We start from the raw sequence: 70,986 nt of genomic DNA, 5'->3' as shown, positions 1-70,986 counted from the left end.
CTCAAAGAAATCAAAACTGCAGAGCCTGCAAAGGGCAGAGGCAAGACTTGAAGCAAAGCCAGTTTCTTGCAAACCCAGAGGCTGCACATTTGCTTCTGTTCTATGCCGCTTTCTTCCTGGAGGACTGGGAATTGACAGCTAAGATGGAAGGACAGGCCTGTTTCAGAAAACTTTAGTGATTTGTGCTGATACAGATGAGCAGGCTGCCTATGAGAGGGTTATCTTCCTGTCACAGGAGCCATGCAAGCAGAGACTATGGTCTCGTGTGAGTGCAGGCAGGGAGGACTGGGACCAGGTGGCCTTGGAGGACTCCTGCCCTCAGAGCTGGGCCTGCTCAGGCCTGCTCCTGGATCTGCGCCCCGTGGAGGATAGAGGCCCTGCAGCCAGCTGCTCGTTATCTGTGGATTCTCTGAGGGGACCCTGCCAGCTCCCAAGCAGGAAATGTGTCCAGAAAGCTGTAATTAGAGCAGGGAGCACAGGCCTGAGAGATGCTTGCTGTAGCTTCAAGTGCAGACATGCCACACAGTGGAACTCGGAGAGAACCCAGTGAGTCAGGTTCTCAGATCCGCCTGTATGTGGCACCCTGCCCCACCCTCCCCGGTCTCCGGAAGGAAACTGAGAACCTGCTGGTACTTGGGCTTCACCAGCATTCTCTCCTCGCTTCCTCTCCAGAATGGAGCTCAAGGCTCCCAGGTGCTACACGGTCCACAGAGGTCCCCCTGCCAAGCAGAGACAGGACCTGAGGTGGCCTGTGGGAGCCCCTAGTCCCACTTTACCTCATCAGGGGAGGATGCCACAGTCACAGGTGGGCACAGAGCCAGGCATGCATGCAGCAGAAGTCTGGCTGAACTCTGGTGTGATTTTTATTGGCTTTCTCTAAATGTCCATAGAAGCATGGGTCCCTGCTAGGCACCCCTGCCAGTCAGCTGGGCAAACTTTGGCCGTAAATTCCTTGACGCTCTTCCCACGAGGAGGTTAGGTCTCAGTCCCCTCCCTTTGGATTGGAGCAGATCTGTGACTTCTTCATCCTATAGAGTGTTGCCGAAGAGACCTGAAGCCACTAAAGATTTCTGCATCACCTACTGGAACACTGAGGGTTGCGTGAGCTGGAAAGCCTGCTTTCTCACGGTCACCAAGCTGGTAAGATGCCAGCGCACAGAGACCATGGCAGCTCCTGGGGCCCTTGGTCCCAGTGGTCACCTAGTCTCCTTAGCTGCTCAAGTTTCTCTAGCTGAGACTCTAGAAGCCACAAAGCCACAGTGCCCTTGCCATGCTGTCCCCATAATGACCTGTAGAATCTGGACGCACCATAAGACTTTTTGGTGCTGATGAATAAGTGATTTATGATATAGCAAGGGGTGACCAGGACTGGGGTCGAATTGTGGATTGCAGTGTCACAAGGTCAAAGTTCATTAAGAGCAGCTGGAAACATGGATCTCAGGGTCCCTCAGATCTCATGGACTCCTTTTCACCATCTTTTTCCCTTCTCTGGAAAGCTGACTGGGCTTACCCTCCCAATGCAAACCGTTGCTTCAAGGACAGGCAGTGAGATGAATTTTTGATAAATAGCAAGAATGCTTTATGTTTAAAACAACCAGCCTCATCTGCCCATGCCTTAAGCTAGGAGAAAAGGACACCTTCCTTAGCATGTTAGCTACTTCTGCTGAACTGTGTCATATCATTCCCGTAGAACATCGCCATGACACTTGTCACAGTGTCTATTCTGAGACCAACAGCCAAGCCTGTTATGATTTTTGTAGGCACTGGGCTTTCTATTTTTATTTATGTCACAGACATTGTATAACAGACCAGGTTTCCCCTGTGCACTTGCCACCAGGAAGCTCAGCTCTAAAAGTTTAACTCTTTGAAATCACATTTAAGATTTTATAATCTTCATTTTTTTAACTCACCAGATTTCTAGTGAGTCCCTTAAATATATCCTTTCCTCCATTTTACTTCTTATTTTTCTGTCTAATTCTAAGCTACATTTTATTGTGATACTTTATGTATCTTCATACACCCCTATGGATTCACACATGCTCTAAGCATGTTCTTTTCTCAGATCAAACGATACACGTTAAGTGCGTGCACAAAGTGCTTCAGACAGCGCTGTCTCCCTGGGCTGGCTGCAGAGTATGGGGCTGGGCCTGCTGTTGGTCACAGTGTCCCACTTGGGCTTGGGGAGCACGGTCCTCTAGGGCTTGGTCTCTGTCCTGTAGGTGGTGGCCTCCAGGCTTGGCAATAGCTGGCTCTGCCCAACAAGGGTCTGGTTCCTGCCTCATCCTTGGCTGCTGGCTTTACCCCTTGCTGGTGGGGTCCCCACAGGCCTGATCGCCTGACCCCAGCCTTGGTTCCCCCTCTTTGATGCTCACTGCCGCTCCCAAGACATTGCTCAGCTGCCTTCTCATCTGAGACTTGACCTTGTCTTCCAGGTGCCATCTGATTCTAGTTGCCACAGGCAACCACGCTTGGTCATGCATGTGGGCTGGCTCTCAGGGTTTTCTCCAGCCAGGCATGGACTGCAGATCTGCAGACTCAAGAACTGACCCTGGGCACTGAGTCCTCAGGAGTGGTGCCAGGGGCTGGTTACAGAGAGGGGTGCCAGGCACAGCCAAGGCATAGTGATAATAAAGCCTATGCAATGTGCAGCATCGTGGTTTGATCTCTGGAGATGAGCGCTTACCCCAGGTGGGCAGGCAGTGTGCGCCTCTTTCACAAATGAAGACACAGAGGCTCAAAGATCTGTGGAAGGCCCAAGGTCAAAGCCTAAGAGGGCTCTTGCTTGCAGGCTGGTGCTAGGATGCCTCTGCCATACTTGAAATCTGTGCCAGCTCATGCCTCCAACCATACCACCCAAGAGCATGGGTGGGAGACTTTCCAGATACTTCCTAGTCAGGAGGAGCACCTGAGAGCTGCATTCCTCAGGGAACTCCATGCCTGCGCAATGTCACCCCCTGGGTGTCACCAAGAAGACGCATGGGCTACCAAGCCCCTCTTTTCTAGTGCAAAGCATGGTTTGTGGAGTCTATTCAGTGCATAAGGTCTGATACCAGCCAGCTGCATACAGAAGTGGGAATGGATGCTGGGGGGAGGCAGTGAAGGCTCTGGAGGCTTCATTTTGGTCTCTACAGGGCTTGGTGCTCAGAACCGGTCTCTTTGGCGGGGGTTGGTAGCAGGGGACTTGCAACAACCTCCAAATTCATCATGGGCACTGAGACAGCTGATGTCAGTTCCTCCCTCTCTAAGTGACCCCATGCCTGTCCTGGACTCTGGGAATCTGAATGTTGTCACCTGTTAAATGGGACCCTAAGTCCTTGGCCCACTACCTCTCAGAGTTTTTGTGCTGGCCAGGATGTTTTTGTTCTAGAATGTTCATTCGCCCCTCATCTGAGATGCAGTGCAGAAACATTCCCCAGGGAGCTCTACCTTGTCTGCTACATCTCCCCACTGAAAATACCAGAACCCTTCCCAAACCAAAAGGACCAGCGCATCAGACTTCCCCAAGCAGATGGGGCTATGAGAACCCAAAATCATGGCATTGGCTTGTTTCTATCCAGTATCATAGCTTTGTGCATGCCATGAGAATCCATGAAGGTTGTGTGCAGTTCCTCCAATGTGTAAGAAGTGCTGAGCCTCACCCCCTTCTACTCTCAGGGCTCAAGTAAGTGTTGGAAATGTGAAAAGCTATTAGATAGGAGGGCTCTGACCTCTGAGCCACCAGACCTGGCTCTGAGACCCCGCTCTGCTCCTCACCACCTGGGCAACCTTGGATGAGTCACCTTCTTCTCTTTGCTTCAGTGGTCCTGTGCGTGGTGTGATGAGAAAATGCAAAGATTTTGATTAGCAGTGACTGAAATATGAAATGTGGGAATTGTCTTATTAGGGACAGTGAGAAGACACAAGCCCTCTCCTGTGGCAGTGACAGTTCTGTAAGTGATTAGTTACGATCCTGGGAGCTGGGTGGGAGGCAGGATACAAAAAGTGCTGTGGACATGCAGTGGTGGAAAGCTCCTTGAAGCTGCTCATGACCTCCTAGCACAGGACTGCTGGACAGAACAGGTTTTCAGATTTTTCCAGGTTCTCCTGAATCCTGAAACTTTTGCCCTGTATGTTCCCTTTGAGGTAGGTACTGTGGTTAAGCTTGATGGTGTTAACATGAGTGGTTTGGGCAATGTTACCATCTGGGTTTGGGAGCTGCCTAGGGAATGCTGGAACATTCTTCTGAGTGTTGGAGGGTTGGTGGGTTGTGGAGGTGTGGCTGTTTTGCTGCTCTGTTTCATGTCCACCATGAACTAAGCAGCTCTGTTCCATTACATCTTTCCACTGTGATGTTCCTGCCTTGGAGCCAGCTGACCATCGACTGAACTCCCTTAAACCATGAGCCAAATTAATCGTCTCCTTTGACTTGCGGGTGTCAGGTATTGTGTCCAGTGATAGGAAAGTTATTTAAGATTTTTTTCCCCTGTCACTCTTATGCATTCTCTACTTTATGTACCCTGCAGACTGCTTGGGACATGTGGTCTCCATAGACTGAAGTCAATGATTCATGAGTCCATAGTCTTCCAGATGAATTCAGCCAGTGTAGTATGTTGTGGTTCCTGTCTCTGTATTACCCACTGCACTGTAGCCCATAGCAACCACCCAAATGTGGCCTAAAATGGCCACTATTTGACCATGCTATGATGCTACAGGTCATGAATTTGCAGGCAGGGCTTGCCTCTGCTCCACAGCTTCTGGGACCACAGACAGTGGTAAGTCATCTGAAGGTCCTCACTCTTACAGGTGCCAGGTAACACTGACTTTGGGCTGGGGTTCAATCTGGGTAGCACTAAACTCTGAACTCTGTGTGTGGCCTCTGCACCTGGATGTTTAGGCATGATGGTTGCCTTCCAAGAATGAACATTCTAGTGTGACCAGTGGAAATTGCATCACTTTTCTGAGCAACCTCCGAAGTCACGAAGTATGGCTGTGATCACTATTGTGCCTAGACTGAAGGCATATTGAAGTCTCCTTGGAAGAAGATAGAATAGACTGGGAGAAGATATTAAAGCAACCATTTACTATCTGGGCTCTGCCTCAGGATGGAGAGACTAGGTCTTTGCTGACTCACTCTCCGACTTAGTCAGCAAATCCATGGTTAACAGTTGTTCCTTCTGGTGGCTGTCATCTCTGTCCTGGCAACTCTGACTCCATAGGGGTTTCAGGAGCCATTCTATCCCCTTCAGTGTTTAACCCTCAGGGTGCCAGCAGCTCCTACTGTTCTAAATCTTAAGGTGCCCCACTAGGTCTTTCTGGTGTCTTTTAGTCCTGTGCACTGTCAAATCATCCTTCCATTTGATTCTCTTCTTTCACTCTTCTGAGAAATGATTTCCTCCCAGGACTGTCTTGATATACCGTGACACAAAGGAACTAAAGCACTCAAGAGTGCCTAGATCCAACAGTGAATGCCTGGTGGATGCAGGATTTGAACATAGTTCACCTGGCCCCGTGTTCTGTGCCTTTTCCAAGGAACCATCACGACATAGAGTCAGGAGTAAGTCATCAGGCCTCAGGTTCCCAGCATTTGAGCAAACTCCCTGCTTACTGGGCTCAGTTGCTGGCCAGGTGTGACCTTATGTGTGGCATTCTCCATCCTCAGGCTGGGGACCTCCCTGACTCCACAAGCTCAGCAGTGGACCAAGTGAGTGACATGCCCTTCTACATTTTCACATGTACTTGGGTCATCAAGTATAAGAATGCAGGGCACTGCTGGCTACTTAGGACTGAGAAATAAAAGAACTCACAGCCACATAGCACTAGAATTCCCAACTTAACATCCACTCTGCACACCACCCATGTCATCTATTAAATGGCCTTCACTTCTCTCTTGGTACAGAGTAATAGCATTGATGATGATGGTGTTGATGGTACTAGTCATGGTGGTGGTGGTGGTGATTATGGTGATGGATATGTTGATGGTGATGGTCATGGTGATGGTGGTGATAGTGATAGCAATGGTGATTATTGTGGTACTGGTGATGATTCTAATGATGGTGATGGTAATAATGATGATGGTGATTATGTGATGATGGTGGTGGTGATGGTGATAACATTGGTGATTCTTGTGGTAGTAATGATGATAGTAATGATGATTTGATGGTGATGGTGGTGGTGGTGATAATGGTGATAGTTGTATTGGTGGTGTTGATGTTATGATGATGATGGTGATGGTTGTGTTGGTGGTGGTGGTGGTGATAACAGTGATGGTTGTATTGGTGGTGATGGTGGTGATAATGGAAGTAGTGACAATTATGGTGATGGCAATGGTGATGATGGTTAGAGAGGTGTGGAGGCTGATGACAGCAACTGTTTCCCGAGCATTCCTCATATGCCAACCACTTAACACATCCTATCTCATTTTATCCTTTCTTCTGACAAGTGCACAATACTTTATGAGAGCCTCTCTCACAGTTATGCATGTGCAGGGTGTCCCAGGACCGAGCACCTCTTTTATGCATATATCAGGGGCCTCACTTGCTTACTCACAATTATCAGCATCCCTATGATGCAGATCACTTCCTTGATAATGACCCCAAGTTTCAGAGATGAAGTGAGTTGCTCCTGGCCACATGAGTGGAGACTGAGCTGAGACTTGAACCTGGCTCTGCATGACCTTTCAGTTCCCGCACTTATTATGTCCTTCCCACCCACTGACAGAAGAGACACCAACAGATCCGGAGACTTGCCTTGCACAGGGATGCAGGGACAGCTTAGGGGACAGTGATTTGGGAAGTCTTGTTCAAGTCAATGAGAGAGGGACTCCTGAGGACAGGAAGTGAACCAGTAAGGAAGCCAGTTATAGGAAGTCGCAGATGAGCGGAGCTTTTCACCTGGATGCTTCCTGTTTATTTATTCTAAGGTGGAAAAAACAAACAGAACATCTGACAGCAAAGTGAGGCTGTGTGATAATTCTATTCCCCGATCAAATCTCAGCACCGGGAATGCGTTATCATCAGTGTGATTACCTTGGGGGCAGAGACAGGGAGTTTTATTAAATGAGACAATCTTGCTAAAAGGAAGCCTTACATTAGACTTTGGGCCTTAAATAATATTAGTGTCAAGAGCTGACAAACATTCAGCACACAGCATCTGAGAGCACACCGCCTTGCAGCGAGCGGCCTTTATGGAGGCCATGGGAGCTGGGGCATCTGAGGCTGTGACAGGCAAAGCAGCCCCTGATACCTTGACCCCTCATATCTGGCCTGTGGCTCAATGGCTACCAAACAAAGACATTCAGACTCTGCTGTTCTCCTGGTAACACTGAGACCAGGGACCTCTGCATCCCCACTAGGAGAGGGATCTGCAATTTTTGCTCTGGGTACAATGATCTGGAAACATCATGGGTCCCCAGTGGAGGCAAATGATTGGTTTCCCAACAAGGAACCCATTTCCACCCTGAGTGTGACCTGGAGACTGCAGGAGTTCAGAGCCAGCAGCCCTCTGGGGCCATGTGTGGTCTTCAGGGACTTGGAGGTCTGGAGAGTTTGGGTTCAGGTCCTGATGCACCAATCGATGACCAAAGACATGTTAGCTCACTTCTTTGCATGTTGGTTTCCTTATCAGTCTAACTGGTACCCACCTCATGGGCAAGTTCTTTACGTAAAGCCCCCAGAACCATGCCTGATACACAGGAAGAGTCCAAGTCATGTTCTCTTTGCTCTATCTTGACTCCCATCTTTGCCCTGTTCCAGGGAATCTTGAATGTCCCAAGTCCACATGTTAAAGATTTGGTTGGGAGGTAGAAGGAATTTAGGTCACTGAGAGTTTGTCCTCGAAGGGAATATTGGGAGCCCAGAGTCCACTCTTTCTCTTTGCTTCCTGGCTGCCATAAGGTGAGCAGCTTGCTTCACCATAGACTTTCTGCCATGATGTGTTGCCTTGCCCAAAGTGACATGCCAGCTGATCATGCCTGGAGCCTCTGAAACCGTGAGCCAAGTAACCTCTCCTCCTTATAAGTTGATCATCTTGGGTATTTGTGACAATGATGGAAAACTAACTGTTGTATTAAGTGGTTATGAGGAGAACAATTACATATGGGACACATAATTTATAGTTCTATAGTATAATGGTCACCCAGGAGTCAAATAAAAAGAAAGTGCAGGAAATCTTTCCACAACACTAAAGACCTAGAAAGTCCAGCTAAAGGCCTGGATCCCATGGTAATAACCTGCATGAGTTCAGTGGAAAACCTAAAGCCCATGACAATGACTCATGCAAGGCTGTTTCATGGATCTGGGAAGGCTCAAAGATCAGTGGTGGAAGCAAGAAAGTCTATATCAGCAGGATCTGTGTCAGCAGGTTGAGGGTTCTGCAGTGGATCCAAGAAGAGACACTCAAAATAAGGACCAAGGTTTCCCTGAAAAGTACTACAGCCATCCTCAGTGATGACAAGGTCCCAAGCTCTTCCCACAGTGAGAACAGCTGAGTTCATATCAGTAAATCAGTGTGACAAACTTCTCCTGGAAATTGAAGAGCACACAGTCTTCCCCTCCAGAGCCAAGAAGCAATGCTTGAGGTAAGGACCAGAGCTCCGCCAAAGGAGCCATTCTCAGCAACAGGGCTCCTCTGATGATAACAGCTGACTTCTTATCAGGGAAGCCAGCATGACAAGCTCCTGCAGGAGAACCAAAGGCTCCAAATGACAACACTTAGGAGAAGCCACAATGCTACTCATGCTCTTCTGGTCTCCTTTTATGCTGGCAATAGATCTCAGGTGGCCCGTCCATGCTCCGCACCATGCTGATTCAGTTCAGCTGCTGTTTAAGGTGACCATCAGTTACCAGTCCACTACACTGACCAACACCATTACCCACAGACTTACCTCTGAGACAAGGGGTAAGAGCTGCAGGAGGGAAGATTTCTCCAGACCTCTGAGGGGAAAAGCATCCTATGGAGACCTTCAGATTTCCAATATGGGAAATAGGTGACTGATACCTTGACCCTTGTGGTCACCCACGCATGTGTCCTCCTTCCCTATTATATGTAGGAAAACTGAGCTTCAAAAAGGGCTGAGATCACCCTGAGTTTAATCTCTACCTCTCCTTTCTCCATCAACACTGGCTAACTTATAGAGTGAAAGAAATCATACAGTGGTTTTTGATTTACAAAGACTTAATGTACTGGACCCAGTGCTAAATCTGATATGGTAGGCAATTACATGTAAACAGTGAGATGGTTTCCAGTCACGGAAGAGTAAACTGTGGCTCCAGGAGGTTACTTGGTTGCAATTGCATGCTTTTTAAGAGGTAGAGCCCTGTCTTAGTCACTTTCTTCATTGCTGAGACACAATACCCAGCACCCACAACTTAAAGGGGTTTGTTTTGGATCACGGTTTTTAGAAGATTCAGTCTATAGTATGTTGGTTCCAAGGTAGGAAGGGGATGGTGGAAGGCTCTGTTGGTAGAAAGCTGTTCCTGTCATGGTAGCCAGGAACAGAGAGTAAAGGAAGGAGCCAGGGACAGAGATCTGTCCTTCCATGTCCTACCCTTGGGGATCTGCTTCTTCTGGGAGGTCCCATCTCCTAACAGCGCATTCAGCTATGGATGCACCCATGGATTCATCCACTCATGAATGTAACAGCCCCCAAGCCAATCACCTTCTGAAAGCTGTTCTGACCATGTGATAGTTTGAGGGAACATCCTAGATCTGTTGCATTGGGAACCATTGCAAGCCAATTCTTGAAAGTCCAGGGCTGCCTGTGCAAGCAGCAACCCCTGAAACCCCAGAGCAGAGGACTCTGATCCTAAGGACAATGACAGGATTGCGGTCTTGGACTCCGTTTATCTTCTGTAGACCTTGAAGTTGATGGATCTTTCTGAGTGTTGGTTACCTTTCTCATAAAGCAGACGTTGTAATTCTCAGGATAGTTTCTACATTGGTCGCTGTGAAAGCGGAGGAGGTCATTCCATCCAGCCCCTTCTCTGTGCTCAGGTGACAGAGCCAGGAGCTGGAGCAGGGATTTGTTCTGGAGAGCAGGTGTCACTGTGCCATCCCCGGACTCTTAGTTCTCATCTTAGAGTCCTGGTATTGGCAAGGTGGCTGCCTTTTTCAGGAGCCCTCCCTTCCTTCTGCTTCTCAGAAGGGAGGGCCAGGGGAGGAGACTATGGTTGTACCTGTTAGAAGTTGCATCAGTTTGTCTTTCCAAACTGTATTCCATGCCTGTCTCCAGTTCAGCAGATGTTTCTAGCGCTACATGAAAATCACCAAAGAAGTTTTGGGAAATGCTGGGTTAAACAGTGCTTAGAGTTTTCTTCTCCTAATTCATCATTACCAGACTAACTAACATGCAAAGGAAAGCAAGAGTAGTATATGACAAATGTGAATTGTCACACCCCTCCATTGTTCTCATCTCACTGAGCAGCCCTTGCACATTGCCCTCCATGGCACACACACATGCATGCACGCACAGACAGGCCTTTAAGAAACCTGACCTGTTTTCTCTTGAACACTTTGTGTATTAGTCACTTTCCTGTTGCTGGGACAAAATACCTGGCACTCGCAACTCAAGGAGAGGTTTGTATTGGCTCACTGTCTCAGTGACGGGCTGGCTCCAAGCCAGAAGCAACATGGTGGGAGGCCTGGGCAGAGAAAAGATGCTCAGCCCGTGACAAGCAGGAAACGGAGAGGGCGTGGAAGAGACAGGGAAAGAGACACAGCTTCCAAAGCTGCCCCTGTTTGCCCACCTCTGGCAGCCAGGTCCTTCCCTCTAACAGTCCTTCCGGTAGGAACTTGCAAGTGGATAAATCCACCAATGAGCCCAGCATCCTCATAAGCCTATTGAAAGCTCTACCTCTGAACATGCAGCACTTCTAAACTGTGACACTTTCTCTGAGCTTTTGACATCTGTGTGGTCTTAATCTCCGAGCCCAGCCTTTCCACATAGCTCTCCCAGACACTGATCTTGTTCATTCTTTCTGAGTGTCTTGTAGAAGCTTCTGGGCAGGGGTTTACAGGATAGCCTCAAATTCAGGTCTTGGGGCTTTCTGGGCCAGTAGGGGTAGCTGTCCACAGCCGTCCCAGTAGCCAGCTGGGCTACTCAGAATAGACAGCCTTGTGAGAATGTGGCTCATGGGCTGAATGGGCTACTACCCTGGGGGTCAGCTCAGTTGAGGATGCACTGGGCAGGTGAATACCACCATGAGGGGCCAGGGTGTGGTAAGATAGCCTGGCCTTCCCTGCCTCCCCAGCAGGGCCATAGGAGACTGTGGCCTGCAGAGATCCAGCAGAATGGACCAGAGAGGAGAGTGTATGTTAGCATGTAGGTCCAAGGAGGCTTCAGACTTCTGGGCCCCCCGAATCTCTCCTGACCCTGTTCCTTTCTCATGTTAGGTTGGATGACAACTAGACACAGATGCTCTGCTCAGAACTCTCCCAGGTCACTATGGAGTTCTGCTGCACTTGTCACCTTCACACTGAAGCCTAGGGAGCCAGAGACACTCCTGGGAGATGTGGTGGAGCCAGCTCACACTGTAGGACCCCAGCCTCCTACAAGTGACTTCAGGTGGGCCACCACACTTCCTGGGAGCCAGACCTCAGTGCTGGAGGACCTTGAGCGTTTCGAACTTTGCTACCCCAGATATAGTCAGAACCCAAGAATGCACCAACCTTCCTGTCCATGTCTGTCTTCCAAGTTAGTTGGCACAGGTCCTTGGTCTTGTCTGAGTCACAAGTCCCTTTTACAAGGAACCTCATCCTGGTCCTCAGAGCTATGTACAAATGTCCATGGGACAATATTTTGTGGAGATGGTGGGGGTCTTCTTGCAGCCATGACACTCAAGTGTTGTAGTTCCTTTTTGAGGGTCTCTGAGGTGCATAATCTGACCCTCAGCATGGGAGGGGTCATGGAGGAGAGGAGACAGGCTGATGAGTGCCCTCTGGGGCAGCAGCATGCATGCAGAGACATCCTCTCATCTGGATGACCATCCAAGCAGTTGAGAGTCCTGATGGACAAACAGGGACAGAGCTGTGTGCCCAGAGAGGGCTGGCAGGGCTCCCTGGAGGGACAGGGAGGCTGGAGAACAAGCAGAGGTGCTGGGGAGTGCCATAGGGCATGCATACACAAGTGGTGGCTTGGAGCCCTTGGCAAGGGCCTGCAGGTTGACCTTTGCCAGTTCCATGACACAGTTCTGACTGATGCAAGAGCCCTGTGGTGGCAGCCACCACTTCTACTCTAGAGAGGGGTGGGTCATGAGACTCAGCTTCAGGACGGAGTCAGCATCACAGACCCCCAGCTTCATTGTCTGGGGTAATGATTTAGACAGTGAGATTCTAGGTGACTGAAGAATAGTAGCAAAAGCTCCCCAGGGGAAAACAGGACCTTCAGGAGTGAGGCCCATGGCTTCCACCTGGACAGGGACAGCCTGCACATTGCCCAGGTGGTGTGGCTGAGCCCCGTGACCCCTGCCCCAGGCCAGACATGCTGGGACCTTTCAGAGTCAGGGATCTGAGAGTCTTACATCTATTCTCAGCCTTAGCCCACCTGTCAGGGCCAGAAGCCCCTCACCCACTCATTCCTCCTCAAGCCTTGTTTCCCATGAGGGCACCCACACCTGCTCGTACCCTGTCTGTCCATTGGTCCTTCACCTTAGTGTCTCCCTCAGTCTCCCAGGGATAAAAGACCTTTGTGAGTCAGCTTCTGTCCCTGCCCAGGCTGGAGATGTGGGGTACACTCTGGACCTCCCAGGACCCTGAGCCCTGAGGACTTTGGGCATACAAGACCTTCCTCAGTGTGGGCTGTGGGCAGCTTTTCTTCTAGACAGCAGAGGCTCCCTGGAGCCGTACTATATGGTGTATGTGGTCCAGGCAGCCTTCTCTCTATGCCTTTGAAATCAGGCCTCAGAAGCAAGCTGCCTGGGCTCAACCCCCACCTCTGCTGCTTAGAAGTCTGGCCCCTGTGGCAGATGATATGGCTTCTCTGTGCCTCACATGGATTTGGACACAAGCCGGTTGCTTATGTTTAAGTCCTGGGAATATTTGCAGCTACTCCCTAGGTTACTACTCTGGTTAAATGAGCCAATGCATCTAAGTTAGGTAGCAAAGTGCCCCGGATGTAGCAAGCTCTCAAATATAAGATTGTCACTTCCATTTGACAGATGGGGAAACAGAGTCTTGTAGAGGGGAAGTGACTTTCAGATGACCTCATTTAAATTCAGCCCCATCTGCATCCAAAACTACGGCTTGTCCTCTCTGGTTCCCCACTCACCACCCAGGACAAAGGTCAGGTTCAGACTTCCAGGAGTCCCCACCATAGCTGTCCCTTGCAGTGCTCATAACTGGAAAACCTTGGTCCTCCCAGCCCAGAACACTTATTAGTTGATTGAATCTTCACGAATTGCAATCTCGAGGGCACTCTGTCCTCCAGAAAGCACAACTTAGCCAAGGCCACTTCCCTGGCCTTTGTTGGTGTGACTGGTCTCTGAGTCATCAATTCCCTTTATGGCCAAGGCCCCAGTTTTCTTCCTCTTAGTTTCCCTCTTCTGAAGCCCACGTGTCCACCCAGCACCTGGCCAGGGAGCCAAGCCAGTCTCCCTCCCTCTGATTTCACTCTGCTCCTGTCTGGCTGCCCAGCCACTTGGAGTATTTGTCAAGTGCGGTGTTAGTGTCTCACTGCCGCCCTGGCCTCTGCAGAGTGCTGAGTGGGCAAGCTGGAGCTGTCGGCTCAGTGCGTACCCCTGAACAGGACCCAACATTCTTCACTGTCACAGGCGGCCAGGCGGGCAAGGCTTCCACTCAGTCTTGGGTCAGGGGTGCAGGATGCGGGCAGGCGACACTGAGGCTTGGGGCCATGTGGTTCCCATGAGGTGCTGGCCATGGGCGTGTGGGCATACCAGGTCCCCTGCTGGTCTTTGAGAGCCTGAGATTCTGTGTACGAGGTGAGAATTCTTAGCTGCCACCCCTGCTAATGACAATGAGGCCACGTTTCATCATGGGTGGGTACCAAGTGGAACGCTCTACAACATGCTCTTGTCACTGCTGCCTGTGGATGTGGGCCACACTTAGAGACTGCCTTCTCCCTTCCCCTGTCTGGAGGTGACTCTGGACATCGCAGAAATGACAGCCATCCTTGCTGCTATTCATTGAGGTCCAGAGGGCTGGCTAAGCCATTACCTGTAGCTGCCCACGTGAGCCTCCGACCTTAACACTCACTTCTCAGAGATAGGGAAACTGAGGCCCAGAGAGGTTAAGCAAAGGAGTCACAGGCAGCTTTGGGGGAGCAGCCAGCAGAGGGATTTGTGCGCACAGAGTTCTGGAAGCTGACCTGGGGATTCCTGAACAAACTTCCCAGTGGGACTTGTTAACAGAATGTCTGGAAAGTAACCTTGGAGCAGGGCATTTCCAGGGAGGCTTCACAGCTGTTTTGGGGAGTTCTCAACTCACCTGGGGATGCCAGGTTAGCAGTGCTCCATTGCCCCCATGCAGCCACCCAGACAGGATCCTGAGGGATCTTCTGGACTCCTCCTGTCCCCCTGGTCCCCTCATTTCACCAGCCTCTAGGCCCCCCCATTTATCCCCCTGGATTCCACTCATTTCTCCTGCTGGCCACATCACCTCTCCCAGGCTGACCTTGAACTCACGTTGGAGCCCAGGCTATTCTCAGACTTCGAATTCTCCTGCCTCAGTCTCTGGAGTTTACTCTCCCACACCCACTTACCACTTCTCGTTTTCTGGAGACACAAGCAATCTCTCCCATCTGCTTCTCTCCAGCCAGCTGCTCTGCTCCCTGTCCTTGCCTACAGTTACTCAGGGCCTTCCACGGTGCTCAAGGCCAAGTCCCAACCTCTGATCATGTCTCTGAACTGGAAAAGTTCTCTAATGGCACAGTAGTGGTAATCAGAGAAGGCTTCCTATAGGAAATGACAACTGTGCCAAAGGACGACAGAGAGTTTGTGCTGTACACCCCTGGGGGAAGCCGCTCTGGGTCAGCAGTGGCTGAGAACCTTCCTGAGGGGCTCCCTCACCCTGGATTCCTGTGGGATTTCTAGGAGGAAGCAGGTTGTGGGGCTGTGCTTCCGCTGCGGCAGTGTGGACATTCTGGGAAGTGCCAAGGGAGGGTGGGCGACCGTCCACACAGGAAGGGGGTGCACAGGGCTGGGTTAGCTGAGCCCAGATAAGCGGCTCCAGGAATGGGCTGGAGAGGAAGCCCTGAGCTTGGAGCCTCCTGTGCGTGTGATAGCGGCGCTTTAGAACGCACAGATATTGACAGAAGACGCTGCAGGCAGACTGTGGATCAAAGGCCCGGCGGAAGGCACTGTACAGGGCAGAGAAGCCACCCAGCCTAGGGGACTCATGGACACAGAGCAGAGGAGGCTCCCATGCTCTGTTTATACCCCAGTCTCCCTAAGCATCTCGGGGACAAGCACAGGGCTCAGTGGGTGTTACGCTACCTCCTAGGAGCTGGGGCACTTAAACTCTGCATTCATTTTAGAAATAGGACCAATTCAGCCTCATAGAGCAAGATGAGCCATTTCCTTGACATGACAATGGTGTCAGACACAGCCCTCATCTTGAGGGGTGCCAGTGGTCCCCAGAAAGAACTGGGCTTGGCATCCATGAGGGTGCCCCTGTCCTAGCTCTCCAGAGACCAGTTGCTACTGAGATGTAATGGTGAGCAGCTGCTTCTCCTCTGGGGCCTCAGTCTCTCCATCTGTGAGGTGGGAATTTCAGTAATACCACTTTTGCCTCCTGAGTCAGTTGGAGGAACACATAATAATGGTGGTCAAGTCACGCAGTCATTTGGAAAGCTGACTGCTGACAATCACAGACCTGGCTCACTAGGAAGCAGACAAGTGGTGAGATGAGCCAATGCTATGTGGAAGGTACTTGGGTGGAGGCAGCTCAGGGGTTGCGAGTCTATGGCCGAAGGGGAGGTTTCCAATTTACCTCTCTGGTCACACAAATGCCAAATGGAGCAAGGAAGCTGGCAGTGTACCATCTCCTCCCCAAAGTCTTCCTCGACTGCCTTTGAGAAGAGTGAGTTGTAAGCTCTGGGGAGCCCTTGGCTCCCAGGAAAGCCCTCACCATGAGTGCATGTGTGTAATCCCACCCTGTTTAGCTCATGGATAGCTTGGGCCCTTGCCTACCTTGCTAACCCTTGTCTGACCCCAGAGAGAGCAGCACCATGTGGTATCATGTGCCATTTGTCCTTTGTGTCTGCCTTGGTGCCCGCCTCAGTGCCCACAAGGCCAGGACTCAGACAGCTTCAGGGTATCTTTGTCCAACCACTGATTTAAAGTCCCCAACCAGCCTAGTGCAGCCTTCCCTGGACCTGTACATGGAGAAGTGGTCAGTTCTGAGTGCTAAGTAAGGCAAAAACAGAGCCACCATGGGCCGTAGGTCAAAGGCTGTGACCCCAAGCAACAAGTACAAGTGTCTTCCGGGGAAGCAGGCTCCGGGAGGGGGCCTTCAGAGCATCAGCCCACTCTGGGAAGACTGGAATTTCCACATGCAGATATGAGCTGATGGAGACCCTGTGACTTGTCACAGCATTAATTTTAGGAGACTGCCTTGGTGCACATTAGGAGGCTATTTTAGTCTCACGCAAATTAGACACCTTTATTAGCCCTCTGAGGTCAGGGAGGTAATGAGGGGCTGGAGGTGAAGGGACCATCATGTTTCGCCTGGGGTCCGCTCATTTCCCCATGCTTCAGCACTGTCAGCCCATCTGTCATCAGCTGCCCAGTGCTGGATGGAGTGTGGGACATTCCAGAGCAGGGTGATGGACAGAGAGAGGTCTGCAGGTTTCACACGCAGGTGCCCATAGGCCTGGCCGTGTGCATGTGTGAGCAGGAGGTGTAGGAGGATGGTGCCAGTTCTTGTATCTGTGCAAAGAGCTTTCTGAGATAGAGGAAGATTGTGTCGCTGTGGAGTGGTGAACTTCCTGTCATGGGGACCCTGGCCACTTTGGAGGGGCTCCTAGAAAGGAGGGGTAGGCTCTCAGCTTCAGGACCCCTGGATGGACCCCTTCTGGGGTTCAGAAGAACTGGATTCTTCTGGGTGCAACATGGTCCATTGAGCTAAGCAAACTATTCTCTTCTTTGCAGTTCAGCTCCTATTGCCTGAGGACCCCCAGCTGCTGCCCAGGAAACAGGAGGTACAGGGCCCTGGGTGTGGGGACTGTGAGGATCCCAGCTTCTTGATCATCAAACACATGTGGGGCTCACTTCACTTCACAGGGGAAGTTCCCACCCAGGGGATCAAGACTCCCCTCGAGTCTGCAAGGACCCTCAGACCCTCACCCCTGCTGAATTCTTGCTTATTCAGCAAACCACCACCAAGTGCAGGTACCCTTCAGGGGCCCGATATCACCTTCAGGGAGCTTCTCCAAGGTGCCCTGCACCTTGGAGAGATCCCGCTGTGGGAGGGCAGGCAAGTACAATTCTGGGGAGCACCCTGGTGAATCCCAAGTTCCTTGTGGCCATCCAGGCCTGTGTTGCCCCAGAGTTGCCCTGGCATCTACAGGCACAGCACTTTGTAGTATACCAGGGCATTCTCCTCTGCTCAGGAGTCTTCAACAGGCCTGATGGAGCTCTGCTCTCCAGACAAATGAAGAGACCCTGCCAGCCAGTGGGGCCTGAACTGAATCTGCTTTTCAGCCCCTGTGTTCCCTGGGGTGCACTCTCCTCTCTTTTTGGCTGAAAATATTCTCTTTCCCACATCGGCTGGACTGTTTACCTGGCAGATGCGCACAGTCACTAAAGGGGCCCAAGCAGGTCTGTCTGGGTGACAGGCAGGCAAGGGTAGAGGGACAGCTACTTTGGAGACATAGTCTAGCTATGTAGCTCAGGTTCAATTTGAAATTGTGACTCTTCTCCCTCAGCCTCCTAAGTGATGGTGTTAACGGCCGTTTGCTAATGCACCCATCAGGGCAGCCTCTTGGGAAGGGCTCTGAGGTCACACAGACCTGGGAAGTGGGCTTCGATCTTAGCTTGGGCATGCCTGGAACTCAGCAGGGTGTCCCACATGGTGACTCCAGCCACTGTTACTTTTTCCTGAGCCTCAGAAGATTGGAACAAGCCTCGGATCTTTGCCAGGGAAGTAGAAGGAGAGTTTCTATGACAGTTCTGGTTTGATAACCCCTACCTTATCCTCTACTGTATCATTTTGGGGTATACTATGTTGGCCTCGTGAAAAGTGCCAGCATCCCATATTGACCAGAGAAGCCAGGCCAGAGGAGCACAGAGCTAGGGCAGACAGGGTTGGAGCAGCCCAGCACAGCACAGGTCACTTTTGGCTTTGAGCCCTGCGTGGGATCTCCGACTGGAGGAGAAGCTCCCTGAGGGTGGTATCGGGCCCCTGAAGAGTATCTGCCCTTGGTGGTGGTTTGCTGAATAAGCAAGAATTCAGCAGGGGTGAGGGTCTGAGGGTCCTTGCAGACTCGGGGGGAGTCTTGATCCCCTGGGTGGGAACTTAGTGTTCACGCACACCTGTACTTTGTAGTGACGAAGACACAGAGGTCTCCAGGGGAAGTGCCCAGAGCAAACAGAAGACTCAACACTCAGCCACCTGGAGTAGTGCAGGCTGGGTGGGGCCTCAGGCCTGTGGTAGGAGGCTGGGGAGTAAGTGGCCGAGCACAAAGCAGAGGGGCTCAGGCAGGCCTGGTGTCCCCTAGGCTAAGAACAGAGGCCCTCAGAAGGCAGGGTCTGTAACAGCCCAACCCCAGGATGAGTTACGGGCGGGGCAGGGACCCACACTCATTCCCTTGCCCATCTGCCTGGGATATGGAAGTGGCAGCACACACCTGTAACCCTGAAGCTCAGAAGGCCCAGGCCAGCCTGAATAACACAGCAAGACCTCTGTCTCCACAAACCACAAACCGAAACCAAACAAAATGCTGGGCTGCAGGGAGAGGCTGGGGCCCTGGGTATCATTCTCCTGGACCCAGGTCCAGGACTCAGGTCCACAGTCCCTGGCACTGCACTGAGGATGGGATCCTGTGCCCTAGACGCAGCACACAGGCTGCAGGTGGCTTCTGCCCCCGGGGTTCCCCAGGGACCTGTGTGCCCCACGGCTTTGTTTTCTGGAGCAGCAATGTGGAGGGGAGGAGGGCGGCCAGGCAGTCCCCATACAGGCTGCGAATTCGGGCCATTGATTTGCATTTATTTCCTGCTCAAATGATCCAGGCCCACCACTGCCAGGGGTAGGGGCGGAGGGGCTGCTCTTTAGCATTTTAAGTTTGCAGATAATTGGAGGAAAATAACTCCAATAATGAAATCGCTGCTGGATCGCATTCTGATACGTGACAAATCAATTCATTTATGATACCTTTTTTGTCACACTGAGCCATTCTGGCACTCAGTGGAAACCTCTTAAATTAATAAAACTGTTAAATCCATAAAATTCTCCGTTCTGAGTAGCACATCACAGCGCAAGTTTGAATCATTAAAGGAATAAAACTGATAAATGTGAGCTGGGGAGTGTCTGTCTGCAAGGAGGGCCTGGCTTTTAGCACAGATGCTCTGTAAGAGCTGCCAGCGCCCATACATTCTCCCTGGAGGGACAGGGGGCGTGGTCGCCCGTACCTTCCTGGAGAGAGGAAGGCTGGTGCAGGCGGCCGCTTTAGAGGTGATTTGTGGGGCTTCAGCCTTTTAAATAAAAGGCTGAGGTGTGGTAGTGAATGACTGTACTCACAGCACTCAGAAGCTGAGGCAGGAGGATTGCTGTGAGTTTGAGGCCAGCCTGGGCTACATAGTGAGTTCAAGGGCAAGTGAGATCCTGTCTCCAAAAACCAAAGGCAAAAAATTATTTAACAGCAGGGAAAAAAATATAAAGTCTATTGGATCCTGCCAAAGTTGGCTCAGCAGGGATTTTCCAAAATATCTTCATGGTCAGACCACAAACTACCTGGATGGGAGGCCAGGTGAAGGGGAAGAAGGAGAGAAGGAGTGGCCTTTGACAGCTGATGGCCTCCTGATGAAACCTTTTGGTGGCTGTGTGACCCTGTGCACACTGCCATAATTCTCTGGGCTTCTATAGTCCCAACAATTGCCCAGGGATGAGGACCGTGACCTTCTAGGAGGAACTTGGAGATGATAGACATTATAAAGAGCAGGCGGGGCTGGACCGTCATTCCTAGACCTGCTCCTGGCTGCATGATACGGGATTGGATTTCTGCGTGTGCTGCAAGGGACTTAAGCAACAGGATATGAGCGAGCACAGTGAGGCTCTGCACATACGAGCCCGTCACCTGTGCAGCAGCAGCGTGCTCCACCTGTCTCGTGTACACGTGCAGAGGTAGCCAGAGCTCTGCCTTCCCTCCCTCAGTCTGGGAGTGTTCAGGAGAAGCCAGCAGAGATGGGACGCAGGGCAGCCAGTCAGCGGATGCTCTTCCACCCTTCACGGCAGCCCGGTTTGCTAAAGGAACAGAGGAGCCTTGTGGGGCTCCTGGCACAGATGTGCGGGTGGCGGGAGAGCCCTGGAAATGAACGAGGCTCCCGGCCTGTTAGGCTTTAGGGGGCCTCTTAGCCGCTCTTTGACTGCAGTGTTTAGAAGTTCCCTGAAGATGTCTGGGCCTTCCCTTCACTGCCTCCTGGGGATCTTCCAGGAACAGGGGCCGCACAGCCTGGAATGGATGGGCTACATAGCTCCTTCCCTAGGAACAGGGACTTGTCCAGGGGAGAGGCCTCAAAATGTCACCGACAGCGAGAACTTTCTACACTGCGCTCTGCCATACCTGTCAGGTTATATGGATGTATTTGGTCCAAAATGTCTAGGAAACACACTCACCTTTAATACAGGTGATGCATGGGATTTGATCCTATTCTATTGTTGGGGTTTTTGGGGTTTTTGTGGGGCGGTACCAGGGATCAAACTCATAACCTCGCATTTGCCAGGCAGGTGCTTATGCTGCTGAGCTAAATCCCTGACCTCTATCTTTGGTTTTTAAAATGCTACCTCGGTCTACTCAATTAGCTTTATGGCCCATTAAGGAAATGCAATGCACGATTTGGAAACTTTGGATCTTGTCCACCTGCTCAGTTTCCTGACAAGGGACTTTCCAAAACCCACACCAGCACAATCCAGGCGGGGCAGGGCCAAGCCAGAGTCCCCCAGGCTGTCTGTCCCCCTTCACACGCCTCTCTGGCTCTACGTGAGTCCCGTCAGAGCCCTTCCCATTGGTCACTCTGTGCAGGGCTCAGGGACTCACCGTGGGAAAGTGACAGGGAAGCTGTCATCAGCAGCCTCTGTCCACTTTCTAGAAAAGAGCAGAAGTGACAGGGTGGCTCTTGCCCTCTCCCCCTACAGAGATCAGAGGGGTACGGGGTGGGAGCCTGTGCCCCTGGCATAACGAGCAGTGGCCCGGCAACCTGACAAGCCTTTGCTCGCCCTGAGTGTCAGAACTCCTTGACAGCCGCCAACGTGAGCACTAATTGTCAGCAGGCCGAGGGCAGCAGCCCCATAATCCATATCAATTATGGGTATTGGCCCTGGCTGCCAGGCACAAAGGCTCCTCAGAGGTTGTCAGGCTTGGTGTCATTACTCGCAACCGCTGTGCCTGCTGGAGGGCGACGGAGACAATGTCCCTGCCACTCCCACCGCCTTGACAGCAGGGTCCTCAGCACGGTGCAGCAGGGCCTGACAGGTGTAAGGACCAATGCGAGTCCACCTGGCCCACCTCGGTGCTTTGCCGCCATGCTTGTCACACTGGGGACAAATGGGCTGTCACCTGCTGTCACCTCTTTCCAAGGAAAGCTTCAGGCTTGTTTTGAAGCCTTTTCCTCCTGCAGGGAACTGAAATGACCCCCAAAGCATCACTGTTGGTGGTTTTCATGCTCACAGCTACCACGCAGAAAGGAAAGGCCAAGGAGGGGGGCACTTGGGACCCTACACCATGCTTGGGTTCAGTCTGCTGGTCACATCTGGCTCTGGGTGTGCCTTTGATGTCAAGTGGATGCTGTGATGTTACACAGAGGCCAGGATTACGTGGCTCTGGAGTCAGGTGCACCTGTGCCTCTGCCTCCTAGGAGCCAGACCGTGAGACCTGCATCTTACAAATACTCCACTTCTTCTCCATCTTCTGCATGCTGCTGTGTCTGGGAGCCTTCCCCCAGACACACCTGCTGGGCACCAGCCTAAGGCCAGGTGTTGCAGATGATTTTGAGGGTGGGCATCTGGTTCTCCTCAGTGCCCCCCATGCCCAGTTGCTGGAGGGGCTCCCGAGAGACATTGTGTCCCGTTCAAGTGTGGGAAGTAGTTTTCGAAGATTTAGAGCTGATCAGACAAGCAAGGGCTGCCCAGGGAAATGGTGGCCCTGGTGCTGGAGAGACCCAAATCTAAGTAGGCCACCAAGCCTGTTGGGCTGTGTTGGAAGGGATCCTGAAGGAGACAGGGTTGGGGTCTCCAGTTGTTTAACTGGCCTCCTGACTTGCTGGTTCTCAAGGTACTATCTGATGCACTCCCTGTTTCAGTGAGGCAACCAGGGTCCCCACATTAGTGATCAGGAAACTGAGGCCTGCGGCTAGAGGACTTACCCAGGTGCCTGCCACTCTCCCTTGGGATCTCTTGAGGACAGGACCTGGGCCACACAGAGTGTGAGGGTGGGAAGCAGGGCGGCTAGAGGACAGTGGGTGCCGTGAGTTCCTTAGGAACGTGGAAAACAGCTTCGGCTCTGAGGCTGTAGGGGTGAGGCCCTAACTTGGGAGGTTTCTGGGGCCAAAGTTTGGCTGTGATCTGAGGGTCTGACTCTCCTGGAAGTCGGTGTCTGATACTCTGCCTTTCCAAGGCTGACCCTGTCCCTCAGGGTCCCCAGTGTCCTCCCTCTCTGCTTTCACCTTGCTGTAGCAACTTTAGAAAGACATCTGTAATGAGGTGTAATTTAAGTGCCACGCAAAGCACCGGTGTGAGCCTGAGCTGGTCAAGGTGTTGGCCCGTGAAGCTCTGCGGCATCATCAAAGTCCAGTTTTCTGCCTCTCCTGGAGTCCCTTGAACCTGCTAGCATTCGGTCTCCTCCACCTTCCCTCTGCCTGGGGAAAATGACAGGTCCATTTCCTGTCTCTATTGATTTTCTTCTGCATTAACAGCATCACACAGCAAATAATCTTTTGTGTCCAGCTTCTTTAACTCAGCAAAAAGTTTTCCAAGTTATCCCCCTCTTGTTTCATCTATCAGCACTTCATCCTACAGTGAAATTTTGGTGATTTCAAACAATGCACCTATGAATATTTGTACAGAAGCCTTCCTGTGGACATGTGTTTTCATTTCTCTTAGAGAGGCATCCAGGGGTTCAGTCAGACTTCTCCAAAGTGGTTGTAGCATTTTCTATGCTCATGATGGATAAAGGTTTCAGTCTCTCTACTTCTCCTCCAACACTTGTTATTGTCTTGCTTTTTTATTAGTCATTTTTACTAGGCATGTATGGGTGTCTCATTGTGGCTTTAATTTGCTTTTCCTTCATGACTAATGATGCTGAGCCTCTCTTCATGGGATAATTAGTCACTTGTGTCTCCTTGCTGAAGTGCTTATTCAAATTCCTCTCCTTCCCTTCCCTTCCCTTCCCTTCCCTTCCCTTCCCTTCCCTTCCCTTCCCTTCCCTTCCCTTCCTTCCTCTTTCTCTCCACCTTTTTTTGGAGGGTGTTGCTGGGGATTGAACCCAAGGCCTCACATGCATTAGGCTGTCCAGCTCGCCAGGCCATGCATGACCTGTCTTGAAAGTGACTCCTGCAGCCTCCAGCTGAGCTGCTTCAGCTGGGGTTGTGTGGAGCAGAAGGGAGCTTTCCCAGGGATGCCTTGCTCAGTATAGATTGGTGAGCAAATAAAGTAAGTGACCACTGTGGACTGGAACCACTGGGTTCTGGGGTGATTCGCTTTGTGGAACTAGGAGACAGGAACATTTGCCTGAAATGCTACAGCGGGAAGGAAGGAGTAATGGAGAAAGGAAGAAGGAAGGAAGGGGTGAAAGATAAGAGGGTAAGAGACTAGGGCAGGCAAGAGGGGACGATGTGAACCCCTGTGCTGGACGTGCATGCTGATCATGTGAGTTAAACCAGTGCCGACACCATGTCCTGCGTAGACACACAGTGTGCGACCTTAGGCAGATACCTCCTCTCTTGCAGCCTCAGCTTCCCTGTCTGTCTAAGGGGTTTGCTTGATTCTCTGGAGCTACCTTTCACAGCTGCCCCTGAGCAGCCTCTGTGACCACAGGCCCTTTGTCATTTGTCACGTTTGGAGTCCAAGGGAGGGCACATGGAGGGCGTGGGCAACCAGAGGAAGGGGACAATGCAGAAGCACAGGCAGGAGCCACAGAGTAAGCCTGCTGCATGGTGACAAGAAGAGAGGGCTCTGGAAGGGGCACACTGAGTGTCTGCATGTCTTCCCTGGGACAGGGGAGGAGAGAGATCTTGGTGGCCTGGAGGGCAGACATGGAGGCTTTCCAGGGACCCTGTGAAGAGACATGGATACCAGAGGAAAGCTAGATGGGAGCTTCCTGTCACCTGGCTCCTCTTCTTGGCTGTGCCAAACTGCCCAGGCTTTCTGCGCTGCCCTGTCTTCCTAAAGGTCACAAACCCAAGGTCAGATGTGTTTGTTTGCAGCTGTCTGGTGAGCAGATCCTCTGGCGGGGAGGGTCAGGGGGATGCAGGGATGGGAGCTGGCAGGCGCCCTCAGCCATGGCTCCTTCTTGGCGCGTTGACCTTTGCAGGCTGTCCCCAGGGCCTAGACCTCTGTCCTCCTCCTTTTTTCAGGACTGGCTCCTGGGCATGCTCTAGTCCTTGTTCGGACTGACGCCTGGGCAGAGATGTCACCACCACATCCTCAAATCCACCTGTCTCCTTTCTTGGCAGCTCAGCCACCTCCTGCTCATTTCGTCCTTGATACTGTCACAACCTGGCACTACCTAACAGTTGCTGGGCTTTTGGTCTGCTCCGCCTCTCCTGCTGGGCCATCAGCTCTGGGAGGGGTGGCCACTCTGGCCTGGTCCCTCATGGTGTCCCACTACCTGGTTCTACAAGAGGCTGCAGAAGGCATGAGCAGCAGTATCTGACTCTTGCATGGTGTGGATTGACTGGGCCCCTTCCTCACATGTCACCTCTAGCAGCAGGCTCAATGCCCCACGATCTAGGAGGTCGCTGTCATAGTGACCGTCAGGTACAGGGAGTAAAGGCTAAGTTCCTCCAGGTGGAAGTGGAGGCCAGGATCCACACCCAAGGCAGCCTGGTGCCTGATGCTTTCAGTCCCTGACCGAGCAACATCCCTGCTGCTCCTGGTCATGTCCCTGCTCCATGGCTGTCCCCAGACCCCATCCACATGCAGCTCCCTCCTTGGATCCCCTTACTCTCCCCTTTTTGGGCCAAGAGTTCTGACTGCTCTGGTCTTGGAAGGTCCTGGCCGCCCTCTCTCCTCCCAGCAGTGCCATGCAGAAGGAAGGACTTATGAACCTGTGGCGAGAAAGGGGGAAACTGAGGCTCTGCAGGAGAGAAAGTGGGCTACCTTGCTTCTGCTCCTAGCCTCTTCTGGGCCTTTTAGCCCTTGGCTCTCAGACATTGGCAGAGAATTTCCAAAGGCTGCTGGGCTTCTCAGAAAGGGCTCTCCTCACCACCCAGCAGGGTCTCCTTGAGCTGAGGGACATCTGAGGCCCAGAGTGGAGAAGCTGTTGCCTGGCATCATTTAGCTGAAGAAGACCCAGGCTTCCGGCTTCTGACTTCTGGCTTGGGCTCCATTCATGGGCAGCAGGTCCTGCAGGCTCCTGGCCCTGGAGGCTGGCACACAGTACGGAAGTAACACACAGTCAGATGCTTGAGGGTGAGCTGGGGTGGACTGTCAGCTTGATGGCCCTTCGGATCCAGAGAGTGCTGGCGGGTCATAGAGACAGGGTCTTGAGGACTATGTCCGGCCCCTCATCCCTTCTTCCAGCCACCATGATCTAAGGAGCTTTGCTTTGCCTCACACCTGCACCATGTTGTCTCTGCCTTGGAGTCAGCTGACCATGGGCTGAACCATAAGCAAATGAAGCTTCTCTTCTTTTCAGCTGTGGGTGTTGGGTAGTATGTCTCAGCCCCAGGAAAGCTGACTGATGCACGAGAGGTGAATGAATGCAGGTGTGAATGAGTGATTCCTGGTGCAGGCCCCGCAGTGAGCCTGTAGGGGCTCTGGCAGCCAGCTGCCCGGGGAGTCCTCAGGTCTGACAGGGTCCTCGGGGCTGGCTTGAGTCCCTAGGGTGGTGAGGAGAGAAAGCAGAAAGAGGGTCAAGCCCTGAGGACAGGGTTCTATCCACAGGTAGCCAAAGGTGAGGAATGGCCAGGTTTGGGATAAGGGCCATTCCTCTAGTCCATGCATGGCTGAGCCTGCGACCCTGGCATTTGCGTGGAGCCTTCATCTCAAACTCATCAGTGCCTTGAAGGCAAACTCCATGAACTTGCTGGTCTTTAGCTTTGGACATGAGTAGATCCTGCTCAGAAGAGTTTGAATGGATGAAAACACGACTTTCTAGGGAAAAGGATTTCACTGATGGAAACTCCCAGGGGGCAGATTTTGTACCTAAGCTCATTTCTTCCTTATCATCCCCTGGGAGGAAGTGAGCACCCTTGATCTGTTTAGCGGTTTTAGCTATTTTATTAAAGTTCGTGCACGTAGAGTGTCCAAGGTAATGAATGGTGTGCCGTCACTTACAGGGCCGCACCCTCACCAGCATCTGATTTCAGGACTCTCACAACCCCTAACCAGTCTTGTACCCATTCACATCACTTCCTGTTTTAAGAAGAGAGTGAGCCTGGTGTGATGAACCCCTCGTCCTCCATGGCATCCTCTGTTGCTGTTGTCTGGGTCTGTTCTGGCCACTTACATCTCTTCTTCTTGCTGCCCCTGCTGTATCTTAAGCCCTCGCCATTCCAGATGTGATCCCAGGGCCCACAGCAGGGAAAAGCCTGGGAATCAGCTCCAAACGCCCGCTCCCCGGCCCCAGGAAGACCTAGCGAATCAGCATCCACCTTTGATCCAATCTCCAGGATGTTCACCTGGGCCCTTGCATGGTTCTGGGATCAAACAAACCCCAGTCTCCGGGGCATGTCCCTGGCAGTCTCCTCATATATGAGCACACCCCTTTGTCTCTACCAGGCCACTGTCACAATGCTGAAGTTAGCAGGAATCCTGAGTCATGGAAACAGACTTGGCGGGAATAGAAGAGGGGACTGAGCCCAGATCCATATGTATACCTTTGTCCCTCCTTGTCACTGTTCTCAGTCTGTCCCCAGGTTCCTGGGGGACTTAGCACTGAGGCCAGGTCCTGCTTTCCCTCCGAGGCACCCCAGAGCCTTTGGCAGAGTGCTTGATGGTTGTTAGGTCACACGGGCTCCTCTCTGTGACTCTGGGGTGGCCATGGCAGACCTCTGGTGGTGACCAGATGACTGTGTCTCTTAGTTGGAGCCCTAATGGTGACAGTAAACGGGCCTGCTGCCCAGAGCAGGGCCAACCTGCCAGTGACCTGCTTCGTGACCTGAACGGGCCCTCACCCATCTCCAAGTATCCTACTAGGCTGGACCTGCCTTGTCCTCTTGTGGTGATGTGCCCATTTCCTAGATGGCTAACTGAGGTAGACCAAGGAGAACGTTGATGGGCATGCTGTACCCTGTGTAGGTGACAGTCATGTTTATGTGAGAGTGGGCCAGTGTCCTCATCCATTGAGTTCTCTCCCTTGGCTGCAGGTCAGGTCTGTCTCTTACTTGGTGTATCCAACTTTCTGTCCCTGGGGAAAAGCAGCATGCAGGTTTATCTGCTCCGGAAGTAGCAGTCCTTCTTCCCGGCTTTCCCAGGTCCAGGGGGAGGGTGGAGTGGATCCTGGAGCTTCCAGGCCTGCAGGTGAGCCCTGGTTAATATTAATGAGCACCTTTGTCCCCTGGGTCAAAGCACACAGCTCCTGTTGGACCTACAAAACCTTTCACAATCTGCCCCTACTCCCTCCCTGCTGAGTCTCCTCCCTCCTCCCTGTAGGTTGCAGCCTGGATTGGTTTTTGCCTCCTTTCTTACCTCTAGGACTTTGCTTGTTTCTCCAGTGGAAGCACTTCCAGGGCTCCATTTAGACCATGTTTCCCTCTCACCTGCTCCCAAACTGTGCTGGGAGTGGAATCCCTCTTGGGATCACCCTTCTCTGTGTACCTGTGCCCTGTGTACGACCATTATTGGTTCATTTGCCCGCCTTCCCCACAGACTGAATCCATGCAGCCAGCTGGACAGCTAGGAATGGTGGGGGATGATGGAGGGTAGGTCCTGCCTGGCTGTATACAGTAGGTGTCAAATGAATGCATCTGAGTGCAGTGGGAAGTCAAGGCCTGATATACCACAGTGTGCATTTTGGGGATGTGATGGGCAGTTGTGAAATGTTTCCTCTAAAAAGTGAGGCCAAGCCAGGTATAGTGGTTCATGCTTGTAATCCCAGCACTTGGGAGGCTGAGGTGGGAGGATCATTGTGAGTTCAAGACCAGCTGGGGCTGGGGATTTAGCTCAGCGGCATAAGCGCTTGCCTTGCAAGCAGGCAGTCGTGAGTTAGATCCCCGGTACCGATAAAACGGAAAAAGACAAAAAAATTTGGGAGTGTGCCTGGCCTTCAGGAAGGCTGTCCCCAGCCGCAGGGGCGCTTTTCCAGGCTGTGTATTTGAGCAGCGAGGCCCTCGGGAAAGTTTATGTTGGAGACACATATTAATCACCAGGGAAAGGCTCTGGGTGCTAGCATAAGGCAACTCAAGGGAAGATATCAAAGAGGCAATTCTTGAGCAGGGCTTTGAAGGATCTGTACAAGTCCACTACATGAAGGCAGCCAGTGCCAAGGGAGCAGCCAGTGGGAGGTCATCAAGAGAAGAAGCATCTTTGAGGGATGTTGGAAAGTATTCCAGGGCTGCAGGCAAGTGCCAAGATGAAAGGGACGCGTGCTCCCGAAGGTGTGAATCTCGGGCTGTGGAGTTAGGATACTGAATGACCCCATAGGTCAGTCACAGAGGTGCTTAGTCACTTGTGTTTACTGAGTACTTACAGTGTAGCAGGCTCTGGGCTGGGAATGGGATAGACTAAGGGCTAGACTGAGATGGTGCAGAAGGCAGAGGCCTTCTGAGGCCTCGGAGACCTCTCTGAGGAGACTGGGAGAGGTGCAGGAAGAGACGGGAGTGTGGGCCAGGGTGGTGGAGGGGCTGGAGAGGAGGCTGCATGTGGTGGACTTAAGGTGACCCTACTTTTGTATGTTCCTCCTGAGGCAGGCAGTCTGATTTTGGACCCTTGAGCTGCCCTGGTGGCAGAAGTGACATGGGCATTTGGAGGCAGAGTCCTAAGAAGGCCCACAGCTTGCCTGGGCCCCTAGCACAGGCTGTGTAGGAGCCTTGAGGCATCCGCAGGCCACCGCACCATGGAGGCCACCTGTAGGCGCCCCAGGGACAGTCGTGTTAAATGGGCTGTGTGAGTGTAGCTAGCGTGGAGCCCACACCCTGGCCACCTTCCACCTGGAGCCCCTGCGAGATCTCCGGATCACGTGCCTAGAAAATTTGCATGGCAGAACCCTGGCCAGCAGCATCGCAACAGAATAAAATGGTTTTTGTGTGGAGCCACCATGTTTTGAAGACTTTTTTTGTACAGCAGCTGCTAAACTGGATCAGAATGGGAGCCAAAGGGCCTTTGGCAGCGCAGCCAGGGGGCCACCTCTGGGTGGGATGGAGGGTTGCAGGGATCTGAGTAAGGACAGCCAGATGCAGCAAATAAAAAAACGGGACACCCGGTTAAAGTCTAGATACACAGGGAGTGTGTTTTAGTACAAATATCTCCCAAGTATTGTGCAGGGTATAATTATATGTATTGCATACTCATTGTTCATCTGAATTTCCACAATCCTTGGCCATTCTGAATCCAGATGAGGGAATGGCCTGGAGGTAGGGAGGACATGAGTCTGGGGACAGCAAGGTGAGGAGTCTGGGATCAGATGTGAAGACCAAGGAGTCTGGCCACGAACTGGTCTACATGGGCACTACGTGCTGGTCCTCCCCACCACCCCAAGATTGGGGATTGAACCCAGGGCCTTCCAGGGAAGGTTTTGCTAAGTCCCTAATTTGCCCAAGCTGGGCTGGAATCTGGGGTCCACCTGCCTCTGTCTCTTGAATAGCTGGGATGACAGGCACCTGAGCATACTCCTTAAGCACATGTCTTGACAGCAGCTGGACCCGAGCCCTTTCTGGAACCCTAGTCTCTGTTCCACGCTGGTGACAGGGAGGAGCAGGTGCAGTGTTCTGCCAGCCGGGGTGGCACCACCCAGCAGCATGTAAAGAATGCAGTCCTCTCCAAGCTCGCTGAGCTGAGCCATGGCTGGGTGCCCAGGCTGCCACCCCCTCGGGCCCCTTGCAAGCATCTCCTGCCCTGCTGGCTGCCCCGTCTGCCTGCTATCTCGGGCAGTCCCGACTGTGCTGTCTTCAGACACGCTGACGCACGGTGCAGCCAGCAGTGCTGTCTGTGAGAGGGGAGGGCTCCCTGGGCTGCTGGGCTGGACACAGCGAGCTATCCTGCGTCCTGTGGGGTATGGAGGGGTGACAGCTCCTGTGTCTCCACACAATGCTGCACCTGGTTGGGAGCCGGGGGAATTGGGCCTCTGGCCTTGGTTTGGAAGACTCCAATGCTGGGATAGCTCTTCCCCAGGGTTCTGGCCAGGAGGCACTCCTCCAGCCCTCTCTCCACATCCTCCCTTCACTCCTCATTCTGGGACACTGCTATGAACGCCTGGCTGTCCCTGTCCTGCCTACGTGCCTGCAGGCTCCTTTTCTCCCACTTGTCTCAGGCCAGGTGATCTGCTGGGAGGCGAACCTTTTCTCAGTGCTGCTCTGGAATGGCCCAGACTCTGCCCCTCTGCCAGGAAACCATTCAACCTGCTGTGTGCTGGACACCACACTAGTTGCCAGGGGGGCACACTGTGACTGGACAAGACCTCTGCCCTCAAGCGGTGGTCAGCTCGCTGGGAGGACAGCAGGTGTGGCAGAGATTAGCAGGTGGTGGGCACCAGGCGTCTATTTGCTGCAATCTGGACTCCAGAGCCAAACTTGCACTTGGTGACTGAGTGACCAAGCTACCTGCAGTGTCTGAGCCTTGCGTGCCTCACTGGGAATGGTGGTCCATGTTCTTCATCTCCTTTCTGCCTTCCAGCTTGGGGAACAAATCATAGAGCACAGGAAAGCCGGTGGTGGCATGTTTCCTAGCTGCCAGGGGTTATTTTTGTCTCCGCGAGAACAGAGCTTTGTTTGTTGGGTTTGCGTTATCATGCACTGCTCTGTAGAACTGGAGGACAATTTATTCAATACAGCAAGGGGGCCGGAGAGAGCGAGCAGGAATGTCCCACCAAGATGGCAGGAAGGTGCTTTAGGCTCAGGGAGAGCTGAGCGGGGCCCCTGGATGGAGAAAACGGGGCCTGCTTGGCCGTCCAGGCTGACACCCAGGTGCCCCAGGAGGGTGTGATGGGGCAGGAGGAGCCCAGGGATGCCAGAGGGAGGGGTCACTCCAGGGTCAGCATGGAAAGGCCTCTGCATTGCCAGCCTGAGGGGTCTGGACTTTGTCCACTTGACAGTCGGGAGCCAAGAAAGGCTTTTAGCAGAGTGACACAGGCAGGATCGTGCCTTGACGCTTATCTGTGGTTTCTCTGCTCCTTGACTTCTCTTGAAATCCTGCCTCCTCCACAGAGATTTGCGGTCATTCAGGGCAAACTTTAGGGGCCAAACAGAGGCGGGGCCCCCTTCCCACCTCTACCCTCCCCCCAGTGCCAGCTCTGCAGCCTCATGCTAATTGGGCACCTTGTGCCCTCCCCCACATCTCACCAATCCTCCGAGCACGGGTGAACCCAGCTCCCTCCCGTCTGTCGCTCTGTGACGTGAGCATGAAACACACAGATGCCACCACAGCAAGCGTCGACCTACATCTGCGGGTCGAGCTGGCTCAGAGGGGCTGAGCCCTGATTCTTCCTGATCTTCCTGGATTAGACGCAGGCTTAGTGGTTGCCACCAAAACAGCCCCTCCCCTGGCTTTGGGAGGTGGGCAGAGCCGAGGCCATGGCTCGGGCAGCTTTTATTTTTGACAACGAGAGATGTGTCTCGGTCAGAGGTGAAGTGTTTGAGGTGCACAGAGAGAATGGGGTGTTTATTAAGGGCCCCCGTGGAGGGGACGCAGACTCCTTCATAGAAATGCTATATAGAGGCCTCAGAGGGTTCTGTTCTTATGAGGGGAAAATTGTCCCAGAGCCAGTGACACAGGTCAAGATCACACTGGGGTGGCAGCAGGGACCAAATGGAGTCCAGGAGACTTGCTGGGGCTGAGGAGGAGCTGGAAGAAGGGAAGTCTGTGAACACCCTCAGGAGATGCCAGGACGGAGCTCTGGGTGAAAAGCTGGCTTAGATTTGGCCAAAAATTGTACATATCTGGCTTCACAAGCTTAGATGTGGTCCCTGAAGCCAGCCACCACCTACTGCAAAGGGAGGCCAAGCCAAGAGAGGCAGCACTGTGTTTTCAGGCTCGAGGGAGGAGCTGCCCTGAGTTTCTGCTCAGGGCAGGGCCTGGGGAGGATGGCGGTGTCACTGGGCACCCACTGTGTGACAAGCATCTTTGTTGGCACCTGAATGAGTCCTTTCAATAGTAACTGGACCCAAAGCTAGGGGAGCACCTGTAATCTCAGAACTCAGAGAGCTGAGGCAAGAGGGCTGCCTTGGATTTGAGGCCAGGCTGGGTTACATAGAGAGACCTATCTCAGCAAAACCAAAGCAAAGCAAAGCAATCCCAGAAACAAAAAAACAAAAAGAAAGAAAGAAAGAAAACACAAGAAAAGTTAATGTACCCTAAAGCAAAGTGCCTAATCTTGGAAGGAAGGAGGGGTAGTCACAGAGGGCTTCCTGGAGGAGTGGTGCCTAGGATATGTCCCGAAAGACAAGACAGAATTAAGTGGACTGAACACGGGGCCAGTGCTGTGAACCTGAGGAACAGTGCTCATAAAGCCAGGCAGACAAGCGACGGGTGCAGGGCGATGCTTTATGCTGTGACACAAATCTCAGCATGAGAGATGAGAACGAGGACCCAAGAAGACCCAGAGGACAGCTCTCTGCAGAGTGGTTTCCTCCTATAGGTTCCCAAGCAGGAGCGTGGCTTGTTTGGATTTGTGTTCTACCCGGTGACCCCGGCAGGCAGCCGGGGGGAGCTGACTCAGAATGAGCAAGAGGAGGCAGAGAGGCTGTCACAACAGCCTAGACCAGGGAGGATGGGGCCCAGCCTTGGGCTGCCATGGGGCTGGAACAGAGGGATGCAGTTGAGAAACCTGGCGAGGTCCAGTTGTCTGGCTGGTGACGGTGACTGATTGGCTGTGCGCGACAAGGCGTGGCCAGGCTGGCTAGTCCTGGCTGAGCTGCGGTGGAGACACTAGACTGATCCCGGGGTGAGACATGGTGAGTTTCAGGAGCTGGTGAGGCTTAAGGTGGCCCCAGAGTGCCAGGGAGAGCAGGAAGCCTGGGGCGTGGCCAGCAGCGAGGGCCTTGCTGGACCTGCAATTTTGGAAAGGGCAAACGCCAGGCAGTGAAGGGACCTCGGGACAGGGAAATAGCCCTGCAACAGTCAGTGCCAGGGCAAGAGGGATAGAACTCTGTGAACCCTGACATTCAGAGGGTGGGTGGAGGAAGGGGGGGCTCCCCCTAGGAGATTAGGGGTGAACAAAGAGGAGGGAGCAAGCAGAAATGGTGACCTCATGCAGCCAAGGGAGGAAGTGGCTGCAAGACCAAGACAGTGATAGCTGTGCTGACAATGAGGGGTGCTGGGCATAAGGACTGAGGGGGTGCCCCAAAGGCAGCGAGGGCTGTGGATGGAAGAGGTGAAACCCCACTTCCGGTAGCAATAGTAGTGAAAATATTTCTGCCTGAAAGGGTGGTGAGGTGTGTGGAGATTCCTGCACACTGTTGCAGGCCCTGTGGGGTAGAAGAGGGGCCTTCCCTAGCACTGGTTCTGGACAAGGGCAGCGGGGGTGTGCCAGGGAGGGTCTGGAGAAGGCAGGAAGCAGGGCACACCCGAGGGCTTCGTGGTCTGACCGAGTCCAGTGTCTGCAGGCATGGAGGGGGCAGGGTAAGTGGAATCATGAAGACTAGGGTAAAGGGCAGCAGGGCCAAGCGAATGGGAGGCTGGCTACGATGGGCCAGAGGACTTTGGAATCACGCCTGAGGGTCCAGCTGGATCGCGCAGTGCCAGCCTGAGCTTGTTGAAGGAGCCTGTGGCTGGCTTGGCACAGCGTGAAGTTGGGTGGGATGGTTAACAAGGCTGGTGCCAGCAAGCGGGTCTCACTCAGATGACCACACTATTGGACTAGTTGGAGAAGGTGGTCAGAGAAGAAAAAGACATCAGGGCTAACCTGGAAGAAGGGAAGCAGTTCTAAGTGATGACCTGGACGCTGTGGCCCATGGAGTGGACTGGGCTGGAGTGGGGAAGGTCCCTGCAGAAGGAACTGAGAGGCCAGATGTGGAGGGTTCCCCAAGGCCATCAGGTGAAGGCAGGCCTTGGACAAAGCGAGGGGACACAGTGAGCAGGGGTTGGGGGTCAAGGTGGGGAAAGGGGTGAGTGGGTGTGGCAAGCAGCTGAATTAGTTAGAAATATTATAGGCAGTGAGACAGGGCTGGGTCCTCAAAGGAGCCAGTACAGAAGCCCAGATACCTTGCAACTGTGGGGGAGACAGACACCTCCTGCTGTGGGGCAGGCCTCCAGACAAAAGATCAAACAAATGCATTCATATCTTAAGGACTGATGTTCTAAATAGCAGGAGTCACCACCCTAACCCCCAGGGAAGAATCACTGCTCTCTAAGAAGGCCTGCTTTCTATCCCATTTGTCCCCAATTTAATCAACTTTACCTGAACTATTAATTTTGTTGGCTAACCATAGTTCTGTCCCATTTTATGCCCATCTGCCTTATTAGTTCCCAGTTTTTCCACCTTGAACCCGACCCACCCCATGGTTTTACTCTATAAAAGTCCCTGGAAAAGACAGAGTCCTTAGCAACCTGCTTGGGACCCCTCTGTGTCTGTCAGACAGAAGCTTCCTTTCTCTCAATAAATACATTCTACTCTTAACCTCCGTTGTTCCTAAAGTTCATTTTTTGATTTTAGAGAACAGGAACTCGCACTGGACATAGTATCAGGAGTTTCATTCCCCTGTATCACAGGGAGGGGTCTGAGAGGAGTAGGCAGTGGCATCTGGTGGCATGAACTCCCAAGGAGAAAAACCCTGATTTTGTGGGTTGGGGGAGTCACAGTGTGGAAAGCTGCCCTCTCTGGAGGATGGAAAAGGAATACGTGGACCTGGGGTCCTCTAAGGAAGTAAAACATGAGGACAGATGTAGTATCCCCAGAGAGGGCAGTGGGGATGAGGACTAGGGGTGCTGAGGAGAGAGGGGGTATTCTTAAAGGTAGTAGATTCTGGAAAGGGAACCCGGAGTTGTCAGACACACAAGGTGAGGGGCACAGGAGAGGGATCCCTGAGGCAGAAAGCTGCAGGATAGAGATGCGAGTCTCTTGTCAGTATCTTGACAAGTAAAGATTCTCAGAATCAAAAAGAGGGAGCAGAGCCCTTCACCCATGCTCACGGAGGAGCTCTGTGCTGTAGGACGGGATTTTATGCTTGGAATTCAAGGCTGGGCAAAGTGACAGTCCTTACTGTCGTGCAGGTAAGAGGAGAGAAAACAGCAAATATGACGAGAGGTGACCCCGAGAGTATGTTAGAGAGGATCAGCTGTGGACGGGAGAGCTGTCTGTGTTGGAGGCTCCCTTCGGGGCTGGGGTGGGCTGGGGCTCAACATGGGGGTCCGGTGGGCTCAGATTTGGCCTATGCTCTAACTGCAAATCTTATCTGGTAGGCCAGGAGCTGGGGCTGAGGTGGGGACAGGTGGCACCTGATGAGTGGCATTTGGGAGAGTTGATACCAAAGTATCTTGCAGGCTAGGGAAGAAATGATAGGAGGGAGGAGAAACTCCATTCTCGGGACACCTGTGTAGGGCTGGCCTGAGCTAGGGACACCCATCCAGCAGCCTCTCCCCGCCCAGTACCAGCTGTGGAGAAGGAGGGAGCTGATTTATTTGTCCTATTAGGGACATGAAGAAACGGCCGAACTCACACAAGTCAGTGCTTAGTGCTGTCTGAACACTTTGCCCACTTTGTGCGAGCGCCAGTATGTGCGTGTGTGGTACCGAGACTGGACCCAGGGCCTTCACCCTGAGCTACACCCTCAGCCCTTCTGCACTTTTGTTTTGAGATGAAGTCTCACTAAGTTCCTAAATTGCCTGGGCTGGGCTCTAATTTGAAAGTCTCCTGACTCAGCCTCCCAGGGTGCAGGGATCACAGGCATGCGTCCCTGCACCTCTCCATGCCAGCTGCTTCTTAGTGTACCCCCCAGACCTCTGGGGAGGTTGGTATCATTATATCCACTTCCTGATGTCAGGTGTGAAGCTTCTCAGGGTCTGTGCAGTGGCTGGCATCACGCATTCCAGAGGCAGCTTGCTTGGTGATTCAGGCAATTCCTTAACCTTTCTGGGCTCAGCTGGCTTTGCCGGGAATGAGGGTAATAAAAGCACCTGCCATACAGGGTCATGCAGAGGGGTCAGTGATGTAAAAAATGTAGGGCACCCGGGGAGGCCCCAGCACGTAGCGGGAACAGACAAGTGTGCGCTGCCACTGACTGTCATTACTATCTGAGGTCATTTAAGTGGGCGTGGAGACCAGAGCTGCGGTGGGGCTGACCCCTGCTTTACCCCGGCGGATGCACTGCCCGCTGTTGTTCTGGACGTGCTGACCCAGTCTGGAGGAAGGAGCCGCATGTCCCCCATCCTCGGGCCCGTTCCTCCGCTGCAGGCATGTGACATATTGTGGCGTGATGTGTTCTCCCCTCCTGGTGCAAGACGTGACTCAGAGGGCCATGCTGGGGAAACGCGTTTCTTGATTTGCCCACCTCGTCGCCCCTGCATTCTTTTGAATCTCTCTGAATCAGACTTTATATCTGGCTCTGCCATTCACCCGCTTTATTTATGCAGAAAACGGCCCCACATTTCCAACTTGCTCAACAGCCGGAAAGATTCATCTTTGGCCCGGGGAGGGAAAAAAAAATAGGGTTGGGGGTGGGGAGAGAGAAAGGAAGGCGGAAAGAAAGAGCCAGCAACAATCAAAACAACCTTTTTCTCCCTGTGTAATCTGGGCAGCTTCCCGGAGGATAATGTCTTTCCACCGTGCGTCGCCCCTCCCTCCCAGGCTGTTTTCACAGGAAGCAGATCCTGGAGCATTTTCAATGCGCCCCTCCAGGCAGAACAATGAGGCCCTTGAACGCTCACAACCGCACTTCCTCCAGTTATCCGGACCTGCGCCCAGCGTCTCCTGCAGAAGGAGGGGGCCTAGGGGCGATCCGGAGGGGACCCGGGGGCTGCTGGAGCAGCCAGGGAGGGGCCGGCTTGCCGGTACTGCCCAGCGGCACGAGGGAAGCCCAATAACCCAATAATAGGTTTGGATCTGTTTTGTCAAGGTACCCGGCATTTACCCGGCTCCCTGATTGGGGGTGGGGAGCTGGGAGGAGGCAGAAGAGATCCAATTACGGCCACCCCAACCGGGTCTCGGGGAGGTGGTGAGGGGCTGGGCGACACGGGAAGCGGGGATTGGAGTGCAGACCCTCGGCGGGGCGCCCTGGGGTGCCTGGACCGGCTGGCCGGAGCAGCTCCACCCGCCTCATTGTCTATTGTGGACAAGCCTCTCCCCCTCTATCCCCTCCCCGAACCTGCCCGCCTCTTTCCTCCCTCCTCCCGACAGAAAGAAGAGCCAGTCTGTGGAGGCGAATGAGTCATGAATAAACAAACCGCGTAGGGGGAGCTGTCACTCTGAGCTGACTTCCTGGCTGCCAGCGGTGGCGCTGTGACCTCCTGCCTGGGCCCAGGAGCCAGGCCAGCTGTGGCTGCACAGGGAGCCCTGCAGTCGCTCTGTCCACCCACAGCGGGTGGGTGCACAGGACCCCAATTCCCATGCCTGTCCTTGACCACAACCCTCATAAAAGCGTCGTGGTCCTTAGAGTGTGGGAAGCAATGCGATGCGGTGGCCCAGTGCCTCCGGGAACCTCAGGGTTATGAGTCGGTTCTCTGGGGGCTGACAAAAGCCAGGCAGGGGAGACTGGTGATGCCACTAGTGTCTGCCACGGGCTGCTTTGCTCTAATGGTCATCTGGGAGCATAGGTACTCTGTGGCCTGTGTGCATGCATGGGTCTGGTGTGTGGGACGCTTCAAAGTGTATGTTGTGCCTGGGCTGGTGGAGCATGTGTGTGTGTGTGTGTGTGTGTGTGTGTGTGTGTGTGTGTGTGTGTTGCATGACCAGTTTTATGACTCTGCCTGAGCTTCTGTCACTGTTAGGCTTGAGACTTGCTTGTGTCTCCTGCTTCTCTGCTTGGTCCCTTCTCTTCTCCATTATGTGAGCCTGTGGGTTATTTGGGGCCATCTCTCCCCATGAGTGAGGCCCCAGGGCTCCAGCAGACCTCCAGGGCCTGGCCTGGCTGGCCCCATCGTCCCGCCAGCTGTGGCCACACACAGGCTGCCGGTGCTGCTGACTAATGCTGGCTGGGGCAGAGCAGGCCCATGCAGGGAGGGACTGTGGCTGGGCCATGGGAGCCCTGCTGAGCCCCTGTGGTTGGGCAGGACCTGGGCCAGCCCAGATGTCCTGGGGGTGGGGGTGGGGTTGTGACCACACCAGGTCAGAGGCAAGGGCAGAAAATCATTTCCTTTAACTTCTCTGGCAGCTGCACATCCTCACCTGGGTCACCCAGGGCCAGGGCTGGTAGCTGCCTTCAGGAGGAAGGCTGTGGGTCAGCCTGCAGCTCCAGGCCCTGCTGCTTGGCCGAGTCTAGAACCTGCCAACCCTGGCCCTGCTCCCTCTCCATGTCCTGGTTCCTGGGTGGAGATGGGGCGCAGGGATAGAGCCCCTGAGACCATAGCAGGGCACCCCGTTGCTGTTTTTCCTGTCATCTCCGATGCAACTCCACTGCTAGCGCTGACTTGCTGGAGTTGGTGTCCTGGTACCAGAACTGCAGGCTTAGTTGTGCCCTGATCATCGAGAAGGCACTGGGGCTGTAGCAGAGGAACCCTGGCCATTTCACCCACTCTTCCCCACCCTCCAGCTGACAGGTGGCTTGGACTTTGAGGGTCAGTATAGGTCAGGAGGCAGAGAAATGTGGCTTCACAGCCCAGCTCCTCCCTTTGCTAGCTCTGTGACCTAGAGCAAGTCACTCAACCTCTCTGAACCCTTCCTTCCTCTTTTGTAAAATATGCATACTGAGCCAGGAGTGGAGGCACAGCCCTGCAGTCCCAGCACACTGGAAGATTAAGGCAGGAGGATCTTAAGTTGAAGGCAGCCTAGGCAGCATAGCTACTTAGTGAGACCCTATCTCAAATAGAAAGGAAAAAAGGCTTGAGATGTAGCTCAGTATAAAGATCCTGGTTTCAGTTCCTAGTGGTGAAAAAAAATCTATGCTGATCTCCTGATGCCTTAGCTCTTGGAGCTGTTGCATAGCCCTTGAGCCCAAACATCAAGCTTGGCTTCAACAGGGCCACTCTTCATCCATGCCCAGCCCTGCACTTTCCTTGTGGGAGAGGGTGCCCTGCTCAGGTCAGGCTTTGGCTGTAGTTGGACTGGTTTGAACCCATAGACATTTTTTTTCTTGTGTTTCCATGGGATTAAAAACCCAATCAATCCTTGGGAATAAAGGCATTTTATATCAAAGTGGTGGCTGCAAACTCCCTTGAAGGGTTGAAGGGAATGGCCACCTTGGCTTACTTTACCGTGTGGAAACCTTGGGCCGGGGTGGGGCAGCAGGGCCCCGCTGGGCAGGACAGGACTGTCCAGTTGCTCCCTAATGCATTGTTACTTTCAAACCTGAGGTGCAGAAAAACCCCTGGAGGCTCACATCAACAGAGCTGGCCAGGGCTGGGCAGTTTCTGTTTCTGAGCATTCTGTTTCTAACAAGTTCCTGGAGATGCCCATGCTAGTAGCCCAAGGACCCACTTTGAGAACCACTGGGCTGCCTAAGGCTGGGCCTGATAGGTCATCACATCTGGCCTGTTGCTTGTATTTGAAGTAGGGAGATAGTTTTCTGTACCTACAACTAGAAAAAGTAGAAAAATTAAGCCAGGTGTGGTGACACCGGCCTGTGATCTCAGCACTTGGGAGGCTGAGGCAGGAGGATCACTATTAATTCAAGGTCAGCCTGGAATACATAGTAAGACCCTATCTCAAAGGACCAAGAAGAAGAAAGAAAGGAAGAAAGGAAGAAAGAAAACAATTTAAAATGATAGTCTTATTTGATCCAGTAAAGTGGAGAAGTGTGATTTCTTTGGAGACAGGAGGGATATTTTGTTGTGCTCACATGTGAGCAATTTGAATATCTGTCAGATAAGCACAGCGTAAAGTGCTACCATGAGATGTCAGTGAGGAATGTGAGATTGGTCACCTCTGCCACTGAGCTGGGTTTTGTACTGTGTGCCTCTCTTGTTTACTTTCTCTGTGTGACCCTACAGGTGCTTAGGTTGTGACCTCCCCCTGCCACAGCGAGGCCACAAATCCACGGATTGAACACCTGAGGTTTGTGTTAGGATCTGGAGTTGCAGAGTGTGAAACAGACCTAGTCTACCTTCGTGTGGTCACAGACCATGGGGACAGGCAGGCACAGGAACTGAACTTGTGTATGTGAAAAGGAGCTATCATCACTGCACCAGGCGGGATACTGAGATGGGGGGTACCAGGGTGCAGGTCATGTCCTTAATTCCAGGTAGTCAGGGAAGCTTCTCTGATGTCCACATCCTCTAGTGGGGACAAGTGGGGTTCTGGACCAAGTGAGCTTGAATCTGTGCCCTAAAGGATGGCTGTGGAAAGACAGGAAAGCTGGGCTCTGACTCTGGCTCTAGTAGCCCCCCTTGGGTTCCCTACCTCTGTGGACTCCATCTCCTCAGAGCCCCACCTAGTGCTCCCCAAACCCCGCGCAGTCTTGGGCTCGACTTGTGGTGCTCTCTCACTGCCTTCCCTGAGTCCCCGGGCCCCTGGCTGCTCCCCACTCTCCGGGGCATGGTCACACAGAGCCTGGTGCATCAGGGCTCTGTGGAGCCCTGTGCATGGTTCAGGGGCCACCTTCACAGGTTTCCAGGTCTCTGGACCTGAGCCTGCTGAAGTGTTTGCTCTTACAACCATATTCAGGCAAGGAGACGGGTCCATTGCTTTTCTGTCCCCACAGTGGGGGCCAGAAAGCAGAACTTTCCTTCCTCTGGACCTGCCTCCCCAAGGCTACCCCCAGGCCGAGCATAAATGGGCCATGGGACAGGGGACACTTTTCATGTTACAGGACCTAAAGCATCTTGCCTGATGAAGGTAAGTTGGAGGCACACCCCTCCCCTATTGTCACCATTGGTCATGATATTTTCCTGTGGAGCTCACATATGACATTAGAAACCATCTCAGCACAGTCATCTGGGAAGCTGATGCCGAAGACCCAGAGTGGACTCGTGGGGTGAAATCTGCCAGTCGCTCTTGTTTAGCAGGAGCTGGGATACCATGCTGGGCTCATTTTGACTTCTGCATAAGCAAAGCTTGGGATGTGGGCCTAGGGCAGCTTTCACGCACAGAGGTAGAGGCTGGACCAGTCTGAAAAGAGCTAGAGGAGGCACCATGGGTTGGAGGCTGTGGGACTCAAGTATGGGGCCAAGGCAGTGTGGGTTCTAGGGACAGAGACACTGTGTGGGACTCTGCCCAAGTCTGGGTTGGGTGCCCTGGGCCTAGGGCAGCTCTGGAGCTAGGCCCTGTAGGTCCTGGAGAATTTAGAACACCAAGCACAAACACCATTCCCCAGGTGGCATGGCTGTATCCCAGCCACACCTTGTAGGCATGACTACCTTGTGTCCATGGCCGTGCCTTGCTTCTCCTTCTCCAAGTTGGAGTTCCTGTCTCTGCTTCCTTAGGACTGTCCCAAGTCCCTTTGGTTCCTAAGGTTCAGCTGCAGGGCCTCCTCCTTCAGGGTCCACAGGATGCACACTAGTGACCCTGTGAGCTGAGGCCACCGTGCTTCCCACAGGCTAGGAGGGCTGGTGGGGAATTGGCCGTGGGCGAGGCCTCCTTGGACGATGTGAGCAACTCCAAAGCCACTTGGGCCTGGCGCTGGGCCGCCCATCTCTGAGATGTGGAGGTTGCTGGGCATAGGGGAAGGGAACACTTCCATCTGGGTCTTTACCTACAGGAGAGTTCTGTTCCCCCAGGTGTGGGCTGCAAGGTGCATAGCCCTGGCCTCTGCCTTCCACAGTCTCTGCTCTCAGGGGCCAGGCTGGGGACTAGAGTTGCTTGGCATGTGTGTAGGATCTGATGCATGCCTCTGGCTGGATGGGCTTGACCTGGTCTTTCAGGGTCTCGGTTTCCTTCACTGTAAAGTAAAGCGCTGTTCCCATCTCGTAGGCCATTGGGACGATTACAGATCTCTCACACCTGCTCTCTCCTGCCTCAGCTGTTTGCTGCCTGGAATGTTTTCTGCTTGTCCTTTGCCAGCATAGCTCCTATGCATTCTCCAGAGGTGCTGGGCTCAGTCACCTCCTCCAGGAAGCCCTCCCTCGTGACTGCCTCTCATCAGGTTTACTCGATGTATCTTGCTGTCTCCCCATTTCTTCTGTCTCCATGCCTCCCCCTGTTAGACTGTGAGCTCCACAATGGTCTGGGTGGTTTCTACTTTCTTCCCCACACTATTTCTCTACCAACCTCAGGCTTGGGGCTTCAAAACAATCCATGAGAACTGGCTAAGTAAATAAATGAATGGGAACATGATAAGCTGAGTCTTTCTTATCAGTGTGGCTCCTAGGGATTGGGGGACCACTCTGAGTTCAGGTTGTCAGGGCCAAGTTACACTTCAGCAAGCTCTGTATCCAGCTCATGCCAGGCTGCCTTCCTGGGAAGGCCTCACCCTCAGACTCTGATGGAAGTGGGCCCCAAGCACGCAGCTTGTCACTGCCTTCAAGGGAGTCATGTGGAAGGGACCCCAGGGCCCACATGGCATGCATACAGGGCAGTGGGATGGATGTCTGCGGGTCCCTGGGGCTCTGGTTCCCACCTCTGCCATCTCGATGATACCTGGTTTTCTGAATCCACTTAATCTGAACTGGAGCCTGGTGCTCCTGACTCCTTCTCAAGCCACCCAGGTCCCACATCTTCTGTCTCACTCTGCTGAGTCTGCTTCTTCATCTGTCAGGCGGAACAAAAACTTTATGTGGCATTTGGAGGATCCAAAGGCATGACCAGCACTTGCAGCATTTTATAGTTTGCAGAACCAAATAAGCTATGCCTTCCTGAAGAGATGTAGAGTTCTTTATCTGGAGGAGCCCAAGACAAAGGGGTAGTGGGGACCTGAGGTCACTACGTGAAAGTCTGAGGCAAGGGAGCACCATTTGTGTGGATGCGATGCATACAGCGGCCCTTGTGATGGAGCGAGGTGGTGGTACTGGGCTATACACTCTGCTCGCCTTGCCGTCCCTGGAAGTCAGATCTGTCACCTGTATCTGGGATCCTTGAGCACTGAGGACAACAGTCTTGGGACCCTTTTCCCTGGGTCTTACTCTGCTCAGCTAACTCCTATGGGGACCCAACTGCCTGTCTGCTCACACGTGCACCAATGTACATACATTCATGTACCTGTGCACATGCGAATACTCTGATCCCGCTGTTTTCATGGCTGGGTGAGTCTGTCTTTTCCCAGCGTGGAACCCGTGGAAAAAGAGTCCCAAGCAACTTCCAGGAAGAATATTCTTTCTAGTGCTTCCTTATTTCTGCCATCTTCTCTTTAAAAATGGAGGGAAACTGAGGCCAGAGAGGGCAAGTCGTTTGGCCTGGGCCCTGCAGCAGGACAGTGGAGATCCAGTAGGAGCAGCTGTAGGAGCCTGACCTGCATTGAGGCTTGGGAGGTGGGAGGTGACTTGGGAGTGTGACTACAGCAAAGTTCGGTCAGTGCAGTGTCCCATTTTACAGTGGGGGAAATCGACTCAACCACGGTCTCATCCCAGGAACTCGCAGATCCCACAGCCTGGAGGTGCTCAGGCTTGGAGTTGCAGCCCTGGGCTGGCCTCCATGTTGCTGGGAAATTCCGGGTTGGCAGCTGCCGTCTGCAGAGCAAAGCTCATTCAGATTGTAACTGCAAAATAAAAAAGTGAACTTAATAAACAGGGTTCTGTGCAGATGCCCAGGGCCAGCCTTTCCCTGCAGCCACTGAGAGCATGGGGCTGCCTGCCTGGGGGCCTTGCCTGCTGGTGTGCGGCCCTGGGCCAGCCGGCCAGCAGCCCAGCCTGGCCTCCTCTGGCCCTGCCCCATCCTGCTGACACAGGCTGTCCTGGCCTCTCACCTCCCGCTCCCCTCCCTCCTGCTGGCAGGCTGAGGGTAACAAGATGCCCTTTGTGTGCAGGTTGGGCCAGCAGGGGAGGGGGCTGCGGGCAGACTCCTGCGCTGCTTCTCACTGCTGAGTCACAGCTCCTGCCAGGATCTGGGGACAGAGTTGCAGGTGACTGGCCAGGTGGCACGGAGCCCAAGACCTTGGAGATGACCTCAGACAACCCTTTCTGAGCGTGACAGGGGAAACCAAGGCTCAGCAAGGGGAAGGGAATGTCCCATGGTTGGCTGGTAGAGGGTCTCAAGAAAAGGCACTTCTTCCTACAGTCTGAGGGTTTCAGGCTGGTGGTGGGGTCTCCCTGGTGCCCTTGCTTTTTCCAGAATAGCTAGTGTGCCAGGTATGTGCACACACAATCCCGTGTCCATGTGCTTGTGAGCTTGAGCATGTGGTTATGTGGGTTAGTGTGTAAGTGTGTTTGTGTCCCCAGGGTTCCCCATGCCTTCTCCTAGGACACCCAGGCCTGTCCTCAGTGGCACTGCCCCTTCCATGTAGTTTCCAGCCATGGAGGTAGGTATCTGTGACAGGTGGCTTAATACCTCACAACCAACCCCTTGAATACAAGATGAGTCTCTGTCTCTGTCTCTCTCTCTGACTCTGTCTCTGTCTCTGTCTCTCTCTCTCTCTCTCTCTCTCTGCCCTCTTGCACTGTGCATTGTGGAGCTCATAAGTGGGGGCCTGACTGGAACTGTAGATGCTAAGAGCACAGGCCCTGGAGCCAGGTGGTCTGGTTTTGAATCTTGTTTTGTCACTGTTAAGCAAGTTACTTTCTCCATTTTCCTCATCTGTAAAATGGGATTGTAACAGGCTTGCCTCACCTTGGGTAGGTGTTGGGTTTATACCTGTGAGCTTCTCAGAATAGTGTGTCATCTATGGTAGATCCTTTTGGAACATTGGTTATTATTATAGAGTCCCAAGCAACTTCTAGGAAGAATATTCTTTCTAGTTCTTTTGAGCCCAAGAAAGTCCGAGTGGCCTGAAGTGACTTGGGGCTTGCAGCCCAGTAGCGTGAAGGGCCAGTTCCTTGGTCACTGATCAGCAAGTAGCAGAGGGTGGGGATGGTTCCTGAAAGGAGGTGCCCAGAATTCCCTTCCTGCTCGGCCCCCTCTGAACCCATGCTGTTTGGTGCTGGCCTGGCTCCTGCACCTGGCTTTCCTGAGCCTCTTGGCCAGGTCCCAACAGAAAGGGTAGGATGGCCTGGTGGCTGGTGCTCCTCCCCTTCTGATGGGCCTCTGGTGGCCCTGGTGGGCGGCAGGCTTCCTGTTGCTGTGGCTGTGATGCCCCACCTAGTGCCGGGAGGGCCATCTGGGCCAAGGGCTCCGAGGGGGCCTGCCAGCCATCTGCTTGCTTGGCGCTGGCTGCTTCCGAAAGGCAGCAGGGCGTTGCAGGGCTGGAGCTGTGGGAGGGGCCGGGCCTGTTTCTGGTCTGGACAGCCTGTCGGGCCCCAAGCTGCCATGAGAATGCCTGGTCCCAACTTCTTGTCCTAATTCTGCCCATGGCAAAGCCTGGCAGAGAAATCACCCTCCTGGCTATAGGCTTTCTGCCACTTAACGGGCAGACTGCCAGTCAACACTACCTCAAGGCCCAGGAGCTGACTGGGGGACACACTGGGTCCTCGGAGGGTCTCCCACTTGGACCTGGCCTCAGTCCTGACCCTGAGGCCCCCACTGGGGAATTAGGCACACCAGGAGCACTCAGGTACAGAGCGAGATCTCTCCCCCAGTGGCAACCTGGCCCTGTGCCGGGTGACACCAGTGAGGGAGACTTCGCCAGAGAAGGAGGTTGGTTGGGACCAAGGAGGCAGCTTCTCCACGGGTGCCTGTGGACATTTGTCACCACTTCAGGATCTGCATTGCTCCTGAGCATCAGCACATGCCTGATGCCGGGCCAGGGTCGTGGATGGTGGCCATGACAGTCAGAGTAGGAGTAACTCACTCGTGACAGTCCCCACCGACAGTGTGAAGAACTCCAGGGTGGGATGTCCTAGCAGGAATTGCAGCTCAGCCCTGGGGCCAGGAGGAGCCTCTGAGGTGCTGTGACTGAGACTTGAGGGGGGATGTGGTGCCTTCCACCTCTATAGTCCCCTTCTGAAATCAGAGGTCACCGTAGTCACTGAGTGGACAAGGGAACCCGATTCTCAAACAGATAAATGCACAAGTGGCTTTTCTGTGGTCCTACCAAAGATGGGACAGAGCTGGCATCTCAGTTCCAGAGTGCCCTGGGCCCCTCTGGTCTCCGGCTTCCAGGGTGTTCCTGCTCTTTGTGAGCTGCTGACCTGTCCGTGAGGTTGGGGGCTGTCCTGAGGATGGGAACCCACATCCTGTGGGGGATGGAATGGGCAGTGGTCTGCCTGGATGCACTTTTATCACTTCTGTCCAGGGTCAATCAGGGTGACCTGGGCTTGTGACGCCTGGAAAAGCCCCACCATCCTGCCCTGTGGAACTCTGGTCAGGCTTGTGGGCTCCAGGAGGGCTGCCCTGGGGTTCTCTCTGCCCTCCTCTCTCTCTCCTGTGAGGATCCACAAGTCCTTGGAGGTCCTCCTCCGGGGGTGATCTTGGCTGTTATCTGACTCTGTCCCCATAACCCTGCCCAGTTGCTCCTGATCCTCTACTCGAAACTTAAACAACTGACTAAACACCTCCATGTCTCGCCAGCCCCTCGCTGCCATTCCTGCCTCATCCTCCTCCTTGGTCCACAGATGACCAGCTGGCCCCCTGGCTGGGCGCCCTGGTCATGCCTACATTTCTGGCTCTCTCTCCATGCATCTGCCAGCAGAGAAGCACATAGGGAATCAGATCGTGGCCCTGCAGATTCAGCTCAGCTCAGGGCTTCAGATGCAGCCCTGGCCAGCTTTGGGCTCCTTGCTCTGCTGTGCCTCAGTGTCCCTAGCCTCCATCTCGGGATTCCAGCTGCCTGAGGTGTCTACCCTGCAGCTGGCCCTTTTCCACCTGGGCTCAAGGGCTCATGGGTGACCCTGTGCACTCCTCTCCCATTTCCCTGTTTTACTTTGTCCAGAGCCCATCCTTGATTTGCAGCTCTCTCTTCTACCCCACCCAGAGTGCAAGCTCCGAGGTCTAAGGCCACTTCCCATCCTGTCCCATCCGTCCAGAACCTGGCCAGGAAGGTACTCAAGGAGTAAATTTCTCCAGTGCTGCAGCTCATATTTGGAAAAAAGGGACCTTGGTCTTTTCTTTACCAGCTTCTTGGCATGGCCAGAAGTTTTCTGCTCAGTGCCAGCTTGCTGTCCCTTGGTGGCAGGGTGATCATTTCCCCAAAGGCATTGCGTCTTGTGGACCATTGGCCATCAGACTTATTTTGGCCTGCAACCAGGTTTTTGGGGTCTCCCCCTGAATCTAGTTCTGCTCCTTTAGGTGACACCTCTACAGAAGCTTTGCTCCAATATTTAAAATGGGAGAGAGGGTCCTGGGTTCCATTTGGCTTTATCCTACTTCCCTTTGCTCAGCTGCATCCTGTGGAATCCTGGGGCCTCAGTTTCTCCTCTGGCAGTGCTGAGAATCGCATCCTTCAGGCCACACCAGGGCAGGAGAAGGTGCTGACCTGTGTGCCTAACTGGATGCTTTTCAAGTGCTCTATTTGTGCAAACCGTCCTCCATGATTCTTCACTGTTCTGGGGTGTCTCGTCTCCACTGCTGCGTCTTCCAAAGCCAGTAAAACTGGAAGGAAGAGGCCAGCTGCTGAGGTGGGCCTGGGTCGCAGGAGGGAGAACGGAAGATTAACGGGTTCTGAGAGCTCCTGCAGTGATTTATGGCGTTCTGCCTTTTGGAAGATATTGCAGGGCAAGATTGCCCAAGGTCAGCGCCTCTGCTCTGCAATCTCTCATGGAAAGGCGGAGGAGAAAATGGGTGCAGTTTCCAATTTTTTAAGGAGCTGGCTCAGACTCAGCCCTAGACATCAGGGAAAGGCAGCTGACTGCCTGGCGGTCCAGCCACATCCCGAAAATGCCTGGACAGGGAGAGAGAAGAAGCAGCCATTACTCCAGGAACCGCTGTGGGTGCCAGGCCCCGGGCCAGGAGCCAGGAGCCAGGAGTCAAGAGCCAGGAGTGTGTCTGGCCCTTGGGAAAAGCCAGATGTTATCCTATGGATTTTATGTGATTGATTCATTTAATGAATTTAATCCTAGCTCCATGTCTGTGAATCAGAATTATGTGCCCATTTTAAAGACTGGTTACCTGGGGCCCAGGGAGATAAAATAATGTGCCCAAGGTCTCACAGTTCACAAGGACTTTATTTAATCCCAGACTTACAACTTCTTAGGGACAAGGATCATTGTTACCACCGGTTTTCCATGCTGTGCAACTTGGTTGATCTCTCTACTTGTTCTAAGCCCACCGAAGGAGTTGGGCTGGGAGCTGACAGGCACGTTGGAGCTGTTGACAGGGGAGGTTGGGAGGGATGGGGAGCCCCCAGAGTTGCCATGGGCACCTCTGATTTCCCTGCCAGTGATGTCTTAGTCTTTCCATGAATGCCCGTGTTTCCACATAGATCTGGAGGAAGAAGCTCAAATCCCCCTTAAATGTTCCTCTTAAGCTGTTGCCTTCGCTATCAGAGAGATGTCAGGAAAGAGTTAGATTAAGAGGCCATGTCTGGACCCCATCATCTTAGATCAGGACTCACCCCTGCCCCCCATGTCACAGGATGATTCAGACAAGGAGAAGTCCTGGGCTGGGGCCAAGACGTGAGCTGGCCCAGTATACTGGCCAGCCTCCAGCCTCCACAGGCCCCCCACCTTTCTCAGGACCCCTGCTTCCTCTCCCCTGCTGCTACCAGAGCCTCCTTCCTAGATGGATTAGGATGTGCTCAGAACCCAGAGCCCTGGAAGTCAGGGTCCTTGTCCCTTCGTGATGATGCCTGAGGGCCCAGTGTAGCTGTATCTATGTTGGATTAACCCGGCTTTGAGGGCAGAGAATGATATCTAGTCCCAGCCTTAACAATGATGCTCTCAGGGAACATGGTGCCATCCTAGGCTAGGTCTCACTTTCCCCACCTGTACAAGGGGTATATTAGTATGGTGTCTTGGTCAGCAGATGATGATAAAGCAGGGTGGTAGATAAGAAGATGCTCTGAACATGGTCAGATCTTGGCAAAGCCCAGTCACCAATAGCCAGTATGTCTCAATCTTCCAATTGTACTGAATCACTTGGGGTTCCTAAGATATACTGACATCTAGCTCCTTTTCCAGGTGGCTGAATTGGGCAGGAGTAAGACCAGGCACTGGGAGTGCTGAGTTCATTTTTATCTCAGGTGATTTGAAGTTGTGGTCAAGTGCAAAACCTTTGGGCAGCCCCTCTGGTTCTGTGCTTTCCTGCCTTGTTGGGTAGCAAGGGAGTTTGTAGGGCAACAGCAGGCCAAGGCTTTTCTCTTGGGTGCCTGTTTTGCTCTCTAGATTTACCCTACCACCTGCTTGTGTGGAATGTGGCCCTGCAGGTGTCTGGGGAACAGAAGCACCTGTGGTGTCTGCTGGCCTCCTTCTGTTTGCTGAGGTTGGCTTGGAGAAAAAACAGGTATGGGAGACTCAAGCCTGGCCCCTCCTCTATACACACTCAGGTGGGAGTCTTTTCTGTCTGTGATCCCATCTCCAAGTCCAGGGAAGGAAGTGAAGGGAAGAGAGTGTGACCGGGCACCTTTCACTGCTCAGAGCTTTGCATGGATACCACTTACAGAAGAGAAACTAAGCCTCTGACCTTGTCACGGACTTACCCATGGCTTACAGGTTACAGGTACAAAATGGGAGCAGAGTCCAGCTTTGCCTGCCTTCTGAGCCCCTGCTGTAGGAGGTGGATGATTAGGGGAAGGTGTGGGCAGGTGCCACTCAGTGCATGCAGGCAGGACTAAGGCGGGAAGGGTCAGAGTCTGGGACCACAGTGGGTCTGTTACCAATCTGCCTGGGGTTCTTCTGCTCAATTCAGATGGGAATCATGATTGACAAAGTGCAGCGTCGCTAGCAGGCTTGAAGTCATCAATTGACACAAGCCAGCTGCTGGACGCTGCTGCTGCTGCCTCTCACCCTCTGATGCCAACTTGGGCTGGACACTGAAGATCAACTCTATTGGGTCTGGTTGTTGGTTGATCACCTTTGGAGCTCTTTGGTGTTAACAGCTCTGAGTGTCTTTTGCTTTTTGTCTTCGGCAACCACTGCCCTGCTCACATTACCCAGGATAAAAGTCTCAAAGAAATTCACTGGACTTTTGGAACCCACAGTACCCAAGAAATAAATCACGAACATATTTAGAAGAACACTAAAGCCCTAGATATTCAGGGCCTGTGCTTCAGCCTGGTGAAGCCCAGTATCCAAGAGGGAGCCCTCCTAGATTAAAACTCGAGAAGTGGCTTGGAAGCACTGTCTGTTTAGCAGCTGCAGGCCTATGCCAGTGAGGGGCAGGGCTGAAAGCTGGCTATGAATGTTGGGCATGCAGGTCCTTCTCCTCCTGGATACTTTTTTCCTGCTTCAAAAATGCAACAGTTAGCTGAAGTGTCAGAGTAAAAGAGCACTGCCGGTCTGGCTACATGCATGTTGGAGCAGTGTAGAGTGGTGAAGGCTGTTTGCAAGCCAGCGAGGGCCCTGAAACAAACTGTGCCACTCCACTGGGGACCAAGGAGGAGCCAAAGCAGGTGAGGGAGGGGCATGCTGGCTGCTGCCTAGTCACGCCACTTCTGCTCAGGGAAAAATGAGCTGGACAGGCGCTTCTCATCTGCCTCAGGTCCAGGGTTGTTCCTGTCTTTTGCTTTTTTTTCCCCTCTCTCCTTTGGATTCCCAAGTAAAGGACAGCCCTAGATGTCCAGAGCAATGGACAGGTACTTACTTTCTTGTAATCTTGGGATCAAGTCCAGCGGTCTGTAGTTTGCAAGCTGCAGAGCTGGGCTGGGCTGGGGACATGCCTCCCATTCCATTTTGTTAGCTTCTGGAGTAATCAGGTGAAAAGGGATGAGATTTTCACAGTCAGCCTCAAACTCTGGTTGGATCTGAAGAGGTCCAAATAGTCTTGGCCACTTCAGGACCTGTGACCATATGAGTGAGGTAGTCAGGAAGAAAATTCCATCGTGGCGGAGGTCTTCAATGCTAAGCTATGGCAATCAACTTAAGAGTAGGCTCAGGAATGGTGGTCTAATCCCTGTTTTTTCCAGGTCTTTCATTAAGTTGGAGGTGGAGTCTCTATGCTAACCAGCCTTGTCTTTTAACCATCTGTAAAAGGGGGCTTCTAGAAGTTATTGTTAAGGAAAGTTCAAGGTGTAGCCTTATAGGCAGAGTACACAAAGGCATCTATCCATCCATCCACCCATCCACCCTTGCTTCCTCCCAGGCATCCACCGGGGCTTCTGCACTCCTTTGGTGAGCTATCTCTGAGCAGATCCTTGCAGATAGAGATGAGTCACGATTTCTGCTTCCAGGGACTTCTAGTTTCATTGGGGCCGCCCATCCCGTGAATATAGTGGCCAGCAGTAGTTCAGTCTGGGTTGTTGGGGCAGCTTTCACCAAGGAAACTGGTTTGAGGTGCCAGATGGGGAGGGAAAGGAGGGACGTCTCAGGCAATGGGCATGACAAAGGTCCAGTGGGGTGTGGGGTTTGGAGTATTTAGGCTGAGTGTCCTGACTGAGATTTGGCAGGACCAGGATTGAAGCTGTGGGTGGGGGTTTCTGAGCCAGGGTGGAGTGTGCTGCCGGATTCTGCTTCAGGTGGGTGACTCAGTGGGGCAGGGAGGGGCAGTGGGCATCACTGGGCAGGCCCAGGCAGGAGATGGGGCTGCTGGGATTGATATACTGCTTTGTCCTGTTCCCCCCAGGAGAATGCATCTTCTCTCTCTGCCCAGCTCTCCTGTCTTTTGGGGGGTCAAGAGGCCTATCCTACCCAAATGTGAAGCCGAGCAGCCTGGCCCTTGTCACTCCCATTCAGTCACGGGAAGGAGCAATACTATCATTTGCATTTAAAAACCTTTATCTCCCCGCATCTCCCTTTAATAAGAGCCAATTACACCTCTGCCCCAAACTGCAGGTTGCCTGCCTGTCATGGACTTTCATCCTGTTTGGGGTGGGGAGAAACTGCTCCTTTAAATGTCACATTTAGCATATGCAAATGAGGAGATAATTGTCCCTAATGGAAAAGGAACTCACCTGCTTGCTGTGAGTTCCAGACAAAGCAGACATTGATGAAATGGGCATCCGGGTGAGCTCAGGGGTCTGCTCTCTGTCCTGCCTCAGCCGGTGCCCCTGGCCTTGCCTACCCCTCTCCCTCATCTAGAAGATGGCAGTGCCAGTTGGAAAGTGACATATTTAGAGATCTTTCTTTTATTTAGCACCAGGCCTAGAGGGTGGAGAGACTCGTTCAAGGTCAGAGGCTGGGCCCAGCTTCAAGGCAAATCAAGGTGGAAGTGTGTAGCAGCCCACGGGCCAGGAAGTGAGTCCCAGTAGTTGGGTGATTCTGCAGCCAGGCAGACAGGACTCGAGGCAGCATTGGGGTCTAGTGCGTTCTGGCACTGCATCTCCTCAGGGGATGATGGTTTCCAGTGTGGGAGATGTGCTTGGTAATCTGGAGGCTGGGGCTGGCAGGAGCTGGAGAGGGCAGGAGCTTTGGAGACCATCTTAGCCGCTGGCCTAGGAAGTGTCATCTCTCTTCATTTTGTTACAGGCAGCTGAGTTAGTTAGAAATATTATAGGCAGTGAGACAGGGCAAGGTCCTCAAAGGAGCCAGTGCAGAAGCCCAGATACCTTGCAACTGTGAGGGGGAGACAGACACTTTCTGCTGTGGGCCAGGCCTCAAGACAAAAGATCAAACAAATGCATGCTAAGGACTGATATTCTAAATAGTTCCCTATCACCTTGAGGAAGCCAGGAGCCACCCTCCTAACCTGCTAGCGAAGAGTCATTGCTCTCTAAAAATGCATGCTTCCTATGTGACTCCCTTCCCGACTTGTCCCCAATTTAATCAATTTTACCTGAACTATTTTTTTTCCTTTTTTTTTTGGTACAGGGGATTGAACTCACGACCACCATTTACAAGGCAGGCGCTTATGCCACTGAGCTAAATCCCCAGCCCCTTGTTTTGTTTTAGTGCCAGAGATCGAACTCACGACCTTGCCTTTGCCAAGCAGGTACTTATGCCACTGAGCTAAATCCCTGAACTATTAATCTTATTGGCTAACTATAGTTCTGTCCTGCTTTATGCCCATCTGCCTTGTGAGTTCCCAATTTTCTCACCTTGAACCCATTCCACCCCATGGTTTTACTCTATAAAAGTCCCTGGAAAAGACAGAGTCCTTGGCAACCCGCTTGGGACCCCTTCTGTCTCTGTCAGACAGAAGCTTCCTTTCTCTCAATAAATATATTCTAATCTTAATCTCCATTGTTCCTAAAATTCATTCTTTGATTTTAGAGAAGACAAACTTAACGACATAGTAGGTTGGGAGTTTCATTCTCCTGTATCACTTTCTGGTTATGTTCATTTCAAAACCAAGAGCAGAGGTGGGATGCATGCAGAGGGGTGAACTCTCTGTCACAGGCAACACACAAGCACAAGAGCCCTCTAAGTGTGCCATGGTCAGAGTGGGGATTTCTGGGAGGAGGGAAGCTTTCTTTGAGAATGAGTCCTGCCTGGCCCGCCTTCAGGATTTGAGCAGGAATTCACAGAACCTAGAGATACAGCCTGACCTGCTCCAAGAATCCTGTTCTCCAGTTCTAGAGTCAGGGTTAGGATTGTCCCATCCTGGATCCTGCTTGGCCTCAGAGCCCAGTCCCCAACCCTGGGGAAGCATTGGTGCTGTGGAACTGGAAGACCTGCAGCGGAGTCCTGGACTGTCCTCTTAAACATCAAGTCCCCTGGGGGTTGCACATCCTCAACAGTGGACTGGACATTGATTGCCACAGCTGCCTCCTTCTGGTGTCAGATGGACACTGCCAAAAGGCATACATGAGGCCTTGCATGTGGAAGGGACTCTGTAGGGACTCGTTTGACAAATCACCTGCTCTGTTCCCTGCCCCTTACCTGTGGAGGGGCCCAACTGCTGCTCATGGTCTACACACCACTCCTGTGCGGCTGCCCTGTTGCCTCTTGCTGGGTCCCCCAGATGGCCAGCTTAGCTCAGCCCACTTTGCTGCTGGCTGAGTCAGGAGTGCTGGTGACTTTGGAGATGTGACACTAGAAATCTCCAGTCATCTTTCCCAGATTTTCTGAGGAGTCTCAGAGGATAAGCAACTTACTCTGGGTCACACAGTGAGGTCAGGGCTCAGCTGACTCTCTCCAACCTCAATGGCCTCATGCTTCTGTTGTCATAGTGGGGTACATCTCTGTGGGACATGGATGGCACAGCTACTCCAAGCTGAGATCATGGCCCTTGATACCCAGGCAGTGTTGGTCACAGACAAGGAACAGAAGATGGGACTTTGATCTGATGTGGGCCAGAGCCAGAAATGCACAAGTGCTTTGTTAAATTGCTGAGACCGGGGATTAGTTGTTCCTGCAATAAATTTTAGCCCATGCTGGCCGATTCCAGAGACCATGCAGATAACTTCAGTATGAAAAAGGGTGAGTTTCAGGCCCTGCATAAATAGGGGTAGTGGATCTCACCAGAAGCTGCAGGCAAATGCATAGACCTCAAAACACCATGCTGGGTCAGTAACACCCATTTGTTGGTGACTCAGTCAGGGCCAGTGATATAGCTTTTTCTTCTGCGGGTCTCAAGGATGGCAGGTATGGGCCTCAATGGGTACCCTTTGTACAGTGTGAAGACTTCTAGGATGTGCAGACAAGGGTTGGACCAGAATTCATCTCCAGTTTGCTGAAGCCAATGGCCAGGCAAGTAACCAGGGCTCAAAGCCCTGACTGCAGTGGCTTTCTCTGATGTCTCCTGGAACGGGGGAAGCCCCAGGTGCGATAGCACAGGGAACGGCAGCCTTCTTGCCTCATCTGGAGGCCCACAGCTGGGCCAGCTGTTTCTGAGGGAGCTGCTGGGTGCTGGAAGGAAGGCCAATGGCTGGTGGACTGTGCTGGGTCACGGCGTGAGTCCTGATCTCCCGTGAGAACATGGAAGGAGCTTCCTCCCAACTCTGGGCTCTTCAGCCTGTCTTCAAGGCTGCCCGGAAGCTGACTCTCTGTGATTAATGTGCACTTCCCCTCCTCAGGGACCTGCGCTGAGGGATGGATGGGATGTGGCTTTGGCCATTGTGGGCAGCACTGGGGTTTGGGGAGCCTTGGAGCGTGGGCTGCAGCTGTTTACTGTGAGAATCTCACTTGCAGATGTGATACTGTTCGGTGGGACCCAGTGAGAAGCCAGTGCCATCATCCTTCCTCGATCAGGCTGCTTTATGCCTGGAGAAGTACTCATACCTGTAGTCTTCTCTCAGATCTGCTCTGCCTCCAGCCGTCTCCAGAGGTTGGTGAAGTTTCTTCCTGCCCCTGCTGCCCCTGCATGTGGATCTCCAGGCCTCTGTTACTCAAGCCAGTGCGGTTTTGGTTTGGGGGTTGAAGCAACATTGGGCTCAAGCTCAGGCTCCAATTATCCTGGGCAGTGGAATTTGGAGCTAGGAGAGGCGAGGCTTGGAAGAGCTCTGAGCTAATGGAAAGAGGGAATTGTGAGCCCCTCCCTGCTTAGCTCATCTCGGGAGCTTGGCCGGCCCTCCCTCTTCCTAGAGTGCAACCCTGGGTTCCAGGATGTGAGCTCAGCTACATTGGGTGGAGGTCCTCCTTCTCCCTCAGATTCTTTCTGTACTTCCCCCACAGGGGCCTGTAAGAGCTCTCTTCGTCTGGAATGAAATGTAAAGGGTGGAAGCTGGGTGCCTCCTCAAGGTACTGGCTGGATGTGTTGAGATCAGAGAGTAGACAGGGCCTCAGTACACTGTCAGTGCTGAGCAGTTTTGTGCTTATTGACATGAGTAACTCATTCATTTCTCCTTTCATTCCTTCATTAATTTATTCATCTTCCAATCAAATCAATCGCCCATCCATTTATCATACATCCATCCATCATTCAGGCACTCATCCATCCACTCATCCATCCATCTATTACATTATGCAGTCATTGTCCTATCTATACAAGCATCTATCTTAGCATCCATTCAGCTAGGAATAAAAGCTATGTATCTATCCATCCATCCACTCATTTATCCATGAACCTATCCATTTATCTATCTATTCACCCCTCCAGTCACCCTCCTCTCTATCCAAACACCCATCTATGTGTTACCTATCCATCCATCCATCCATCCATCCATCCATCCATCCATCCATCTGTCCATCCATACCCATTATAATCTTGGTGAGTATTTGCTTTGGGTCAGCCTCTGTGATCATTGCTAGGATACAGAGGCAAACAGTTCAGTAGCTCTGTCCTGTAAGTATTCTAGGTCTGGTGACCAGATATTCATGTAAACACCAGTGTCTCCTCAACCATATCACATTATAGCAAACTTGAAAGTTGCTTCATGAATCCACCTCAAATGACCCCTCCGTTAGGCCACTTTTTCTGGATTAACCATGTGGCATGGGAACATGACAGAGGGAAGACAGGCCACAGGGCATTGCTGGGAGCTGTAGGAGGCTTTATGAAGGCAGAGCTCTGTAAACAACCCTGTAGCTGTGGGGCCGGAGGAGAAGAGACCCTCTAGAGAGTTAACTGGAGAGTCACACTGAGCGGTTGAAGAGGGCCTTGAATGCCAGGATGAGGCTCTTGATACCATGCTATAGACCCTGAACACCAGACAGCTGTGGGAAGCAAAGGCCAGGCCCTTTCACACGTGTGCTTTTAGAAGATCATTGAGGCAGGCAGAACTGGGTTTGGATCCAATCTGCCACTTTCTCATTTTGTGGCCTGGGATCTATTTCCTTTTCCTCAAAGAACAGCGAGTTAACCTCATTGGGCTGCTGTGAATTACAAACATATTCTGTCTGAGTGGTACCTGGCATGGTTCTTGACACATAGCAGGTGCCTGAAAAGCACCTGATTCTGGGCTCAATTGGGACCTGGCTGGAACTGGAGATTGGGATTTCTGCTGCTGGTTCCAAGTCACTGTGTGCTGAACTCACTTTCTCTCCATAGGCTTTTTTTCTTACCCAAGAAACTACCTCCATGACTTGTTGGAAGGAAGGGAGGGACACAGTGATGACAGAGCCTGGAAAGTTGTCTGGGCTGCAGACGCAGCGGTGGTACTCGATCCAGTTAACCAATGATGCCCTGGCTCAGGAAAGGTCTCAGGAACTGCATAGTGACCCAGGGGCACTGGCACCTGGCCACTTGAAACTCTCCACCAGTGTGGCTCCCAGGAGCAGCGGGCCTGGGCGAGACCTGACATGTTGATGTGCTCGGCAGCCCGCCTTGCTCAACGCCCTGGCTCAGGGCCACCTCTGCCAGCTGCAGGACTGGGGCTGTTGTCCACCACGCCTGCCTGACACTCTACCCTGACCTTGGCTGCTGCCCAACCTTGGATTCAGATGCACCAGGGGAGAGGTCAGAGAAAGATGTGTTTGAGAGAAGAGCTTCATCTTTAACTCCCCCTGCCCATCTGTGGGCAGCCGGAAATAGAGCAAGGAGGGCCACCATTGAGCCTCTGGGATATGACAATACTGGCCCCACAGGAATTGTCTGGAGGTCAAGTGAAGGTGGGGGAAGGAGTGTAACTTTGCAGAGTGTAACTCACCCATGGTTGGTGCCTAAGGTAACAGTAGAGTCATACCTACCCAGCACTTGGCCTTGCTCTCAGCAACAGCAATACAACAATGTCCTTCAGCAGAAACAGAAGACAGATCTGCAGGAACACTTTCCAGAAGGACATACAGGCTTCTGGGAAACCAGGAACCAGAGAGATAATGGCAGTAGCTGAGACCCGCATGCCATCTCTTGTCATCCAGCTGTTGGTGAGCTGCACACACACACACACGCACACACACACACACACACACACACACACACACATAGGACACAGGACACAAATATGCATTCAGATGACACAGACACTGTGTTAGTTTTCTGTCACTGTGGCAAGATACCTGAGAAAATCAACTTAAAGAAGGAAAGGTTTATTTGGGGTAAGTTTTAGAGGTTCAGGGTATGCTCAGTTTGCTCTGTTGTTTGCAGGCAAAGCAGACACATCATGGAGGGAGCAAGTGGTAGAGGAAACTGCTCATCTCTTGGCAACCAGGGAATAGAGAGAGACAGACAGAGACAGAGAGAGACAGATAGAGAGAAAGAGAGAGAGAGACAGAGAGAGACAGAGAGAGACAGAGAGACAGAGAGAGACAGAGAGAGAGACAGAGAGAGAGAGAGAGACAGAGAGACAGAGAGAGACAGAGAGACAGAGAGAGAGAGAGGAGTCTGGTCTAGGGGCAAAATGTACTTTTCAAAGCCATGCTCCTATCTTAACTAGGCCCTACCTCTGAAGTTTCTATCTCTCCCCAATAATGCTTTTGAATTTATGTACCTGTCACTGGATTACTATTGCTGATGAAGTCAGAGTCCTCCTGGCACAATCACCTTTCAAAGCCCATCAGCTGGCAACCAAGCCCCCAGGAGATATTTGAGATCCCAGCCATAACATATGACACAATGGATGGTCCACACGTATCTCCAGGGTTCACACACATGTATAAACAGATGTGCCAACCTGAGTCTGCAAGCCACACCCTCACAATCATCCCCTTCACAGATGATGTAGTTTCCTGGGTGAAGGTACCCTACTTACTTGTGTTGACCCTGATCCTCCTGCAACAGAACATTCCAGAATACTCTAACCTGGTAAATTTGAAGCTCTTTAGATCTGGAGAAGGAGGGAGATATTGTGTAGACTGCTCCTGTCCACCAGCCTGACCTGCTTACTTGGAGACAGGAAAGCTGAGGTGCAGAGGGGCAGGGAACATGCCACACTAGCTCTGTGACCTTGTCTGAGTCAGGCTTCTTGTCACGATCTTGAACAGACCTCTTATAATCTGTCTCTTCTCTATTTTCTGCTCTGGCCTCAGGACCTAGAAACCCCCATGGTCACCCAGCTCCTCACTGGATTTTCTTTCATTTGGGACAAGAAAGACTTGAAATCTCCACTGTGGAAGCTGGAGATGATGGATGGGCCATCTAGCAGTGGGGCCAACCAACAGGCCAGAAGGACACTGCTATTCCTAGAAACTGCTGTCCAAGGCTGGTTTGCTTCTAGCTCACTGGCATGTCCTGCTCAGAGCCTATGGGTGACAGTCTTTGCAAGAATATTTGATAGCTGAGAAAAAATGATCACCCTTCAAAAAGGACTGCAGAATCAGAATTAATTGATGTTTAATTGAATATGTGCATAACGTAGCATCATGTCAACTTGTTAAATTGAACTCATCTTGGTGCCTATGAAGTTATATATAAATGACATCCAAAGTGGGTCATAGGTGCATCCTGATGTGTTTATTTTGATGCGCTGTGACATTCTACAGCGAGAAGGTGGAGGGTTATGAAGATTTAAGACCAGCTCAATTGGAGTAGTGTGGATTAGGGATGCTGCCTACAGCTGAACTGTACCTTCTGATTGTCCTGCTGACTGACACCTGCAGGGGACCACTTTGGGCAGCTGAGTATTATGAGCGCCCTAGATAGATAAGCTGGGCTCTGGACTCCTCTGATCTGACACATTAGATTCTTTCTGACAATTGGGGACGCCCAACACTCATGTGGTAGCTCAGTGTGTTCTGGTCATCCCAGCCTGTCTCCTTGGGCTGAGGATGTGGGTAAGGGGAGGCAGGGCATCCTGGGGAAGAGAAAAATGGGAGGTTTAATCTTTGTTCTCATATTCAAGGCAACCCCAAGGCCCATGGTCAGAGCATTTGGGACACAGGAGCACTGGGTTTTGTGTGACTACAGGGAAAAATGACAGCTAATCTACTAAAAAACAGTATAATGTGGCTCACTTCTGCACAGGGCTAGGCCAAGGGCAAAGCAGTTTTAGGATCTTGAATTCATCTTGTCTTCACGCGGGGAGGTCAGGATTAGTTTACATGCATGGGGATGGGGCCAAGTAGGCTTAGGAGCACTGAATGAGTCAGGAACTTGCCGCTGAGAAAGGACAATTCTGGCCTGAGGCCAAGCCCTCCTGACTCCTGACTGAGTGGAACCCTAGCTCCACCCTCCCTCACGCCACCCGCAGAGCTATTGTGCCAAAAGCACAGATCATTCTAGACTCTGCATTTGTCCATGTCTGCCACCTCCACTAGAGGACCCCCTATTGCACAGCTAGTGTGAGACCCCTGCCCTTGTAGGGGCAAGTGGTAATGACAAGGGCCGTGGACTCTGTAGTACATCCTCTTTCCGGGGCTGAAACTGGAGCCACGTGACTGGTCCTGGCCAATAGGCTGTGAGCAATTAGATACGTTCCTTCCAGGTAAGGCAGAGCCATTTATCCTAGTGGAGCTGGGCTCCAGAGTTCCTGATTCCTCTGGCCCAGGGAGCCATGGATTTTTTTGTATTTTTAATTTGATGTGGGAGCAGTTGTGGGAATTTTACGTTTAGAATTTCATGAAACTTTTCATAGAAAGGGCCTCTCGAATTGCACAAGTTTTTACCCACAAAACCCGGATGTGCCCCTGTGGTCAGGCAGTTAAAGAATGTGTACCTCCTGATGCAGTTCTCTCTCATTCTGCAATGGCCTTGGAGGTCAGCCAAAGCCACAGGGTGAAGGAGAGCTGCCTGTAGGAAACGGGCCCTCATGTGAGTAAGGATCAGGCTGTCCTGGTGTCTTAGTGCATATTCTGTTCCTATAACAAAGTACTTTGGACAGGATAATTTATAAATAATAGATATTTATTTCATGGTCTCATCTAATCCTAATCATTTCTAGAAGGCCCCATCTTCAAATACTATAAATGCATAACTTTAAGGATTAAGTTTCCAATACATGAACACATTCAAATTATAGCATCTGGAAAGGCACTGAGATTTGGGGATGTATTTGTTACAAAGCATAACACACATTGATGACTCATTCACAGAGGAGAAAGAGGTTTAGGCTTTCTCATTGGGAGCGGGTAGTGTAGGTGCTCATAAAGATATGGTGGAGAGGTAGAGACTAGAACAATATGACCGATGGTGTGTGGACTCCAAATTCAGTGGTCTGAACCTGGGAGCCTTGTTTTAAATCCAGATATCCCAGAAATCACAGTGGTCAATGCTTCTCCCAGGGAACCCTCAGATCGAGGCGAAAGAGCTTGAGGGCTAAACTCACAGACTAGAGAAACACAGTGTGGGAAATCTGGGGGTAAATGAAAGTAGTACCCAAAGCTCATCACTCCCAAAGTTGACCTCATGGAAGGTCACAGGTCACTGGCCCTGGACAATTTCTTCTCTCAACTTGATGGGACTTGGGAACAGTTGATCAGGCTTGGTTTCTGAGGCTACTATTTCCTACCACAGCTCTGGAACCTGCGTGGTCACTTCTGAGAAAGGGGGACAGCAGTGGTTCTGGGCAGCAGGAGGCTGTGCTCTGGGGTTCTGACTCTGCCAATTTTTGGCTGCAGGGGAGAAGCTGCCTGTGTGCCAGAGAGGGCAAGTGGATGAGAGTTCTATCTGTCATCTAAAGCAGGGTTGTCCAGTCCCCAGAACTGAGTTATACAGCAGGAGGTTACTGGTAGGTGAGTGAGTGAAGTTTCAGGGGCAGATTCTCACAGGGGCTCAAACCCTCCTGGCAGCTCCAGATGTCAGGGATCTAAGTTGTCTGTTCCTTATGAAAATTTAATGCTGGGTGATCTGAGGTGGAGCTGAGGCAGTGATGCTAGTGCCAGGGAGTGGCTGCAAATACAGATTCACATCAGCAGAGAGCTTTGACTACACTAAACCTATAATAAACCAGTTGCTTGCAGAATCATACCAAAGTCCTATCAGTGAATGGCAAGTGACAATTAAGCTGCATTTGGTGGCATCTTTATAGGGGCAATGAGGTGATTCCCATTCTTCAAGCCTGCTTTGTGTAATATGTAATACCTGGCAATCTGACAAAGCCATGAAACCTTCAAAACTGCTTTGAACAACTACTGTGCTAAAAAAAATATTTAATTCAAATCTTTTGAGTTGAAACAAGTGAACATTAAGAACAGGAGCAATTATTGAAGGCTACTGCTTCATTAAATGTGTGTGCACTGAGATCATAATTGTGAGCGGCTAACTGTATTATTAAAGCTAAGAAGCCCTTTACTACTGGTGAGTTAATTCTGTCTGCTACTAAGGAGATTTCTGTAGTAAACTTTTAGAAGATGCTACAATTCAAAAGGTAGCAAATGTTCCTCTTTCCGTTAGCAGCAGAACTAGACAAATTGATGAAACATTGGGGAAAAATTGAGGCAAAACTGTTAGAGAACCAATGAGTCACAGTAGTATTCATGCCAGGTTTATGAGCCCACAAACACAGACAGGACAACAATGTTTGTTTCTGTATGATATGTTTTTCAGGAGGATGCACATGAAGATATATTACATATTCTTCTGTTACTGATCAACATCACAGCTGCAGAACTATTCAATGAATGATTAAATATCAGAGAAACTGAACTGGTCAGCATCAGCATATGTATGGACAGAGTAGCTACCATGAATGGATGGCTTTCTGGTTTCACTATTCTGGTCAAAAAGGTGACTTCCGAATGTGAGTCTACACACTGTGTCATTCAAAGAGGAATCTGAAAATGTGCAAAAAATGTCATCTGAATTTAACAGTATTTTGCAGAATGTGAATAAAATTATCAAGTGTATTAAAGAACATGCTCTCTACTTATATTTGTCTGGATAGTTCTTGAGCAGATTCATCCAGAACATAATGTTTTCTCTTACACAGTGCTAATGGCTTTCAAAAGGTAAATCACTAGCCAGAGGTTTTGAGTTATTAAAGTTGCTCCACAGATTTCTTTTAGAAAAACCAGTCACCATTGGCAGTAAATTTCAGGTACACAGAATAAGTCAAAAATTTGTTTACTTGTGTGACATATTCAACCTTTTCAATGAACTCAATCTACTACTTCAGGGAACAAATTACAAGTATGTTCAAGTCAGCAGATAAAATGAATGCATTCAAAGCCAAACTGGATTATGGGGTGGTGAGTGAACACTGGGATTTTTTGACAAGTTTCAAACATTAGGAGAGATAAGTACATGATCATTTATCTTAATTCAAAAGAACTTACAATTATATGTCAACCACAAAAGACTCCCAAAGTAGGAAGGATGCAGATATCTATAATCCATTTGTGGGTGAGCCAGGTGGATACACTTTGCCAAAATTGGACCAACTACTTGAGATAAAAAATGATGGTTATCTTGAAAGTGTATTTGAGGCAAATTTCAAATCACCAATACATTGTGGATGAAAGTCCAGGTGGAATATTATGAGACTGCCAAAAAACCACTGAAAAGTTTTTTTCCATTTCTGGCAAAGTATCTTTGTGAAACAACTATTTATTTTTTGGTAGTGACATCAACCAGAATGAGACTGTGAAGTAGACTGGACATAAGCAACACACTTTGAGTGTTACTGTCTCCCATCATCCCCAGATGAGACTATCTAAGACTAAATAAGCTCAGTGCTCTCACTGGTTCTGCATTGTAGTGAGTTGTATAATTATTTCATTATATATTACAGTATCATCATAGTAGAAGTAGAGTGCATAATAAATGCAATGTACTTACCCCCCCCAATTTGTGAGAAAATTTTCTTTCATTAAACCAGTTCTTGAAAAGTTGGAGACTGCTGATCTAAAGGCAGATTCCTCCTGCTTGTCTTCAAGCATGCACAGTGTAGCATTCAGTCTTCAACAGCTCCTGGGAAGAGCACGTGGGGCTGTGTCCTCTGTGTGTGTACTGAATCTCCCTTATCTACAGTTTTGCTCTCTGAGGTTTCAGGAACCCGTGATTGACCATGGTCCCTATATATTACATGGAAAATTCCAGAACAAAATCATAAGCTTTAAATCACATGCCACTCTGAATAACGTGATGAAATCTCATTGTTCTGTCCCATCCTTCCTGGAACAGATAGGAATCATCCCTTTGTCCAATAAATCCTTGCAGCATATGCTACCTGCCCCTAGTCACTTAGTAGCTAAATCAGATGACAGTCATAGTGTGGTGGTACTTGTGCCCAGGTAGCCTTATTTTACTTAATATTGGCCCTGAAGCACAAGACTAGGGATACCGGTGGTTTGCATATGCCAAAGAGGAGCTATAAAGTGCTTCCTTTGAGTGAAGAGGTGAAAGTACCATACGGAAGAGAGAGAGAGAGAGAGAGAGAGAGAGAGAGAGAGAGGCTACAGTCACATAATATTTATTACAGTATATTGCATTATTGTTCTATTCTATTGTCAATTATTATAAATCTCTACATGCACGTAATTGGTGAGTTAAATTTATCATAGGTTTTGTATGTCTCAAAACAAACATGATATACAAAGTCCAGTGCTAGCTCTGGTTTTAGACGTCTGCTGAGTGGAGCATTTTCCTCGTGTGCTGCATGTGTGTTCATGAGTGCCAAGGGGATTATGCTACCTGCTAGGGTGGGAGGACAACACGAAAGAGTTGAGGTGATAGACTGGCAGCACGCGAGGCTCTGTAGTAGCCTTCAGTACGTTATTTATCTTATAGTTTCTATTTGGCTCTTGCTCAGTACTTTTTTCTGCTTTTAGTTTGTTAGTGCTGATGCCACCTAGGTAAGGCTTTGTGGTAGTGGTGAAGTCTTCAGCCTAGAGGAGCTCAGCCTTGTGCTGACTCTTTGCCTTGTGCTGTCCTGGCCTAGCCTGTCCTCAGCCCCCCTCTTCTGTTTGTGCTGTTCCCCAGCTGTCAAGGCCTAAGTGGTTAGCACTGCATGAGCTGGGGTGGTTTGCTTTCTTAGAGGCTTCCAGGAGCTGAACTGTGCTCTGACCCATTCTGCCCCTGCCGCAGTTCAAGCACGCCAGCCCTGCTGGGTGTGCAGAGCTGCACTAATGAGCTCTGGCCCTGCAAAATGCCAGCTGTTGATGCCCTCTGCTCTCTCCTGCTGCTGGGTGAGCAGCTTGGCAACTCCCTTAGCTTTAGACAGCAAAGGCTGTTCCTCAACTGGAGCTCATCCAGAAAGCTCTCCTGGTTGCTGTGGGTCAGGTCCACTGGAAATGGAAGTGGAAGCATAGATTCCTGTACAAGTGGTGTTTGGAGGGGATTTTTCTAGAGAATTGGGGGAGGCAGTGAGAGAAGCAGGCTGGGAGGCACAGGAACCAAACATGACTATAAGTGCATGGCGTTCAGCCTTTGCTTCACCTCTTTCTGGGTAGAGGAGCTCAAGAGTGTGCACCTCCCAGAGATATGTCTCGGCTTGAAGCAAGATGGCTGGGGCTTAAACCCTGGCATCAGTAAGTCACCGGCAGAGGGCTGCCCCCTGGAGGGGTGGCAAATTCCTAGGCATTTTCAGGCAAGACTGCTTCCCTCTGCTGGAGAAGAGGCGGTGCATGTGTGGTTAGCAAGGAGCTCCCATTCTCTCTAGGGCAGGGAGGTGGCTCCATGGTAGAAGGCATCAGAACAGGTGCCTGTCACATCTGTGATACTCTCCTTGGCCATTGCTTCTCTCCAAGGATAACCTTGTGTTTGTCCTGTATTGAAGACTAGCTGGCATACTAAGCCTGGGAGCAACTTGACCTACTCTGTGCCAGGCCCTATTCCAGTATCCCCAGGGACCTCCTCCATCTGAGAACTGCCCAAGGCTGAGTTCTCCCAGCTCTGATTTCTGTCTGTTCCACAGCAGTGGAGGGATAGATTGGCAAGTGAATCTTTTCTTACGCAAAAGGAATTAGAAAGCACCACTTTTCTTGATATGGCTGAGGCAAGGTGTATTAGACAAGCCTGGTATTTTTCCCTTTTGCAAACTGCCAAGCAGAGGAGACAGCACAGAGAAGCACTCTTTCCTCCTGCTCCCCGCTGCCACTGCCTGCTCCCTCCCTGCTGGGCTGTCTCATCTGCAGTCCTGGCCTTGTAGCTACTGCTGGGGAAAACAGAAAACCACAGCTATGCGGCACCAAACAGGCCTGCATCATGTTTATGAAATGACAGAGTCCTGGGCTCATCTCCAAAGAGGCTGGGGATCCCTGAGGCAACTCAGACAGCCCTTCCATGTCTGAGGCTGGGATTCGGCGGCCAGGAGGGCGAGCAGGGCCCTTGGTGATCACTGTGTCCAAGTCTCTCATTCACCAGGAGGTTGAGAAATGGGAGCGGACTGGCTGACTGAGCCCTCAGACCTGGATTAGGACACATGGGTGGAAGATTGTGATCAAGGTCCCTGGGTGAGGAGAAGGGGTAGAGACTCACGTTAAGGTTCAAGTTCACATGTGACTGCCTTCAGCTTCTGCCTCCCTACTCCCCTTGTGTCGAATCAGCTGCTGGCTTTCAGCCTGAGTCATTTTCTCATAATGCACAAAGGAGGGACAGCAGGAGGATCATGTCCTGCTCAGCTTCTGAGCTGCACCTGGGGGAGTTCCACTTCCTCAGCCTCACACCTTGGAAGGTGCAAAGGGCTGAGCCCTGTGACCACGAGGGTGGGGGTCTGGAAGGTTAGGAGGGGTTGGGCTATGCACGGAGCTACAGGGCCTTTTCTGTCCTCAGCCCCACAAGAAGCCTTTCCCTATATATTCTCATCTGAGCACCTCATGGCTTATTTCTGCATAGCATCCGATGAACTTCTCCTCTTTTCATCCTGAAACTGCCATGCCCGTGTCCAGTTTTCTTCTCTCTCTGCCTGGGAAAGGAAAAAAGGCCAGCACTCTCTTTCCATTTTCCCTATGTGGTGCCCACCCCAGTAGGACTCTTGCCATGAGTATCTCTCTTGGGTGGCTCCGCCCTCTCCTCATCCATGCTGTCTGCCTGACTCTACTTCTCCAAGAAATCTGGTGACAAGGTGCACTTTGCTTCCAAGCCTTTCCCTACCTGGACACTAATTCCTCTCCGCTCATTGGCATTGAGGTAATCAGTGTGTGGTCTAAGTTTGCATTTGGTTCCTGTCCTGCATCTGACATTGTTGTTACTTCCTGTGACACCCTTTCTGGCCTTGCGATCTTTCTTTTTTGGGTCAACTGTCAAATTGTTCCTTAAATTCTGTCAATGCTTCTTCCTGTTTTAGGTCAAAAATGAGTATTTTTTTATTTCAAAATGGATTCTTCCCTTGCTTCCTTCTCTTGGTCCCTTCTTATCTAGGAAAGAAATTTGAAATAAGAAAGGCTGAATAATTTCCACAGGCTCATCAAAGTACACCAATGGAGACTTGAAAATCATGCTCAGACCACACCTCCCTCCCCTGCTCTGGATCCACACTGATGAGTCCCTAACAAGACTCCCCTCTTGAATGTGTCCTAAACTCCTAGTTGAAATCATTACTCCCTACCTGAAGCTGGTCATCTTCCTTACCAAGCTCTCCTCTGTTCTCGGTTGAAAGTATCACCAGTTTGCCCCAGTTAGCAGTCTGAGTCTCATTCTTTGGGCAGGTTGAATAATGTGCCTTTCCCGTAAAGTGTTGGTATAGAAATCTTTGGAGTCTGTGAAGGTTAAGTGACAAAAGAGACTTTGCAGACATGATGAAATTTAGGATTTTGAGACAGGAGATAAATTGATTATCTAGGAAGTCCTGATATAATCACAAGGGTCCTTAGAGAGGAGAAGGAATTGGGGAATTCAACCAAGAGGCAGCTTTGAGTTGCAGAGAGCTGACAGCCATCAGAGACAGGAGATCAAGAATGGTTTCTCTTAGATCAACTTTGCTGACAACTTGATTTTAGCATGATCAGACTCACTTTGGACACCTGACCTACGGAACTACAAGAACACACACATGTGTGCGTTCAGCCACTGTGCGTGTGACAATCTCTCATGGCAGCTATAGGAAAGGAGACAATCCTGCTGCTGTTTCTCCATTGAGAGCTGGATTTGTTTGGTCCCAAGTCCTTCAATCTTTCTCCAAATTATTTTTTGGTTTTATTCCCCTTTCTGCCCTCAGATCCTCGCGATTGTTTCTCCCAAGAGTTGCTTCCCTGATCTTTTAATGGATCACCCTGTCTTTCTAAATCAGCCTTCCCATTGCTTCTAGACTCAGGAGATGATCTATGTATGTTTTTTAAACTTTTGTAGTACTAGGATTTGAACCTGGGGGTAATTTATTACAGTTATACTTCCAGATTTTTCATTTTTTGCTTTGAAACAGAGTCTTGCTAAGTTGCCCAAACTGGCCTTGAACTTGTAATCCTCCTGCTTTGTCCTCCCAAATAGCTAGGATTATAGCTATGCACCACTGTGTCTGGCTGATCTATGTTTTATGGAAAAGATATTGTCCTCTTCTGTAGCACTGGATTGCAATTTAAAGCAGGGAGTTGAATTATTTAGTCCAATAGGAGCTATAGAATGTAGCACCATGATTGGTTTCCAGTCTCTGTCTCCTACTTCAATCCTTACCTCACAGCCTACCATTTGGTCACAAGAGGCAACAGTGGCAGGAGCACTGACTGTGAGTTCAAGAGTTGGGCTTCAGCTTTATCATCTGTCTCATGAAAGGACTGGTCCACGTGAGCTATGTGGAACTCTTAGCCTTAACAACTGAGCTCAGTAGACCCATAGCACCCGTAGCCCTTGAGAGACCTCACCTCTGTTTTGGAATGGCTGGTGCCTCGTGGGCTGTGCTTCCTAATGATGCTGTCCCAGAGTCAGTGGGAGGGCATCTGTGTGCTGCATATCTGTGCATGTGCTTTCGTGTTTTAGAGGGAACAACAGAATTTTAAATAGTTTATTAAAGAGCTGCTAAAGGCGCTTTGGATATGAAATTTCTCCGGGAAAAAAAAAACTACTCTATTTTGATGATTTAAGTGTTAATGATTCAAAACCATATGGATCACATTTCCCTCTCATCTGCATGGTTTTTTTTTTTCCTTCAAAGTATCAGAGAGACTGCTTAGGGCAAAATGCACTTAGGAATCTATTGATCCAACACCATTGCAAGGACTGCTCCTCAAATTTGAGAGAAAGGGAGAACAGGGGTGCTGGGCCAGGATGTGGGCCTTCCCTGGACCTGCCACACATGGGCTCCAAGAAAAGCCATGTTGCCGTCTGGGGAGAGTTTGTAGTGTACAACTTGGTGGGGGGAAAATGCTGCAGCCCATTGTGTGTGTGTGTGTGTGTGTGTGTGTGTGTGTGTGTGTGTGTGTGTTTTAAAACCTCCAGAACTAATTTTAAAATGACTTAGGTTTTGGCAGACTGAAGAGGTGTTAACTCAAACCCGGGTGGATTTCAAGGGAAATGTAGTTAGAAAAATGTTCTCCTTGCTGTGCCGAGCAGCGAATCTTGCTGGGGAGTTGTTTGGTGAGATAAAACGTGCTGCCTCCGGGGTCAATGTGCAGACATGCACATAGGCTTCCCTTCGTCCCCTGCCAGGTCCAGCGCCTGTGTCCAATGTGAAGAGAGCACGTGCAGGGGCCTGGGAGGGGGCTCCTGCTCATCAGGACCAGGCCACAGCTCAGCCAGTTATTAGGCTTCTCCCTCCATTAACCAGAGTGAACTGGAGTGGGGGCACCTGCTAGTTCATGGGGAGCACATGCTTTGATTCATTCAGATTCTTGGACCTAACCCCTTTCCTATCCAATAAGACAATGACAGCTAGCCAGACTTGAGTATCTCTGGCCTCGGAGTGAAATGTCACCTTCCAGTGTGCAGTTCAGGCCCCTTCCCTTGCGTGTGTACCTGTTTCCTCCACTGGTAGGCCTCACCCAGACTCTCCAAAGTCCTGTTCTGCCTTTCCTGATTCAGGCTCCTTCTGCCAGGGATGCTAGGCTTCCTTTCTCCCCAGGAGCCCAAAGAGCTTCCCCTGTGGAGAGAACCTGTCCCTCTTTTCACTAGGGCCCTTGAGCACAGTGGACACAAAGCTGTGCCTGTGATACTGTGTATTGTCTCTGTGTTGGACCTGAATCTTGGCCCTTTGAGCTCCTATGAAGAGGGGACTTGTCAGAATCCTGTATGCACCATGCCAGGGATTAGCATACTGCCTGACATGTGGTTAAGTACTCAACAAATGTGGATGGAATAGGGTAAACTTTGGGGCTCTCTAGCATTGTTTTATCACTTACATATTTGATCCATCAAATCATTAATCTACCCATCCATTCACTTATCCACCCATCCTCCTCATCTCTCTATCCATCCTCTTTATCCATCCACCCTTCCATCTGTCCATATATCTACTCACCCATCTACTCACTCCCATTCATTTCTGTCTTTCGATTCATCCATTCATGTATCCACCCATCTTCCCATCCATTTTTCCATCTACCCACCAGCTACCCCTCCATCTATCTACCTAGGCATTCATTCATCCTTCTAGCTACCAATCCATTTATCTACCAACCCATTCTTTCATCCATCCACTACTCCTACATGCATGCTTGATTTTCAGCTACCAATACCTACTCACCACTCAACCACTCACCAGCCAGGCCTTCCTTATTCAAAAGATTGGGTGCTTTCTCTGCAACTCAATCGCATTTATGCTAAAATGCCTTGGAACGCTTCAACTAACATATTATAGCAAATAGCCTTGGGCCACCCTGTGAGCTTTATCT

General features: G+C 51.6%; 1 long non-coding RNA gene across 1 annotated transcript; it reads left to right on the top strand.

The window, feature by feature from the left end:
* Nucleotides 1–17,075: 17,075 nt before the first annotated feature.
* LOC106028515 (uncharacterized) lies at nucleotides 17,076–63,155 on the top strand. The gene is made up of 3 exons (XR_001202130.3): nucleotides 17,076–17,128; nucleotides 55,666–55,801; nucleotides 62,834–63,155. It is a non-coding gene; the product is annotated as an uncharacterized LOC106028515 (long non-coding RNA).
* Nucleotides 63,156–70,986: the final 7,831 nt, after the last annotated feature.

This window comes from Cavia porcellus, unplaced genomic scaffold, assembly GCF_034190915.1.
Source record: "Cavia porcellus strain 051 isolate PalLab524CR breed Dunkin Hartley unplaced genomic scaffold, mCavPor4.1 scaffold_28, whole genome shotgun sequence".
In the NCBI taxonomy this organism is placed as follows: Eukaryota; Metazoa; Chordata; class Mammalia; order Rodentia; family Caviidae; genus Cavia; species Cavia porcellus.
This window is presented reverse-complemented; position numbering and strand designations above follow the sequence as displayed.